Consider the following 60,948-nt stretch of genomic DNA (forward strand, 5'->3'; position numbering starts at 1 on the left):
AGTGGTGAGGAATGATGTGCCTCGTTGTGACACATTGTCAGAAGGACAGGAGGGGAACATTCATCCACCAGCCTGTCTCCCAGTGGTCAAGTGTGCTGCCCCTTGGAGCATTAACTCTCCACCCTCCCAGGTTTGCACATGTGCAAGTGCCCGGCACATTTCTGCAGACATCCCATCCCTCAATGTCAGGCAAGCCCAGAGGCAGAAAGCAAGGTAGGCAGGACAGCCAGGGAAATGCGGTCAGCTTGCACTTGCTCAAAGCTGGTGGCCCCAGCCATGACTGGAATAAAATGTGGGCAGAGAGGATGCAAGGCTAGGCACAAGAGGTGGCCGATGATGACACAGGAAACGGAGGGTAGGAGGGGCACCTGACCCAGCCCAGCCTTTGGGCAAAAGGATGGGATTTTATCAGATAAGTGTTCCTGGAACGGATGACTATGCCAGGTCCAGGAGGAGTTAGCTGAATCAAGGTGGAGAAGAGCAGAGAAAGGGCTGGGCTAGAGCAATGGAGGAAGGTGGAATGCAGAGGAAGGAGCAGGGCAGGTTCAAGGAATAATTAGGGGGTACAATTGTCAGGGCGAGGTGAGTGACAGGATAATGAGTGGGGAGTAAGAGTGGTTGTGGATAACGTGGTTTCTGACCCCCATGTCTCCACTCAAGACAGAAAGGGGAGGAGGAGAATGTGGCTCCCAGGATGGATACTGAGCTCTGATGCACCATGTTCAACTTAACTCTGTGATACCCAAATGGAGAAGGTCAAGAAGCTCCCGGTTGCTGGAGTCAGATGCTTAGGAAGGCTTTAAAGTTGGAGTATGGAGAAATGGAACAGGATCTTGAAAAGGACTTACTGTATCAGGTTTTCATTAATGCGCAAAGGCCAAGAACACAACAGGTACCAAGTCCCCACATTCCCAGGCAAAGTGTTAGGTCACTGGTGCAGGACCCATCAAGAGACTAGGAAGCCATCGTCAGATCCCACGCATACCCGCCACCAGCCTTTGATGCTGGAGAGGTGGAAGGTAGAGAGACAATGTCGCCAGAGTGCTGTTGGAATCTTGCACCATTTCTCCTCTCCCTGCCCCTCTCTGGGGAGTGAAGAAGGAGGGCAAATGCTCATGTTTTCCCAAGGCCAGAAGTGGGCCACATGGGAAGGAGCCAACCTCAAGCCATGTTGAAAGGAACACTTCCCAGGAGTTAGCCTGGAAAGACAAAGTGACCCTGCAGGGATGGGCACCATGGAAGCCTAGAGGCTGAGGAGACCTGCTGGGGGAGAAGACTGTGTGCTTCAGGGTTGCTGAGGTCAGAGGATGCAACAGGGTGCACCCAGCCAAAAAACCAACATTTAATAATCTGCCATGCCCAGACAGCACCTACGTCTGGATTTATCTGAGCCAGTCCAGCACATCCTCCCTGTCCTATACTTTTCCTGGATCCAGCTTGCCAGCACCCTCAGAAGTGGATCCCTCAGCCCCAGTTGAGCCTTCAGATGAAGGCAGCCCCAGCTGACATCTGACAGCAGCCTCATGAGATACCCTGAGCCATAACCCCAAAATAAGTCACTCCTAAATTCCTGACCTGCAGAAACTATGAAAGATAATAAGTACTATTCTTTTAAGCTTCTAAGTTTTGGGGTGATTTGTTTACACACCAATAGATAACTAACACATGGCTCCACCCCTCTACTACTAAATCAGGATTGGGAAAGATTCCAGGAATCCATTTTTAATAAGCTCCCAAAATGATTCCTTTGATAACCAACTAAATTTAGAGGAAGAAGACCAAGTGGCATCTCTGGGAATCCTGACATTCAGGGTTTCCATGAGCTTTACAGTCTTGTGAGTGAAACTGACAATAATCCCACCAATGTTATTTAGTTGTAATTTTGATCTGGGTTTGAAGGAAGTAGGAAAGGGTTTGGGCACCAATTTTAAGTCACTGAAACATCACTGGTGTAACTTGTAGCTTAGTAAGCCAATCATACTTCCAGCTAAACTGACAGCTCCACCCAGTGGACATTTTGAAAACTTTTCTCATCTGAGTTTTTTTTCCTTTTATACACTTGGAGTCACTGGCAGCTGAAAGCCCACTATCACCATCAGCTAAGATGCTGATTCACATCATATTTGCATCTTTGCTGTTTACCAGCTGTTGGCTACTTAAATTGCAAGCCCTTTCATGCACCTCCGAAGGAGTCTGGTTTAGAATATCAGAGAGTGAAAGTAGCTAAGGAACAAACACTACAAAAAAAGTCATGGTACAGGCAGGGTGCGGTGACTCACGCCTGTAATCCCAGCACTTTCGGAGGCCGAGGTGGGCGGATCACGAGGTCAGGAGATCGAGACCATCCCGGCTAACACGGTGAAACTCCGTCTCTACCAAAAATACAAAAAAATTAGCCAGGCGTGGTGGTGGGCGCCTGTAGTCTCAGCTATTCGGGAGGCTGAGGCAGGAGAATGGAGTGAACCCAGGAGGCAGAGCTTGCAGTGAGCCGAGATCTCGCCACTGCACTCCAGCCTGGGCAACAGAGTGAGACTGTGTCTCAAAAAAAAAAAAAAAAAGGCATGGTACAAATATGTTTTCAAAATGCAAAATGTTGGGTCTGCTTCTACCCACAGAAATAAATCAGATTTTTAAAAACAAAGAAAAGGGATGGGGGCAGTGACTCCTGCCTATAATCCCAGCACTTTGGGAGGCTGAGGCAAAAGGATCACTTGAGCTCAGGGGTTCAAGACCAGCCTGAGCAACATAATAACACTCTGTCTCTACAAAAAACACAAAAATAAGCCAGGTGTGGTGGCATGTACTCATAGTCCCAGCTACTTGGGAGACTGAGGTAGGAGGATCACCTGAGCCTGGAAGTCAAGGCTGCAGTGAGCTGTGATTGCACCACTGCACTCCAGCCTGGGCGACAGAACGAGGCGCTGTCTCAAAAAAAAAGAAAAGAAAAAAGACAAGACTTCTGCATGAAATTTTTATTAACCAAAAATTCATTTCTCCACAGTACGTATTTTTAATATTTATTCAAAGAATCACCAAATTATTAGCCTTGCCCAGTGGCTTGCACACCCCAGCGAGGCTTGTCAGAGCCTCTTTGTAGCACAGCAGAGCTGCCAGACCATTGCAGGGATGAGGTGACAATGTGCTGATGGGAACCTGAGTGGGAGGAGAGTCAAGGGATAAAAAGACTTCAACATCAAATTTACTGATCCTCATTTCTGTGCTGTTTCCCTGAAAGCAAACAGGCACCGGGCCCACCCGTAAGTGTTGCTTCACATGAAATGGACAAGGTCACAACAGAGAGATGAGCTGCAATTCACTCACTCAACAGCAAGGCCATCTTTGCTTGGCCTGAGTGCCTGTGTCCCTGTGCCACACCAGTTTCAGTCCCTTACATGGCTCTGGTACAACACAAAAAAAGAGAGATGGCAAGAGGAGCTGGGCGGGGGACTGAATCCCCCAGGCCATTACAATGGATTCAGTTCAAGCCAACCCCACACAGGTTCACAGCAGCCCATATTGCCCAGGGAAGACCATGACCTCCTTCCCTCCCCAGGGCTCCTTAACATTGACTGAACACTTACTATGCTGTAGGCCTTGGTTTACAAGCATTGATTCATCTACACAACTTTAACGAGGAAACTTCTATTATTATGTTCATTTCACAAGTGAGAAGAGTGATGCACAGAGAGAAGTCCTCCCATTCAGCAGTTATTCTATGGCCTTACTATGTGCCTGGCACTGAGCTACATACTGGGAGTTGCAAGGATGAGTTTAAAAAACAGACAAGTTGGTCAGGCGCCGTGGCTCACGCCTGTAATCCTAGCACTTTGGGAGGCCATGGTGGGTGAATTGCCTGAGCTCAAGAGTTTGAGACCACCCTGGGCAATACGGTGAAACCCCATCTCCACTAAAATACAAAAAATTAGCCAGGCATGGTGGCACACACCTGTAGTCCCAGCTACTCGGGAGACTGAGGCACAAGAATCGCTTGAGTCCAGGAGGCAGAGGTTGCACTGAGCTGAGATCATGCTACTGCATTCCACCCTGGGTGGACAGAGCTAGATGCTGTCTCCAAAAAATAAATAAATAACAGAAAAGTAAATGGCACTGCTCCTGTCTCATGGAATTTATTTCTCTTTCCTGTTTCATTAAGTCATACAGTAAAACTTGCTTTTTTTTTTAATTCTATTCTATTTTATTTTATTTTGAGATAGGGTCTTACTCTGGGACCCAGGCTGGAGTGCAGTGGCATAATCACGGCTCGAGGGATCCTCCCACCTCAGCCTCCCAAGTAGCTGGGACTAAAGGCACACACCACCATGCCCAGCTATTTTTTGTATTTTGGGTAGAGATGGGGTTTCGCCATGATGCCTAGACTGCTCTCGAACTCCTGGCCTCAAGCAATTCTCCCACTTTGGCCTCCCAAGGTTCTAGAATTACAGACATGAGCTGCCGCATCTGGCTCACATCTTACTATATCATAACATATATCATGCATGCTGTCTTTCGTTTGATGCTGTACCATGAGAATTTTCTCATATCACTAAAAATTATTTGAAGATCTGATTTTTAATAATTCTTAGCACAACTAGGTTGTGCTAACTAACTGTACAGCTTATTTGCAGTCTGGTATAATGTAGTAGCTAAGAGCAGTCTGAATGCCTGCTCAAATCCTGACATTTGCTGCTTCCTAACTGTGTGACGTTGGGCAAGTAACTTCTCTCTATGCCACACTCTTCTCAACTGTGAAATGGACATAATAATAGAATTGTCCTCGTTAAAGTCGTGAAGATGGGTCAATGCTTGCAAAGCAAGGCCTACAGCATAGTAAGGATTCATTCAGTCAATGTTAAGGAAGAGAGATGGCAAGAGGAGCTGGGCAGGGGACTAAAGCCCCTAGGCCATTACAACAGATGCAGTTCAATGTCAAGCAGACCCCTACTGGGTTCACAGCAGCCCATACACCCCAGAAAAGATCTGGACCTCCTTCCCTGCCCAGGGCATGCCTCCTATTCAGTAGTCATTCTATGGCACAAATCATATTCTATCATAACGTATGGTGATTATTTAACAATTCTGTGCTGCTAGTCTTTTGGATTGTTTCCAAGATTTCAGTAATGATGCAAGAATTTCATTTGTTATATTTTTTTGCCCTTGTTGCTGATTATTATATAACACTTAAGATACGGAATTACTAGATCAAATGATATAAAGTTGTAAGACCCTCAAATTATTTGCCAGAAAAGTTCTGCTACTTGGCTGGCCACCAGCAGGGTTTGAAATTACACTTTACAAATTACCACCTGCATTTTAAAAATCATTGCTAGTTTGGTAACTATTATTAATGCTATCTCACTGTTTCCATTTGCAGTTCTTAGATAACCATTGAGATGGGATATCTTAATTCTTCTCTTACTCGGATTTTCAATCCAAATTACTTTATCCAGAGCTAAAAAATAATTTGCAAAAACGCAGTAGGAAATTCCGCCAGGAAACAGAAAACTGAGGCAGAGGCCAGAAAGGGACCTGCTTAGTCCAGGAGTATCTCCAGACTATATAGAGGCTCACTCAATGCTAAGAACATTCTAGAAAAACATTAAGTTTCAGGCCTAGCATGGTGGCTCACACCTGTAATCCCAGCACTTTGGGAGGCCAAGGCAGGTGGATCACCTGAGGTCAGGAGTTCAAGACCAGCCTGGCCAACATGGAGAAACCCTGTCTCTACTAAAAATATAAAAATTAGCCGGGCATGGTGGCAGGCGCCTGTAATCCCAGCTACTTGGGAGGCTGAGGCAGGAGACTCGCTTGAACCCGGGAGGCGGAGGTTGCATTCGGCTGAGATCGCGCCACTGCACTCCAGCCTGGGCGACAGAGCAAGACTCTGTCCAAAAAAAAGAAAGAAAGAAAGAAAGAAAGAAAGAAAGAAAGAAAGAAAGAAAGAAAGAAAGAAGGAAGGAAGGAAGGAAGGAAGGAAGGAAGGAAGGAAGGAAGGAAGGAGAGAAGAGAAGAGAAGAGAAGAGAAGAGAAGAGAGAAGAGAAGAGAAGAGAAGAGAAGAGAAGAGAAGAGAAGAGAAGAGAAGAGAAGAGAAAAGAAAAACATTAAGTTTCTTCCGATAATCCCCTGCACAGAGCTCTAGGACAGCAGAAGCCCCTGGCACAGTAGGATTTTCTCTCTAATGTGCTTTCTTTATCCCCCATGGAGCTTTGCTCCCCGCCGTCTCTGTCTCTAAAATGCCCCCCAGTGGCCTTTATTTTACATCTCAGTGATGGTATTACAATAGAAATTGACCTGAAGGGGAAAAAACTTGGACTCAGCACCAGTTTCCTCCCATGGACAGAGCCTCCGAAACTGACCCTTCCCAATTCTTTTGCCGCGCCCCCAGGAGAGGCTGTCCATCGCACTGTGAAAGGCAGCATGCGGCCGCACCATTCACTTCACTTAGACGCTTTCTGTTTCCTGGGATTTTAAGCAGCTGTGACTTAAAAACACTCATAGGTGACAGCAGCATATTGCCCAAGTCCCCAGCTAAACACAATCTGCTACAGAATGTGGCCACACTTGGAGCACCTCTCCCCAGGCTATTCCAGAAGGGTGAGTGGCGATACTGCTACCACCCTATCATTGCAACAAGTAGAAACTGAAATTAAGGACTAATGGCTTTGGGGCAAATTACAAATGCAGAAGTCAGAGGCACTGTTTCCCAGAGAGGCCCACTCTTCCCTCTGAAGTACAGAAAAATACAGTAAATACTAACCAGCTGCCATCTCATTGAATACCCACAGCCACACCATAAGGGAGATGGTAACACTCCCATTTTACTGATGAGGACACTGCATCGATCAGGGACCAGCCAGAAAACACTACCACTCCAACAGAGGAAATTTAATAAAGGGGATGGGTCGGCCGGGCGCGGTGGCTCACGCTTGTAATCCCAGCACTTTGGGAGGCCGAGGCGGGCGGATCACGAGGTCAGGAGACCGAGACCATGGTGAAACCCCGTCTCTACTCAAAATACAAAAAATTAGCCGGGCGTGGTGGCGGGAAAGTCCCAGCTACTCGGAGAGGCTGAGGCAGGAGAATGGCGTGAACCCGGGAGGCGGAGCTTGCAGTGAGCCGAGATTGCGCCACTGCACTCCAGCCTGGGCGACAGAGCGAGACTCTGTCTCAAAAAAAAAAATAAAAATAAAAATAAAAAAATAAAAAATAAAAAAATAAAGGGGATGGGTCATATCAGAGATGGAAAAATCCAGAATCCAAACAGGGGACAATGAAGCGACCCAGAGATGAGAAACAGTGAGAGGCCACTGCAACTCAAGGGCTGAGAATAAAAGGAAGAGCCGTGGGCAGGCCCTGGGGAGCTGTTTCCACCAAGGAAGGAGCCAGTCAGTGGGAGCAGGGAAAACAGAGGAGATGCAGCCACAGTCGAAGACGTCACCACTGCCCCTGAGATGCCACTGAGGCAGGAGGGGTAATAGGGATACTGTGCTTCTCCCCTCTCCCCATCCTCTTTCTCTACCAGGCCCCCAACTGCCTGACCCTACAGGAAGCCAGGGGCAGGGGAGCCTGGAAAATGGGTGCCTGACATGCAGACTGGGACTGAGAAGGGCAAGGAATAAATGTGAGAAAAGAGGCCAAAGGCTGGCCCATTGCTCGTGGTCCCACAACTACGGTGTGGCAGGGCCAGGTGGTGAACAAAGTGCACCTGAGTCCACCAACCTGCTGCATGGAGGAAGCCACCAGGGAGATGAGAGGCGGACAAAGCAGCAGATGGCAGGAATAAACAGGAGGAGATGTTGCCATCATGCCTCCCTAACCAGAGAATCATACAAACCACCAAGGGTGGCACTTGGGTGTGGACTCCGGTTCCCTGACTCACTTGCATCACTTAGTAGGGATGTGCAGGATCGTAAATTTCTCCAAGGCTGTTTCCCCGTCCACTCATTCAACACTTACTCAACACTGAACAGGTGGAGAGGCAATGTGAAAAATAATTCTTCAGGGGGTAAGAGAAACTAATCTTCATCCCTTCTCTCCTCTATGTTCCTAACCCACCAGGAAAAGACAAGAAGGTAGAGGTGTGAAATCAGTTCTGCATAGGCAAGAAGAGGGCAAGAGAGTGAGCAACCCACACAGCCCAAAGTCCATGCAGCAGACCCGCCCCTGGTCTATATGTTCCAGTCAGTCTTTATTTACAGTCTCTCCAATCAGATAAATCCGTCCTTCCTCCTATGGTGAGGAGCAAGTGAGGACCTCAAGAGAGGAAAATATACATTCCTACAGAAACCTTCCCATCCTGGAGGCTGAAGAGGTGAATGCCCTAAGGATATACATGGAAGGATGTATGTAAAACCCCATGCACACAGCAGATGGCCCATGAATGCCACATATCATTAGCACATTCAGGGTCCAAATGTCAATGTGTAATCTTTTTTCTTTTTTTTTCTTTTTTTTTTTTTGAGATAGGGCCTGTATTAGTCCGTTTTCAAGCGCTGATTAAGATATACCCAAGACTGGGAAGAAAAAGAGGCTTAATTGGACTTACAGTTTCACATGGCTGGGGAGGCCTCAGAATCATGGCGGGAGGCAAAAGGCACTTCTTACATGGTGACGGCAAAAGAAAAATGAGAAAGAAACAAAAGCAGAAACCCCTGATAAATCCATCAGATCTCGTGAGACTTATTCACTATCACGAGAATAGCATGGGAAAGACCGGCCCCATGATTCAATTACCTCCCCCTCGTTCCCTTCCATTCCCACAACACATGGTAATTCTGGGAGCCACAATTCAAGTTGACATCTGGGTGGGGACACAGCCAAACCAAATCAGGGTCTCACTCCATGATGGCTGGAGTACAATGGCATGATCACAGCTCACTGCAGCCTCAACCTCCCAGGCTCAAGTGATCCTCCCACCTCGGCCTCCCGAGTAGCTGGGGCTACAGGCATGTGCCACCATGCCAGGCTAATTTTTGTATTTTTTTGTAGAGAGGGGGTGTTACTATGTTGCCCAGGCTGGTCTCTAACTCCTGGGCTCAAGTGATCCACCCACCTAGGCCTCCCATAGTGGCTGGGAGCCACCATGCCCAGCCTTCCAATGTGCAAGCTCAACTCACACTTAGTATGTCCCGCACCCTGTCCATAAGGGATCTCACAGACTTCAGTGCAAATTCTGGCTTCTTTCTACACCGCCTATGTGGTTTGGGAAAATTACTTAACCTCTGTGATCCTTAGTTCCCTCACCAGATATGGAACTAATATCTACCTCACTCAGGTACTTAGTCCAAGTTCCCTAGAAAACAGCAAGAAACGAAACAAAAGCTTATGTGCAACTGGAAATCATCAAATAATGTTCTTCAAAGGGCACCATCAATAAAGTGAAAAGACAATCCACTGAATGAAAGAAATGTGTGGCAAATCACTTATCCGATAAGGGAATTGTATCTAGAGTATACAGAGAATCTAAGAATTCAGTAATAAACGGATATTATTAAAAATTGAGCAAAGGATCTGAACAGACATTTCACCATATGCAAATGGCCAAGAAGTACACGAAAAGATGCTCGACATCATCAGCTATGAGGGAAATACAAATCAAAATCACAATGAGATGCCACTCCACACCCACTAGGATGGCCGTAATCAAAAAGAGACAACCTATAATCAAGCAACCAGTGCTGATTTTAAGAAAACCAAAATTGTAGAGTCTAAGATACCAACTGAATTAAAAATTATGTAATACTTATGGCCCTTTGACAAATGAGACGTTAAGGTCCTTACTTGCTCCTCACAATACGAGGAAGAGGATGGACTTATCTGACTGGAGAGATGTAAATCAAGACTGACTGGACTGGACATGTGGAAAAACTAAAACCATCATACACTACCAGTGGAAATGTAAAATGGTGCAGCTGCTTTGGAAAACAGTCTAGTAATTGCTAAAATGGTTGAATATAGAGTCACCATCTGATATTCAATAACTCTACTCGCAGGCACGTAGCAAAAGAAATGAAAATATATGTTCACACAAAAGGTGAGTTTTGCAAATGTTCACACATCATAATTGATTATGAGTAAAAAGCAGAAACAATTCACATGTCTAACAACTGATGAGTGGACAAATAAAATGTGGCATAACCATACAATGGAATATTATTTGGCAATAAAGACTGAAGTATTGCCACATGCTGTGTAACATGGATGAACTTTACTTTCCCGTCATACTTCCATATAAAATTAGAAACATAATAAGAATAAAAAGCAATACTTTCTGAGCACTTCTATATGCCAGTCCTTTTGCATGCATTCATTTGTTTAATCCCTGGAGATCATGATAATGTTCCCATTTCTCATATGACTGAGATATAGAGATATAAGAAATATTCTCAAGGTTCTACAGCAAGTAAGTGGAAGAACTATGTTCAAATGCATGTGACCTGACTCAGGGTCCCTCTATAACTCTATATTGCTTCTAGGTGTAGGTTATACTCACACTGAAAGTTCCAAAGAAAAAGTCACAATTGTTTAATGGAACAGACCACAGTGGGTTCCTCCCCAGTACTCTGGAGCCCCATGGCATGCTGCTCTATTCCTAGAAGCTGTGTACGCTCTTGGCTTCCAGGAACATGCAGGCCGACCTCCAAGCTGGTGACAGCCCATTTGGAAGGGGGCAGAAGCCACAATCTGGAATGTAGCAGGAAATTAGCACCTAGAGGCAAGCTGTCTTCAGGCCAGTTCGGGCTGAGGGGAGCTAAAATTCAATAAGCCAGGCTTCAAATTACATGTATCTGATCAATTCCCCAAGAAATGATTTCAGCTATAAAGCATACCTGTGAGAACAAACAGATTCAAAAACCTGGTAGAGTTTTCCAGATTCTATTCAAGGATAAATTTCGAAGATTCCAACAAAGTACCTAACCTAAGTTAAAGTTGTCTGTATACCATTTCCTCTCCTCTCATGCTTTCATAACCCCACTCAAATCTTCCCTACTTCCCATTACTCTACTGGAACTGTTTGTCAGGATCGCAAGGACCTCCCCACAGCTGAGTCCAGTGGTCAGTTTTTATAGCCCTTGTCTTGACTTCTCACAGCATTCAACACTGCCGCTCATTCCCTCCCTTCTTGATATGTTCTTCACTTTACTCCTGGGACACCACATTCTTACTTTTTCTCCTACTTTATTGGTTGTTCCCTTTCAGTGCCCTTTTGTTGATTTTTTTTCTCCCTATTATCAGAGAAATTATCTTCTTCTCTTCTCTTCTCACACATTTAGTGTATTGCCAGTTTCCAATTTATTTCCTCTCTGCTCCAAAGCCACCCTTCATTGCCTGTTCTGCAATAATAGAACTGGACTCTGTAAGCATTTCTCCTGCACAGCTGATATAATGTTCAGTTTTGCCAACAGAGTGTTGGAGGAGGGGGCTTCCCTTCCTGGTTCTGGTGTGCTTCCATATGGTTCCTGCCACATGGCTACCATGTACATGTGAGGGACATCCAGCAGCACTTCCTGCACCCTGACAGGGTGCTTCCTGCTTCCCCAGTGGCTGTAGACCAACAAAGGCCCAGGGAACCCAGCAAACTCTGCTGTCCAGTGAGCCACTGCCACACCTTCTCCAGTGAAGCTCAGGTCCCAGCCTTGGGGAGGGACTTGTCTTCCAAATTTGTTCCTCAAGTGCTGTCCCTCAGCCCAAGAATATTCTTCAGAGTTCTCATTAGCCTTTTAGAATTAATCCTTGCTACTCAATAATTCTTTATATTACACTGACCTCATTCACAATACTGCGCAGCTTCTGTCTTCTGGACCCTGGCCAACACATTCCCTTAGTGATCTCACCGAGTCTCATAGCTTTAACTGCTTAGGACCCCCAGATCTCTCAGGACCCCTAGATCTCTCTTGAACACCAGACTCAATACAACTGCCCACTTGACATCTCCACTGGGGTATTAATAGAACAAACCTCTATGTCCAAAACAACACTCCAGATACTCCCAATACTTGCTCTATCCACAGCCTTCTCTATCACACTTGCTAACTTAATCCTTCCATTTGCTCATGTCAAAAACTTTGGGAGACATCACTGACTCTTTTCTCTCTTACCCTCACCTGAAATCCACCAGGAAATCCTCTTGAATCTATCTTCAAAATATCCGCCATTTCCCAATTCTCCTCTCACGACCTCCACTGCTACCACCCTAACCACTGTCATTTTTTGCCTGGATTCTTGCAAAAGCCTCAGTACTATCCTCAACATAACAGCCAGAGCAATCTTTTAAAATATATCATGCCACTCTTTTGCTCAAAATCCTTGCAGTAGTTCCCAAAATCCAAAACCAAATCCTTAAAATGCCCAACACCCCCTTACATTTGCTATTCCCAAACTGTGCACCAAGGCACTCCAAGGCAGCATTCACAGGGACTCTGCAGGGCACTTTCTATGATCTAGGTTATATAGCAATATCAGTCATATTACTACTATAAAATTGTTAGAACCCAACCACTTGTAAATCCAAATCATTAGTTATTTTCTTTGACGTAGGGGCATCGTAAAAAATTACTAAGACACTAAGGGCACTATAGGCCTAGAAAGTTGGGGAACCCCTACCCTACACAATCATCTGTTGGATCTTATCTCCTGAAACTGCCCCTCTGTTTGCTCCACTCTCTGCCCCAGCCAACCCAGCCTCCCTGTGTTCCTCACCCCACCTGGTACACTCCTGCCTCAGGCTCTTTGCAATGACTAGTTCCTTGTCTTAAAATGTCCTTACCTCAGATGCCCTTGGCTGCCTTCTACACTTTCTTTCAGATGTGTTCAAATGTCACTTCCTCACATTAGATATTCCATCACTGCCTGTATTAGTGTGGGCTGCCATAACAAAACACCACGGAGTGGGTGGCTTAACAACACACATTTATTTTCTCTGTTCTGGAGGCTGAAAGTCCAAGATTGAGGCTCCGGCCAATTCTATCTCTGTGAGGGCTCTCTTCTCAGCTTGTGGATGGCAGCCTCCTTGCTGTGTCCTCACACAGCCTTTCCTCAGTGCATGCGTGTGGGAAGAAAGTGAGAGGGAGAACTCTGGTGTCTCTCCTTATAAGAACACTAATCCTGTTGAATCAGTGCCCATCCTTATTAACTCATTCCATCTTAGTTACTTCCTTAAAGGCCCCATCTCCAAATATAGGCACATTAGAGTGAGGGCTTGAACATATAAATTTGGGGGAGACACCCACATTCAGTTCATAACACTACCATTTTTGAAATTGCAATCTCATTCTCCCCAACACTCCTTCACCCCTTACCTTGCTCTCTTCTCCTCCACAGTTCACCTTTCTCACATACTCTACAATGAATTCGTATTATGACTCTATTGTTCATTATCTGTCACCCTCTGCCCCAACTAGAATAAAACTCAATGATTAAGGGTAGGAGCCACTGTCTCCTTAGTTCATTATGTGTCCCAGGCATCTAGGTTAGTGCCTTGTACACAGCTGGTACTCAGATTAGCTGTTGAATGAATGACGGAGAAAAAACATCTTCCTGGCCCCTTTTCCCTTTTCATTCTCTTTGCACATCACCAGGGAAGGAAAAGAAACATACCTCAATAATTGATTAGTTTCAGGAGAGCTGGTAGTCTTCATTCCATTTAGAAACCAGATCTGATATTCAATAATTAAAAATAATTAATAATAAGCAGCCCAAATTTCTACCAGTGGATCAGTAGGTAAACACCAGATTAAAAGACTTCCAAGCAGTCCATGATTCTAGCATACTCATCTATGACTGCTGGATATGAGATGTGATTTGATTAAAGAAGACAGGCCAGGAGCGGTGTCTCACGCCTGTAAATCCCAGCACTTTGGGAGGCTGAGGCAGGCAGATCACAAGGTCAAGAGACTGAGACCATCCTGGCCAAAGTGGTGAAACCCCATCTCTACTAAAAATACAAAAATTAGCTGTGTGTGGTGGTGCACGCCTGTAGTCCCAGCTACTTGGGAGGCTGAGGCAGGAGAATCACTTGAACCAGGGAGGCGGAGGTTGCAGTGAGCCAAGGTCATGCCACTGCACTCCAGCCTGAGTGGCAGAGCGAGACTCTGTCTCAAAATAAAAAGACAACACGATAAATGAAGTGCATTTATTAGGATAATCAATAATTATCAGGTCCGGTTCTAAACGGAATGAAAACTACCAGCTCTCCTGAAACTAACTGTACCCTCGGCAAGTCTCTTAGTGTGTGGAACTGTTTCTTCATCTGAAAATTGGAAACAACAAGACATGCAAGGTACAGCATGAGGTAATGTGCTCAGGGTGCTCTCAACAGCTAGACTTGTTTACTAGTTTCAGCTCCGAAGCTCTCTGGCTAGGTGACTTTGAACAACCAGTCCGACCTTCTGAGCCTCCCATTTTCTTTCCTGTAATAGTTGGATAAAATCACCTCATAATGGCAAGAATCAAGAAACTTCTCAAAAGTTAAACATAGAGGCCAGGCGCAGTGGCTCACAGCTGTAATCCTAAGCACTTTGGGAGGCCGAGGCAGGTGGATCACTTGAGGTCAGGAGTTTGAAACCAGCCTGGCCAACATGTGAAATCCCGTCTCTACTAAAAATACAAAAAAAAAAAAAAAAAAAGCCAGGCGTGGTGGTGGACACCTGTAGTCCTGGCTACTCAGGGGGCTAAGGCAGGAGAATCGCTTGAACCTGGGAGGTAGAGGTTACAGTGTGCTGAGATCGCACCACTGCACTCCAGCCTGGGCAACAGAGCAAGACTCCATCTCAAAAAAACAGAAGTTAAACACAGAAATTACCATATGGTGGAACAATCCTGCTCCTAGATATATATCCAAAATCATTGAAAACAGATACACAAACACTTATACGTGAATGTTCACAGTGGCAATGCTCACAACAGCCAAAAGGTGGAAACAGCCCAAATGTCTATCAACAGATCAGTAGATAAACAAAATTGCAGTGGATACATATAATGGAATATTATTACGCCACAAAAAGAAATAAGTACCTATACATGATGCAACGGGGAGGAACATGGGAAACATTAAGCTAAGTGGAAGGAGCCAGACACAAAAAGTCATATAGTGATTCCATTTATACAAAATACCCAGAACAGGCCAGGTGCAATGGCTCACGCCTCTAATACCAGCACTTTGGGAAGACAAGGCAGGAGGATTGCTTGATTCCAGGAGTTTCAGACCAGCCTGGGCAACAGAGCAAGACCCTGTCTCTACAAAAAACTTTAAAAAATATCTGGGTGTGGTAGCACGTGCCTGTAGTCTCAGCTACTCAAGAGGCCAAGGAGGGAGGATTGCTTGAGCCCAGAAAGTCAAGGCTGTAGTGACCCAGGTTCATGCCACTGCACTTCAGCCTGAGTAAGAAAGAGCAAGACTGTCTCAAAAAAATAATACCCAGAATTAATTCACAGAAACAAAATGCGGATTGGTAGTTGCAGGGGTTAGGGAGTGGGAATGGGGAGGAACTGCTTAAACAGCATTGGTTTTTCTTTTAGGGTGAGGAAAATGTTTGGGAACTAGACAGAGGTGGTGATTATGCACTACTGTACATGTGCTAAATGCCACTGAACTGCTCATCTACTTAACTTTTAATACTTAAAATTAGCCTTAAAATGGCTAATTTTGGCCGGGTGTGGTGGCTCATGCCTGTAATCCCAGCACTTTGGGCAGCCGAGGTGGGAAGATCACAAGGTCAGGAGATCAAGACCATCCTGGATAACACAGTGAAACCTCGTCTCTACTAAAAATACAAAAAAAATTAGCCGGGCGTGGTGGCGGGCACCTGTAGTCCCAGCTACTCGGGAGGCTGAAGCAGGAGAATGGTGTGAACCCGGGAGGCGGAGCTTGCAGTGAGCTGAGATGGCACTACTGCACTCCAGCCTAGGCAACAGAGCGAGACTCTGTCTCGAAAAAAAAAAAAATGGCTAATTTTACGTGAATTTCACCTCACTAAAAAAAAGAAAGAAAATACGTAGTAAAGGCCTTTAAAAACAGCAACTATCTGGTGACTAGAGATCTGGGCTTAGGTCTACCAGTTACTGGCAACAAGGCAATGTCTCTCTGGGCTTCAATTTCCTCACCTGTAAAATGATCAGGTTGGATTAAATCACTACCAGTTCTCAACCAGGACAGCCTATATTGGCCATATGTGGAGGGCTGCTTCTAAATGCACAGGGCCATCCCATCACCCCCAGATTTTGACATGTCCAAGGCAGAATCAGGCCTGTGTTCTTGTGTTGAAATATTTATTTCAAGATTTAAATCCACCCCCTTCTGAGAATACCTGATTAAAAGACCTCCAGCAATCCATGATTCTAGTATACTCATCTCTGCTGTATATAAGATGTGATTTGATTAAAGAAGACAGACAAGTGCATTTATTAGGAACAACATTCTGAATACTCACAAGTAGTTACCTTGCATACTTAACCCTAGGCCAGAGGACATGGGGCAACCACACAGGAAAAGGATACCAGGACAGAGTCCACGGAGTTTTGCTTATACCACAAAAGGATTTTTAAGGCAGTTTAATACAAGGCTGCGAAAACTATGTCTAAGACATAAACACGACATTCAAAAATAACTCAGCCTTTAAAATGTCCCCAATACCAACAAATCAACAAAGTAGTCAAGATGACAGCCACTGTCAAGGACAGATAAACAGTCTCAAAAGCGATCCAACATGACACCACTATAGCAGGCGCTATGCAGAGCCCTCCCTATGCAGTTAACACAGATTGACAGATGCCATTTGCAGGCCACCAGTCTCGCATGTTTTTACTTCACATAAACGTATTACACTGTCCTAGGAGAGCAAATGCATGTTACGTGAGAGAAAAATAGGACTCGTTGTCTCGTACCACAAACAGGGGTTACAGAAAACACAAGGCTGGACAAGGCCACACTGAGATAGGTTAGTGACTTTTCTGGCAGGCCCCTCACAGGCACTGAGATGAGGCCTAAAAATATGCGGGGGTGAGTTCCGTCCTTCCTTCCGTGGTTACCACCTGGATTAGGCTTCCTGAGCTCGGTCGGTTTTTCCCTGTGATCCAGTCATGGAAGGTTCTGAAACGAAAAAGAAAAGTTTTTTTTACATTCTTAAAGCAAAAATCTGGGCACATGCTGACCTTCACAGTGACGGCTTGTGGGGTGAGGGGAAGGGTGGCACAGTGACGGCTTGTGGGGTTGGGGGAAGGGTGGCACAGTGACAGCTTGTGGGGTGGGGGGAAGGGTGGCACAGTGACGGCTTGTGGGGTTAGGGGAAGGGTGGCACAGCAGCCACTAAGGGCTGGGCACCATGGCTCACACCTGTGATCCCAGCACTTTGGGAGGCCGAGGCAGGCAGATCGCTTGAGGTCAGGAGTTCGAAACCAGCCTGGCCAATATGATGAAACCCCATCTCTACTAAAAATACAAAAATTAGCCATGGTAGCGCATGCCTGTAATCCTAGCTACACAGGAGGCTGAGGAAGGAGAATCACTTGAACCTGGGAAGCAGAGGTTGCAGTGAGCTGAGGTCGCACCATTGCACTCCAGCCTGGGCATCGCAGTGAGACTCTGTCTCACAAAAAATAATAAATAAATAAATAAATAAAAGCCACTAAAGGTCAGGCATTATGGCTCACCCCTATGATCCCAGCACTTCGGGATGCCAAGGCGGGAGGATCACTTGAGCTCAGGTGTTTGAGGCCAGCCTGGACACAAGCAAGACTCCATCTCCAAAAAATAATAAAAAATAAATAAAAGGCACTAGGCATGTTGGACACATACCCAGGCCCCCAGTGAGTTCAGTGGTGTACTCATTCTAATCTCTGAGTGGCAGGATTTGGCGTGAGTTTAACTTTCATTTTGGTATTTTTCTACATTGTTGGAATTCTTTTGTGATTTTAAGAGATTTTAATCTGGCCAGGCGTGGTGGCTCATACCTGTAATCTCAGCAATTTGGGAGGCTGAGGCAGGTGGATCACTTGAGCCCAGGAGTTTGAGACCAGCCTGGGCAACCAGGTGAAACCCCACCTCTAAAAAAATAGCTGGGCATGGGGGCACATGCCTGTAGTCCCAGCTACTCGGGAGGCTGTGGTGGGACGATTGCTTGAGCCCTGGAGATCAAGGCTGGGGTGAGCCGTGATCGTGACACTGCACTCCAGCCTGGGTGACAGAGTGAGACCTTGTCTCAAAAAAAAAAAATTGTTTTTAAATATTTTAATTAGCTCATTCAAAGAGAGACATATGCACAATACTTTGCTATATTACCTTCTCAGAAATTTATGTGAGAAACACATGGAATTCATTTATTTGGCATTTTTTTAAATCAAACGTTATATAGAGTATCCACAGCTGCGCCAAACAATGGAAAAAGAGATAGAAAAAAACAGACTATTACAATAAAATGTTAAATACAGTAACAGGGTCTTTCACAGATCTGAGGAGAGGGGCAACTGACCCCACTTGTGGCAGTCAAAAAGACCCTCTAACAAGACAGGAATGAAAAAGGGCAAAAGAAATTCACAAGAAACAAGAAGTAGATGATAATTCTTTAACATAAAACATTTACATTTGAGTACATCATCCATTTTGACAATTCACCAGCTGAGACTTCGGACCTTCATTAACTGGAAAGCGCTCAGCAGTTCCTTCCTGGGAGACTCCCAGTGCCGATCTGTAACCTTCTGGGCCAGCACTGATGTGTAAAGGTCCAGTCATTCAGGCCCCCACTCTGGGGTTTGAACGAGCTCATTTGAGCACACGGGCTCAAAAAACAAAGCATTGCTAAAACTCTTTAAAGTACTGTCATGTCATGGCCTCATCTCTGCGGACAGGGCAGGGCTTGGTGAGGGAAGGCTCTGAAAGAGACCAGTGCCATTTGGATGTGTAGGGTTTTGTGTGTTAGTTACACATGTTTGTTTGTTTGTTTTTTATACTTTAAGTTCTAAGCTACATGTGCACAGCGTGCAGGTCTGCTACACAGGTATACATGTGCCATGATGGTTTGCTGCAATATGTTTTAAATGGTCTTACTTCTCCTGCACCCTCACCTGCAGCGTGGATAGGTGAGAGAGAACGCCATTCTAACCAGGGATAGTAGAGGAAGGATGTGCTCGCAGACATCTCAAAGCAAACTTTATGCCAACTTTTCTGAGAGTTTTCAAATACCACAAACGGGTGGATGTGATCTCTAGAACAAAAGGGGGCCTGTGACAGCCCGTCCTCTGTGGGTCTGTGGCTCAGCACAAGTTCAGACACAAGATCCCAGATGTTCCATCTAGAGTCTAGGTCTTAGATGAATATCTCAAGTGTGGTTGGGAGTGTCGGCCTTTAAAAAGTAATTCAAACACAAACAAAATTCAAAGCTTGATTTCCTCTACAACTTCATTTTTTTCCTGCAAATCAAGCATTAAGCATGATTCCTGGCATAGACAGAAATAACCGTCAGCCTACCAGTTAAGACCATAGGATCTGCAGCCACACCACTTGTGTCAGATCCTGGCTGTGCTGTGTGACCTTAGGCAAGTGACTTAGGCCCTGCCATCCCTCTAAGTCTCTAAGCCTTAACAAAAATGACAGCTCCTCCCTCAGAGTTTGCTATGAGCATTAAATAAGAGTTATGAAGTGCTTAGAATGGTGACTGGGATATAAAAACATTTCAAACATAAAACGCAAGTCCCAAATTTCTCCCGATTTAATTTAAATGAGATTGTGACATCAGGCCAGAAGCACACTGCTCAATTCACAAACATCTCTTACAAACAGTCATCAAAGCAGTTTACACAGAGGCACTGCTGGGTCAGGCTGTCACCTTGACCCTCTCAGCCCCCCTGCTCCATGAGGGATCCCATCTTCGTCCTCACTGTGACCCCAGAGCCGAGGGCAGCACCTGGCCCATAGTAGGCGCTTGATGAACACATGCTTACTAACTAGAGGGGTTTGGGGAACTGACACCTAAACAAACACAAAAGAGGAATTCAGCTCTGTCCCATGAGTGTTCAAATGCCACCCATATTTACAAATGGGCGAAAAGGATTTCAGAAATTAAAGGGCACTTTCTGTGGGTCTGTGGCTTGACACTGATTCAGACATGTGCCCCCAGGGCACCGACCTGGTGTCCCCCTCCCCCATGGAGGCTCCTTGTCACAGCAGTAACGACGCAAACTGCAGCTGGGGATCACTGAGCACTTGCTATGGCCAGACACTGTGCCGAGTGCTTGGCGCACACTATCACATTTAATCCTCCTAGCAAGCATGATGGACTTCATGACACAGGTGGGGAAACTGAGGCCTCGGCAGGTCAATAATGTGCTCAGCGTGGCCGGTGGTGAGGGAGGGAGCCAGGATTCATGTCGGCACTACCCATTCCGCCACTCTGCTGCCTGTCTCCAAGTCCAGCTACCCTGAGATTCCGTCTGATATGCGATGCATCCTCAGAGTCCCAGAGACCTCCCAAGACCACCCGGATTGACGATCTCAGGGAACACAGACTTGTCCTCTGGACCACAGCAGGCAGAGAATAGGGGCTGGAAGCTGCTCAGTCATGGACATGACTGTAATACTCACTCAACTAGGAATTCTAAGGGTGTCCAGGAGCTGAAGTCAGCCTCAGGCATTGATTTCCTGTTCATCGGGGTATCCAGGGTAACCCTGCAATGGACACAGATAAGCATGTCATTCATGTCGCTCCTTTATAACAACAGGTGCCCAGTCCCTCTTGGCCAGGAAAACGCAAACAGACAGCATGACAACCTAGAGCCTCTGGCACTGAGGGTGCTATTTACATGGAAAGATCAGACAAAGAGATAAGCAGAGAGACAGCAGGAAGCTGTCCCCGCTAGCAAAGGCCAGATCTGAGCATAATTCAATAAGGTGTGCTGTGGCTCACCACTTAGGCAGATAAGAACAAAACAGAAGGAGCCACATTTTGCCTTTTTTAAAAAGAGTCTTCACTGAATTAAACTGCTTTGTTGCTGTGTCTTTATTCACTCCCTAACATGCAGCACACTCATTTCTAAGGATTTAAGATAGTAATATGTCTTTAAATATGAGAATACTGAAATACTAAAATTTTAAATATGTGGCTATTTTCCACAAAACCTTAAGATTTTTGGCAGAAGAATATAGAATTCAGATATGCATGAATCTCCCAAGAACATTCAGGCCTCAGGAATCATTTGAATCATTCAAAACAGCTGTGGGAATCATGTCACAGAATCACAGAATCTCACAACTAAAAGGGAACCAGAAAGTCAATCAGTGTAGTCCCTACAGTCTCAGCATCCCTTTATAGTACCACAGGCAAAAGGCAAGCCTGCTGGTGCTGGAAGCCTTCCAGCAAGAAGGAGCAGTCTCCCTCCAAAGCAGCTGCCTCTGCCTGGGATGGCTGATGGGGGACTGTCCCCCGATGACCAACAGAAACACCTCCAACAGTTTCCCATATTCTCTCTCTCACACACACACACATACCCCATATAATAACTTGAAAGATACAACTACGTATAAAAAAAAAAAAGTGTAGTCTAATTTTAAAGGCAGAAATAATGAAGGGAGAAAAGAAAGGGAGAGGAAAAAAAGAAGCAAAAAAGACCCATCCAACCAGCCAATCAAACATTCTGGACAGCCCAGGAGAACCCAAAACTTGAAGTATTGCTATGGTCTGAAGGTATCCCCCTCAAACTCACATACAAAATGCAATCTGCACCCCTAAAAAGAGGTGGGGTCTGCAGGAGACAATTGGGGGCCTTTAGGAGGGGATTAGCACGCTTATAAAGGAAGCTGGAGGGAGGCCATTTGCCCCTTCGACCATGTGAGCACACATAGAAGGCTCCATCTATGAGGAATGAACCCTCGCCAGGCACCAAATCTGCGGTGCCTTCATCTTGGACTTCCCAGCCTCCAGAACTGTGAGCAATACATTTCTGCTGTTTATAAATCACCCAGTCTAAGGTATTTTGTTAGAGCAATTCAAACAGATTAAGATAGTAAGTATCTTAAGAGACTTTGGTGTGTTTCAGAGCCTGAGGTGAGAGCACACACAGGTCGCTTGTGGAAAGCTACAGTCAGACAAATGGTCACCCGCAGCAGTGGGGCAGAGGTGGGCAGCGGCCAGGGAACCCCAAGCACTTACGGGAGCACAGCGATGGCGGCTGCCCCGGGCGGCATGCCGCTGTTCTTCCCAGACAGGCTCTGGCAGAGCTGGTGAACAGCACCCTTGGCCATGCCATACCCGATCATACCTGGGAAATGGGGAGAAGATGGCTCAGTGACCACTGGCGGCCAGGGGGACAGCAAGGACATGCAATCTTCTCTTGAGATCTCTATTCCCTGAAAACTTTATAAATAGCTGCATCTGGCCGCCTCCTTCAGGCCGGACGCCCTCACCAAGCCCCACCAAAAAATGGCAGAGAGCCATGAAAAAGAGGGGATGGGAACAGGTGGGTCGGGAGTTATGGCCTCTGGCCAGTTTCCAAGAACACAGGCTTCACACAGGCCACCGGTGCATCCAAGGTGCAGCATTCCAGGGTCCAGAAGAGGCCAGGAAGAAAAGATAAATGAACATTTATGGAGAGAAAAGTGGAGGAGACATGACATTTCAGGTGTAGCTACTATTCATCTAATACTTAACATTTATTACAAAAGCCAGAAGGTTGATCTTATTTTTATTCTTAGGAAACCAAGACTCAAGACAGGTTGAGCACACGCCAGGCTCACACAGACTTGTGCCAAAGCTGATGGAGAGGTTAAGGCCCAGGCAAGAAATGGGTTCTGAACCTTTTGATCACTAAATGCTTGTGAGCACCTGGCACACAGAGGTACTCAATGGAACAGCAAAATCAAGCAGTCATTTGGAGTACAGGCCTTAAAGTCAAATTACACACATTGAAACCCCAGTTCCTCCACTTACCACTAAAGAAATTCTGGGAAAGTTCCCCAAACCTCTCTAATCCTCAGTTGCTGCATCTGTAAAATGGGTTTGAGGTGTTTTCTAACACAATCAATTCTCTAAGTCTCCAGACACCAACTGGGTGTCTGACAATTCAATTAGAACTCCCGGCTAGGTGCAGTGCCTCATGCCTTTAATCCCAGCAATTTGGGAGGCTGAGGCAGGAGAATCCCTTGAGCCCAAGATTTTCAAGACCAGCCTGGGCAACATAGTGGGACCTCATCTCTACAAAAATTAGCCATGCCTGGTGGTACATGCCTGTGGTCCCGGCTACTTGGGAGGCTGAGGTGGGAGGTTCACTTGAGCCTGGGGGAGGTCAAGGCTGCAATTAGCTATGATCACATCACTGTACTCCTGTCTGATTTAAGGGCTCAGTCTCACAAGACCTACCCTACTTCAGATGCCAGTCACAAGTCCTGGGCCACTTAGACTTCTGACCGACAGGCTAAATCAGGGGTTTGCACAACCCCCTCTTCAGGTGCAATAATTTGCTAGAACGGCTCGAAGAACTCAGGCAAATGCTTTTTTTATAGTTACTGCTTTATTATAAAGGATACAACGCAGGAACAGCCAGGTGGAATGACACAGAGGCAGGGTAGGAGAGGGCATGGGCATGGAACTTCCACGTCTGCTCCAGCCACGCCACCCTCCCAGTGCCTCCATGTGTTCAACCCAAATGCTTATCACATCTGGAAGTTTTTATAGAGCTTAATCTCCAGCCCCCGCTCCCTTCCAGGAGGTCGGTAGGTGGAGCTGAAAGTTCCAACCTCCTAATTGCTTGGTCATTCTAGAAAGTAGCTCCATCCTGAGGCTGTCTAGGGGCCCCAACCTACTAATCACCTTATCAGTATAAAGTCAGGTGTGATCCAGAGGGGCTCATAATGACACACAGGAATAGAGTACTTAATTGTGAGCATACCCTTAGCACAGGACAGGCACTCAATGAAGGTTTCCCATCAAATCAATAGAAGTAATGTACCCTGGAACTCAACCACCTGGCTTCGTGTCTAGGCTCTGCTGCTTGCTAGTGACTGACAGTGGGAGAGGCTAATAAACCTTGGAATCCTCGGTTTCCCATTCCGTGAAATGGGAATGACAATCCCAAATCCTAAGGATAATACAACAATCAAATAAAATACCATGTACAAGTGTAGCGGACAGGGAGGGTCTCCAGGGACTACAGGAGTTTCATCAGCTTGAACAATCGGCCTGTTTCACAGCCTCCTGCCCTTCAGCCTGGTTTTTCCCACAACTTGCGTGGAATGCAGTCACCAAGTCAGGTGAAACCAGCAACTTATAGAGATAATCCCAAGTGGACTTTCCTCATTACCATGCTACAGTCTGCACCCGGGAGGAGCTACAGCTTCATCACCAGAACATGTGACTATGTGCTGGCATGATGACTCACTGCATCTGTGCCACTGGGACCCCTCCTCCACATGCAATGACACACCCTCTCCCCTCTCCATCACCCCATGAAACCCTCCTGGGAGAGACGCTGCTTTGGAGAATACTTCCAGCGTCCTCCTTAATTATGTCAAGTAATAATACTCCATTGATTGTTTTTTTTCCAGGTTAACAAATCTCCTTTGTACAGTACTGAGCACCGAGGAACACTCAATCCTGGCCATTACTGTCATTCATGACTCTCAGCAGGTCACTGGCAACTCTTTTTCCTCGGACAGCAATAAGGAATTGCAAAAAGGGTCATCAACTTGGAATTCAAAAAGTGCAGCCCTAACTCCTGCCTTTCCAGCCACCAGAAAAAAGAATCACAGGTTCTGTGGGCCTGCTTTTCCATCTGTCAATGGGAGTGGTAACTCAGATCACAATTTATTCACAAGGCTGTGCTGAGGATGGAGGGAGACCACATCCAAGAAGGGCCTTGGAAACCATGGAGGGCACGCCCAGAACCCAAGCAGGGCGGAGGGAGCCCAGCCTGGTGTAGAAGGGGCTTTGCTCAGCACCTACCTTGCCAGGGAGATGTTCTCCCAGTGACTGCGGCAGGGAGGGGGTGAGGCTTCTCCCACTCTCCCAGCTCATCATTATTCATATTATAATACATGATTCCTCTCCAGATCAAGCAGTCATCTGTGGCCCATCAGGGGCATTTGCTTATCGGCGATGGAAGGACTGTGACATGACTGGGATGGTGACAACTCTGGCCTTAACACCATCAAACCGACCTGCCATCACTCTGCTGCCTGTAAAGCCAGAGCCTGGAAAGGGGCTGCCAGGGTCCACCTACTCCTGGGCATCAAAACCCACTTACCCCACCCCATGTCATGGAGCCTCTTCTACGTGGGAATCCCTAGTCTCAGTGTTAGAAAGACGAAGAAGCACAAGGCAGCTGCCTGGCTCCCAGGAACGGCACAGCACACCAGAAAGAACCCAGAATCTGGACTTCAAGGCCAGGGCTTGGAACCCAGGTGATTCCTCACCACTGTGACTTGGGCGAGCAGCTCTTTCAGCCTCTGGTTCTTCCCTGCTAAATGGGATCCAACGCCCAGGTCATAGGCTTTCCTGAAGACGACGTGAAATGTGACACACCTCATAAACTCAAAAGGGCTCTTTCATTCCCAGAAGAAAGTAAGTTCCACAGAGGCAGGGGTTTTTATTGTTTTGTTCAGCAATGTATCCCAAATCAAAAGGTGGCATTCAATAAATACTTTATTTGGCCAGGTGAGGTAGTTCAGGCTTGTAATCCCAGCAGTTTAGGTGGCTGAGGCAAGTGGATCTCTTGAGCCCAGGAGTTTGAGACCAGCCTGGGCAACATGGCAAAACCCTGTCTCCACAAAAAATACAAAAATTAGCCAGGTGTGATGGCACGCGCCTGTAGTCTCAGCTACCCAGAAGGATGGCTGGATCCCGGGAGGTCGAGGCTGCAGTGAGTCAAGATCACACCACTGCACTCCAGCCTGGGTGACAGAGCCAGACCATGTCTCCAAAAAAACAAGTAAAACAAACAAATAAATAAATAAATAAATATTCATTGCTTTCAGAAAAGAGCAATAGGTGGGTTTCTCAAAGGAGGATAATGGGGCTTAATCAAATGGTGGGCACTCAAAAACTGTGGCAATGAGAAAACAAACTGGGGCCAGGTGCGGTGGCTCACGCCTGTAATCCCAGCACTTTGGGAGGCCAAGGCAGGTGGATCACCTGAGGTCGGGAGTTCGAGACCAGCCTGACCAACATGGGGAAACCCCATCTCTACTAAAAATACAAAATTAGCTGGGGGCGGTGATGCATGCCTGTAATCCCAGCTGCTCCGGAGGCTGAGGCAACAGAATTGCTTGAACCCAGGAGTCAGAGGTTGCGGTGAGCCAAGATTGCGTCATTGCCAGCCTGGGGAACAAGGGCAAAACTCCGTCTCAAAAAAAAAAAAAAAAAAAAAGAACAAACTGGTAGCTCTGTTCATTAAAACTATGGTAGGTGATTCTCAGTAACTCATGAGTTCCTCAATATTCCAGACAAACTAACTTTTAAATTATTTAATCTATGATGAAGTGAAAAGAATAAAGCACAGAAAAGCCTCTATTGAGTCATCAAATTATGATGCTTTTCTTCTTTTTTTTTTTTTTTTTTGAGACAAGCTTACTCTGTTGCCCAGGCTGGAGTGCAGTGGTGCGATCTCAGCTCACTGCATCCTTGACCTCCAGGGCTCAAGTAATCCTCCCACCTCAGCCTCTTTTTTTGTTTGTTTGTTTGGAGACAGAGTCTCACTCTGTCACCCAGGCTGGAGTGCAGTGGCGCGATCTCGGCTCACTGCAACCACCGCCTCCCAGGTTCAAGCGATTCTCCTGCCTCAGCCTCCTGAGTAGCTGGGATTACAGGTGCCTGCCATGACGCCTGGTTATTTTTGTATTTTTTAGTAGAGACAGGGTTTCGCCATGTTGGCTAGGCTGGTCTTGAACTCCCGACCTCAGGTGATTCCCCCACCTTGCCCTCCCAAAGTGCTGGGATTACAGGCCCCATCAAATTCTGGTGCTTTTTAAAAAGTATGTGAGTGTGGCATGGGTGCACACTACAATGTGCACAGAATGCTTCCCGAAGGACACCTGAGAAGCCATCACTGTAGTTGGACCTGGGGAGGGAGTGCTGTAGAGATCAGGGGTGTGAGTAGGAAAGTCTTCCTATTCGTTGTGTTTCTTTTGCTGCCATGTGAATTTTTACTACATTCATTGGTTAGTTTTCCAATTTAAAAACTGGTTAATTAAATTATTTAAATAAAAACTAAGTGCCTTCTCATCTTTTCCCATAAGCTCTACTTGTCAAAGCAGGTACTTGTCCGAGGCCCTATTTGAATCAGTTCCCTCAACAAAACCTTTTCAGAGGTGGAAGTACCCCCCCAAGAGCACTATGCTTAGACCGTAATGTAGCCCGGTCTCACACTCACACCACCTGAACCCCTGCTGCCGGAGGAGGCTCTCAATATAATTATATTATCTCAATATAACTATATAATTATCTCAATATAATTATATTATCAGTAATTGCTATAATTACTGATTATAATTATATTAATTACTGATCAATTTATTACTCAGACCAATCTGCTACTAACTAGCCAGGTTGTCTTAGACAAGGCACCTAAAATCACTGAACTTTGGTTTTTTTTCTCCGTAATCAAGGGAAAATAATAGCACCTACTTTACCGATACCTCTGGTGATGAAATAAGATCAAGCTTAGCCCAACATGCCAAGCACCCAGAAGACAGATGCCTAAAAATATTTCTTTCTTTTTCACCAAGTCTATTGAGGTATAACTGAAACACAATAAACTTAAACATGTTTAGGGTGTACCATTTGAGCAGATTTTGACATTGTGTATACCTGCTACCTATTGGTCTTCCTTTCCTCCCACTATTCGATGGATATTTGCTGACAGAAGCAAGGGATGTCTTTTATTAAGGTAGGTTTTCCTCTGCCCTGCAGGCATGTAGCAGGAATGGGGTCTCTTTCCTCTTTATGTTCCCCCACTGCGCCCAACTGTAGCTGCTCACTAAATGCTGCTATCACAGCAACAAGAAGGAATGATGAGTCACTGTAAACCTCTCTACCTTCTGAAAACTACTATTTCTTCTAGAGGTCATCAGGCTCCCTAAAATCGTCAGCACACACACTGTTTAAAATGTAATCGCTGTGGAGGCATCACAAGTCCAGCGGGAGGTGGGGGGATGACAGCCCAGCCAAGGGACCAATCACAGAACTGCAACAACAACCTCAAATTGCAAAAGAGGGTCAAGGTCTCAAAGAGCTATTTGGAAGCACAAGAAGAATATTTCACCATCCTTAGCTTCTCTGTTTCATCAGGGGGCATAACAAACTCTTCAGTGATTAAAATAAACCAGAGCGTAAGTGCTCATTAACCCAGCCCTGATCCTCAAAATCCCAGAGCTCTCTCTTCACTCCATTCAAACAACACAACACAAGAGCAGGGACTCTGACGATGGAAAGAAACAAGCAAATAGCAACTGTAATGGCTTAATTCTACAGAATGACCTTTCCTTGGGCACACAAAAGGGGTTATTTGCAAGATATGAAAAAAAAGGCATTTCACTAAGAACGTCAACACTTCCAAATTATTAAATGATCAATGTTGTTCCCCAAAACTGATTTCCAATCACAGCACAGATCCTGTAATGGTAAACAAAAGTGACCACCGTTTTAATACAGTTTGTCCTACAGAAGACAGTCTAGAAATACAATCTTGGAAATAGGAGGGTGAGGTTTTCTCAGTATCCTTCCAAGTGAAAAGCTTCTCATGTGCAAACAAATCTTCTTGAGTTTGAGGGACTACTAAGCCTGATTCATCATTGACTTTCAAATTGTAGATCTATATCCCCAGATTTTTCTGAGGTCTGCGGCATACTTAAAAGATCTCATGACTCAAATTATTAATAGCTTAACAAAATCTAACTTGAGAGGTTAAAGATGAACAAATTCATTAACATCTGAGGCAGGAACAGCCGGGCAGAAATAGGCCTGGAGTAAATAATAATAATGGCTCACACTTACTCTTGACTCTGTAATACCTTTCTCATCCATTTAGATCCATTGAGACATTTACAAGGTACAACCATCATATATATAAAGGAGACACTATTTAATCTTATTTTACAGATGACAAAACGCAGACTCAGAAAGGCGAAGTAACTTGCCAAATGTGTCGCAGTAAGTGGCAGAGCCTTAACGGAAGACCAACGTGCACAGTTCCAGAGCCTGCAGTCTTAACCACTACCCGAAATGTAATCAAAGGATACTTGCGAACCAAAGGAAAGTAGGAGACTCTTCTGTCATTTAGAAAAATCAGTCTTTTGGTCCTAGGGTTTTGTGTGTTAAAATGTCAACCCATGACTCATTTCTCTGTTTACTTTCTAGTGCCTCTGTTCCATGTCATCTTAAATAAAAATCAGATCTCAACCAACCAGACAGCTAACATTTACACAGCTTTAATGATCGCTATAGCCATGGACTTGTAACATCACATGCTCTAAGAAATGGAAAAAGAAAATGAGAGGCAAGGTACTGCTAGTAGTCACGGCCTCACAGTTCAGTGAGTTACATTAAAATTGAGAAGGGGCCTGGCATAGTGGCTTGTGCCAGTAGTCTCAGTGCTCCAGGAGGCCGAGGCAGGAGCGTCACTTGAAGCCAGGAATTTGAGGCCAGCCTGGGCATCATGGCAAGACCTTGTTTCTACCAAAAATGCAAAAATCAGCCAGGCATGGCTGTGTGTGTCTGCAGTCCCAGCTACTCAGGAGGCCGAGGCAAAGGAATACTTGAGTCCAGGAGTTCCAAGCTGCAGTGAGCTAGGATCGTACCACTACATTCCAGCCTGGGTGAGAGACCCTGTCTCTAAAAAAATAGATAACTGAGAAGGGTCCCAAGGTCTCTACCACTTACTAGAGAGTCAAAAAAAGCTTTTTTTTTTTTTTTTTTTTTTTTTTTGAGACGGAGTCTTGCTCTGTTGCCTAGGCTGGAGTGCAGTGGCACCATCTCGGCTCACTGCAAGCTCCACCTCCTGGGTTCACGCCATTCTCCTGCTTCAGCCTCCCGAGTAGCTGGAACCACAGGTGCCCGCCACCACGCCTGGCTAATTTTCTGTATTTTTAGTAGAGACAGGGTTTCATCGTGTTAGCCAGGATGGTCTTGATCTCCTGACCTCATGATCCGCCCGCCTTGGCCTCCCAAAGTGCTAGGATTACAGGCGTGAGCCACCGCGCCCGGCCAAAAGCTCTCATTTTTTTAAAAGAAGAGTTCAACTTAGTTGAGGGGTTGAGGTAGACACTTCCTGCCTCCCTATGCTGCCCTTTTCTACCCCTGCTAAAATTCCTCTAGCCCTATCCCACAGGGAGTGTTATGGGCTGAAATGGATCCCCCCAACATTCATATATTAAAGTCCTAATTCCCAGTACCTCAGAATGTGACTGTATTCAAAGGTCTTTAAAGAGGCAACGAAGTTAAAATGAGCTCATTAAGGTGGGCCCTAGTCCAATATGCCTGGTGTCCTTAGAAGAGGAGGAAACGAGGACACAGACACACAGAGGGAAGACCACGTGCAGACAAAGGGAGAAGGCAGCCATCTATAAGAAAAGAGGATGCAGAAGGAGCCAGCCCTGCAGACACCTTGATCTCCAGACTTTTAGCCTCCAGAGTTATGAGAAAAGAAATCTCTGTTGTTTAAGCCACCCAGTCTGTGGCTACCCAAACAAACTAATACAGGTCATAAAAAATGCAAAAGAAATGACATAATGGAAAAAAACACACAGTTGGTAGATGATTAGGGTTTTGGTTCAAGTAAGTCTGCAACTCACTTACTGCACAAACCCAGACAAGTTACTTAAACTCTCCAAGTTTTAGTTTCCTAACCTGTAAACTGAAAAAGATAGTATTAATGAGATTAAAGTGATAATATATGTGAAATGAAGAGTGAATATAAGACCTACCATTTATTGTGAATAACAGTAAGACTTGCCATTTATGGGTGCCTACCATGTGCACTTTCTACATAGCTACACCTCTACAGTTTTATAGCACTCTTCAAGTTAGATGTCATTGTCACTATTTTACAATTAAGGAAAACTACAGTAGACATCTGGTCAGAGACCGAAGAACTGGTTCAGGGTCATGCATCTAGGGTAAAGAATCCACTCCCAACCCTCTCATTCTCTCTTTTTTTTTTCTAATGTACAGACAGGGTCTCACTATGTTGCCCAGGCTGGTCTTGAACTCCTGGGCTCAAGCAATCCTCCTGCTCTGGCCTCCCAAAAGTGCTAGGATTACAGGTGTGAGCCACTGTGCTGGCCAAATGAACCTCTCTCATTCTAAAACTTATGCTATTATCAGCTGCTAAGCTGCTTCCCTGGAACACATGGATCCAATGTGATAATAATAATCCATGTTTATTAATTAATTAATATCCACTAAACCATTCATTCCAGTGTAGATCACAGATAAATAAACTTAAATGGGGGTTGCCAGATCACAGTGTTCCTTACCACCACCATAAACATAAGGACAGGCACACAAAAGATCAGAACTCTTCTCCTTAAAATGATTCAGGCCCAAAAGAAGACAAAATCTATCCATCTGTGAAGCAGCTTAGAGGGTAAAGGCTTTAACAGTCCTCATCCCATAGAAGTGCCCGGCAGCCCCAGCAAGCAAGGTAAGCACCCCCACTTCACAGATGGGGAAATAAAGGCTTACCAGGAGTCCCATCCAGGGCAGCCTTTGCGCCAGCCAAGGTCAGGAGGCCTCCTTCCTTGAGATGCTTGGTAGCCAGATGGCTGGAGATGGTCGATGTCCATATGCTCTGCTTCCACATCAGGTCACAGTTCTTAAAGAGAGCTGAGTGAAAAAAACATGTGGGCTCAGCATTCCCAGGAAAGAAACCAAAAGGTGAGCTCAACTCACACAGCCCCACACTCAGGGAAGCCCTCCCTCCTGGTCCCCGGGTCCCTGTCTACAGCAAGGTCTAACACAAACAGCACCGGGCTCAGTGGTCAGAGACACAGGTTCAAATCCAGGATATGGGATCGCCCGAGGTTCAGCTTCCTTACCTATATGCACTGGCAAAATGTTGGCCAATAAATTTTAGCAAATAAACCTGGAGTTTACTGACTTGTTGGACTGGCTTTAATTCAAAGACTTTTATTTTATGAATGGTATCAGATTTGTAATAAGAACCTATATGTCTATGTCAGGTTTTCTCTGTGGTAAAAATCGAAGGGCCTATTACTGTACAGCTATAAAGAGGGCTTTTACTGAGCTACATATTTTACGGCTGAAAGTTTAATGTTAGCTTTAAAGACTCTTTAAAAGAAAGCTAAAATAACAACCATTTTACACTTGTTTTAACTCCCCGGCCTTGCCAGAGACATAAGGAAGAACAAATGGTAACATATGTCACACCACCGACTGGACAACTCAAAGGGCATGTGGTACCTGGTGATCAAAAAAGGATGTCCTCCTGATATAGGAGGGGTCAGTAGGTGATAAACAAGGAATTGCATTTCCCCACTAAAAAAGACTAGAAAAAAAACCTGATGGATCCACATTTATCATGTCTTGCTCCCAAAACATACAAAAAGGTTATCAAGCTGTTTTGCTAACCTGATCACCTCACAAAGCACCACTCTCACATTGACATGTGGGTCACAGAATGTCAACGCCTTTTTAAATGGCTTTGGCTAATAAATGTAGAAGGGATGAAAGAATTAGAAAACTACCATTTTCCAACCCCTGAATAAGTGCTTCAGGTAGAGATTATCAACGAATGCCTAAAACCACTGAGTGAAAAGTATAATACTTGGGAAACAGGACATTCACACACAATACCAGAGTACCACACATCCCACAGATGACTGACTTACTGCAAACAGAAAAAAAGTACCTTTATAATGGAAGTCTGGCAGTTGCCATCTCAACCAAGCATCAAATTTGGCATCCCTTAGGGCAAGCTGCCATGCTGAGCTTCCCAGGTGATGTCATATAAGGTACACACCATCACTCAGGAAGAATTCGCACCTCAAGAATGTTTATGCTAAATCTAACTGAGTCTCTAGACCCAAATTCCAATTCACAGGGAACACCAAGGATAGAGGAACAAGTCAAACAACACCTTAAAGAAAAGTTCAGACAAGTTCAGAATGTGAGACATGCTATATGAAAACTCCCAAGGACTTGACAAAAAGTCTTATCACAGGGGATTTTTTTTAAATTCTAGATTTTCTAGATTAAGAGACTAAAAACAACATAATGCAGTACACAAATCTTGAGTGGAATGTGTTTAGGGAAAAAGAACTGTAAGAGACATGGAATAAACTGGGGAAATTTGAATATGGGCTCAATATCATTAATCTTAGATAATCACTGTTAATTTTCTTCGGTACAATGGTACCATAATAATGTAGGACAGGCTTATTCTTTGGAGAAACACGCTGAAATATAGTGAGGCATAAACTTACTTTCAAACAGTTAACAAAAAAAAATGCACAAAGTACACAGGCACAAGAAAACAAGCTCAACTCAAGTACAGCAAATGTTAACAGTTACTGAATCTAGATGGAGCATATAAGGGTGTTCACTGAACTGTTCTTTCAACTTTTCTGGTATGTTTAGAAATGCTCATAATGAAAAGTTGAAAAATGCGCCAGGCGCAGTGGCTCACGCCTGTAACCCCAGCACTTTGGGAGGCTGACAGGGGTGGATCACCTGAGGTCAGGAGTTCAAGACCAGCCTGGCCAACATGGTGAAACCCCGTCTCTACTAAAAATACAAAAAATTAGCTGGGCGTGGTGGTGGGCACCTGTAATCTCAGCTACTCGGGAGGATGAGGCAGGCGAATCACTTGAACCTGGGAGGCGGAGGTTGCAGTGAGCCGAGATTGCACCATTGCACTCCAGCCTGGCGACAGAGCAAGACTCTGTCTTAAGAAAAAGGGGAGGGGAGGGGAGGGGACGGGAGGGGAGGGGAGGGGAGGGGAGGGGAGGGAAAATAAAAGATGAAAAAAGGAATCAGCTTTAGTAAAAACTCAAGTTTGACTTCTTCTGACTTTCTAAATGATCTCTGCACTTCCTACACATCCTCCAATGCCTGAATAGCACATGGCCTGGGGCACAGGCCATGCTGATTTCATTCTGCCTCTACTTTAAACTCAAACTCAATGCCCACGTCCCCTCACATCCTCCAGGGGAAGTTTCTTCTTTATCTGTAAAATGGATTAAGAGCATTAATCACTCTCTCCTCGAGCAACTGTAAAGATTCCGGGATATACACAAAAAAACAGCTGGCCTGTCACCTAGTGCAAACCCAATCCTTGTCAGCTGGACAAAGAGCAGAGCTGAACGAATGAGTGACTCAGGAAAGGACTCACACTTGGATTTGGCATTGCCCCCGGCCCATCCTCCGGCAACGCAAAGAATTGCATCCACCTTCTCTTCACCCAAGAGCTTTCCAACCTCAGCAGTCACCTTCAACACAAGAACAAAAAAATGTATAAACTGTTAGGTAAGCCAACACAGGCTAGCATCTTTACAGATACTCAGTTTCTTTTTCTCTTCTTTTTAAGCCAGTTTACAGTACCTGGCAATTAACACTTTGAGAATTAGATGGAAGACTAAGCTCTGACGAGCATTTTAGACACTGAAGCCCAAGTACACTTCAGTGTGATTTTTAAAAAACAATCTAGAGTCTCTCTGTATACATTCTGAAAGGCAGAGACATGAGCATCCCTTGAAATAAAACAATTAATAAATAAAAGTAGGGAAAGGTTAAAAAAAAAAAAAGAAAGCACCTAGCGCTTCACTGCCCATAGTTAACATCCTGGTATATTTCTTTCCAGACTTCTTCACAAATCACAGAATTACAATCCAAAAAGAAGATCAACCCTATTTTCCCCACCCGCATCCAAAAATCCCTTCAACTGCAACTCTGAAAAAAATGCCCAAAAAAATTGTAAGAAAAATCAAGAGCAACAAAAAATACAGTCAATAGCAATATGCTGGTAATATTAAGTACTTGGGGGTTCACTTTAATGATCTCTCTGCTTCTGTTTGTTTGAGATTTTAAAGCATTGAAAATATATGTATGCCCTCTTGTTATAATTTATTAAAAGAACAGTCTGTCAGGACAGGCAATTCTGGCCATCCACCATGACTCTTCCATATTTCTCTGGAATGGCTGAGATGACACATCCCAATTGCTTCATTAAGATCAATCTTCTTAAGATTTTTTTTTTTTTTTTTTTTTTTTTTTTGAGATAGAGTTTCCCTTGTCTCCCAGGCTGGAGTGTGATGGCTCAATCTCGGCCCACGGCAACCTCCACCTCCCGGGTTCAAGTGATTCTCCTGCCTCAGCTTCCTGAGTAGCCGGGATTACAGGCACCTGCCACCACGCCTAGCTAATTTTTGTATTTTTAGTAGAGATGGGGTTTCGCCATGTTGGCCAGGCTTGTCTCGAACTCCTGATCTCAGGTGATTCGCCTGCCTCGGCCTCTCAAAGTGCTGGGATGACAGGATTGAGCTACCACGGCTGGCCCAATCTTCTTAAGATTTAAATCAGGCTGGGCACAGTGGCTCATGACTGTAGTCCCAGCGATTTGGGAGGCAGAGGCAGAGGGATCACTTGAGCCCAGGAGTTCAAGACCAGCTCGGGCAACATAACAAGACCTCATCTCTACATTTAATTTCTTTTTAAAAAGACTTAAATCAACACCCTGTGTCTCTCCCAGCAGGAACATTTCAGTTGATTAACTCTTTCCCCAGTTTCATGACAAAACTGAATGTTATGCTGTTTGTTCAGAAATTCTTAAGGTTGGGGGTGTCGTGGAGAAGGTACTCCTCTTCCTTTGGTGGAGTAGTAGAAGAAGGAAGAGGTTTTCAAAGATAAGTTTATAAGCACAAATGCATCTCTCAATCTCTGTCTTAGAGATGCACTCTACTGTCAAGCCTTGGGTGGGGACAATCTCCACATTCAATCTACAGGGACATTAGAAACCTGTAATTAATCAGAGCAGAAGAGACACTGAAGAGACGCCAATTACAGAGACCCGCACCTGGCAGGGCTGCTGCTCTCCAAGCCCAGGCACCGCCCTTCCATTTAGTTTTGGCTTTTATTACTTTATTTTTTGTTTGTTTTTTAGAGAAGGCTGGGCTCCTGTCACCCAGACTGGAGTGCAGTGGCATGATCTTGGCTCACTGCAACCTCTGCCTTCCAGCCTCAAGCCACCCTCCCACCTCAGCCTCCCGAGTAGCTGGGACTACAGTTGCGTGCCACCACATTCAGCTAATTTTTGTATTTTTTTGTAGAGATGGGGTTTCGCCATGTTGCACAGGCTGGTCTCAAACTCCTGGGCTCAAGTGATCCTCCTGCCTCGGCCTCCCAAAGTGCTAGGATTACAGGTGTGAGCCACTGCACCCAGCCATTTTGGCCTTTATTACTTTATTCACATGAAACTATTTTGCTTTAAGGCAGTTTAGCATAGCAGTTAGGAGAACAGCAGTCAGACCCCCACTGCCCAAGTCCAAATACTGGCTATGCAACCTTTTATCTGTTTGACCTTGGACAAATACCAGGGCCTTTCTGTGCCTCAGTTACCCCCATTTAAAAGGAGGATAAAATTAGAAGCTTTGTTTTGGGATGTAATGAAGACTACATGTGTTAATGAAAATAAAGCACTGAGAATGGTGCCTGGCAACTAACAATGCCATGTCAACTTTCACTATTAAATTCACTAAGGCCAATCTATGTGACTTAGGTATGGGAACATTGAGACCACACTAAGAAAAATAAGAAAAGCAAAAATGAAGTGCTAAAATAAGTCATCTGGCTTTTACATTCCAATCTATGTCAAACTGACACTTTAGAAAGAGCAAATGAGTAGCAGAGTTGTGCTCACAGTTTTATGTCCAAAATCTGTAGATTTATACATGTATATTTTGGAGAGACAGACTGGAAGGAAATATAAATAAATGATTACATGTTAGAACTACAAATGATTTCTCTTTTCTTTTTGCTTATCTGTATTTTCTATATCATACATGCATCACTTCTAAAATTTTAAAAATCTGTTATAAAAAACAGATAAGGATCATAAAACGTCAGTATTGAGATTACTAGGGAGAGTGCAACTAAATGAAAAGCAGACCCACGTACAGACCAAGCGGCACCTGAACTTACTAAAGTTCGTATCTGGAGACCTATGACCCTGACTCCACCACTGAGTAGCTTGTTGGCCTTGTCACTTAGTCGCTGCAAACTTGTCTTCACAGCTGTAAAATGGCCTGCCTGCCTGCCACACTGAGTGGTTGGGAAAATATGGCGCTTCACACAGTGATGTGAAGTTATCCTTGGGAATGTGGGCTACAGCACTAAAAACCATTAAACACAGAGTCAGCTGGGCACAGTGGCTACTCGGGAGGTCCCAGCTATTCGGGAGAATGAAGCAGAAGGATCCTTTGAGCCCAGGAGTTCCAGTCTAGCCTGGGCAACACAGTGAGAACCTGACTCAAAAGTCATCCAGGCAGCTCACCAGAAGGGCTTCTCAAGAAAGTTAAGCAGGGCTTAAGAGCATCTAAGATTTTTTTTTTTTTTTTGAGACAGAGTCTCGCTCTGTCACCCAAGCTCGAGTGCAGTGGCACAATCTCGGCTCACTGCAACCTCTGCCTCCCAGGTTCAAGCGATTCTCCTGCCTCAGCCTCCCGAGTAGCTGGGACTACAGGCGCGTGCCACCACGCCCAGCTAATTTTTGTATTTTTAGTAGAGACCGGGTTTCACCATGTTGGTCAGGATGGTCTCCATCTCCTGACCTCATGATCCACCCATCTCAGCCTTCCAAAGTGCTGGAATTACAGGTGTGAGCCACTGCACCCAGCCTAGAGCCTCTAAGATATTTATACCAGGATATCCATCAAACTGTTAATAGTGCGCCCTTCTGGGAAATGATACGATGATGGGGAAAAAAGGGACAGTTTCACAGTTTATTTCTATATTTACATAGTTTTGTTGGACTTTTGTTTTATAATATGCATATCATTTTATAATTAAAAATAACCTGTTTTGTTAGTGCACCTGCTGTGAACTGCGTAACTCCACTTTTTGGAATGTATCCTAAATAATCAGACAATGTGGGCCGGGTGCAGGGGCTCACACCTATAATCCCATTACTTTGGGAGGCCGAGGTGGGTGGATAACTTGAGGTCAGAAGTTCAAGACCAGCCTGGCCAACGTGGCAAAACCCTGTCTCTACTAAAAATATAAAAAAGTTAGCCGGGCATTGGGGTTCACGCCTGTAATCCCAGCTACTCAGGAGGCTCAGGCACAAGAATTGATTGAACCCGGGAGGCAGACGGTGCGGTGAGCTGAGATTGTGCCACTGCACTCCAGTGTCAACAACAGAGCAAGACTCTCTTAAAACAAAAAACAATAATAATCAGACATGGAGACAAAGATGTTCATCACAACATTCTTGATAATAGTAAAACAAAAATCCTGCAAAAACTCAAATGTACAATAAACAGAAACTAAGTAAACTGTGGCCGTTCCATAAAATGGAATATCATACATCTACAAAGAGGTTTTTTCAGTAATCTGGAGATTTAAGTATTAAAAAAAAAAAAAACCAAAGCCTACCGTAAACTATAAAATACAAAATTACCTAAACTTCTAAAAGGAGTAATACACAATATGCATAGAAAAAGACAAGAAAATAGGCCAAAACGTTAACAGTGAACTAACTCAAAATGATTATATAATTTATCTTTATATCATTTTTCACTTTTTCCAAATTTTCCTCAATGAGCACAAATGGCTTCCCTAATTAGAGAAACAACAGCTTTAAAAAAAAAAGGAAGAATAGGCCGGGCGCAGTGGCTCATGCCCGTAATCCGAGCACTTTGGGAAACTGAGGTGGGCGGATCACAAGGTCAGGAGTTCAAGACCAGCCTGGCCAACATGGTGAAACCCCGGCTCTACTAAAAATACAAAAAATTAGCCGGGGGTGGTGGCGGGCGCCTGTAATCCCAGCTACTTGGGAGGCTGAGGGAGGAGAATTGCTTCAACCTGGGAGGCAGAGGTTGCAGTGAACGGGGATCATGCCACCGCACTCCAGCCTGGGCGACAGAGCAAGACTCTCTCAGAAAAAAAAAAGAAAAGGAAGAACATAGAGCCAGTGGTCACCTCTCCCCAGGGTTCCCCTCACAACGTTTGGGGGCCTTTTTGAAATTACCTGGTCAGCCTGCTCAGTGAACGAGTCTGTCATTTTAACAACAACACTAGCGCTGGCCTCTTCATTCTCCACCACATCAATGCTGGCAACCCACTGGAAGGAGAAAACAGCTTTGGTTAAGAGGCAGTGAGTTGTTATTCCATGAAAGAGTCACACATAGAAATGAGGGGAGTTGGCCAGGTGTAGGGGTTCACGTCTGTAACTCCAGCACTTTGGGAGCCAATGTGGGAGGATCTCTTGAGGCCAAGAGTTTGAGACCAGCCTGGACAACATAGCAAGACCCAGTCCCTACAAAAAAATTTTAGAATTAGTCAGATGTGGTGGCACATGCCTGTAGTCCCAGCTACCCGGGAGGTTGAGGCGAGAGGATCACTTGAGCCCAGGAGTTGGAGAATGCAGTGAGCTATGATCGCACCACTGTACCCCGGGCTGGGCGACAGCAGGAGGCCTTATCTCCATTTAAAAAAAAAGAGAAAGAAAAAGAAAGGAGGAGAGTGGAGACAGGTTAAGAGGCTTAAATGAAAACTCAACCTATATTGGGCTCCATCCCAGCCCCTCCTACCTCCAAACACTCTCCTCCGCCTCCACATTCACCTCTAAAACACAAACCTTGCACTTCTAGAGACATCAAGGGCCAGCAAATTTTCTGTAAGGGGCCGGATCATAATTACCTTAGGCTTTGCTGGCCATACGGTATCTGTTGTTACTCAAATCTGCAATTGTAACAGAACACAGCAATAAACAGGGGAAAAAAATAAGTGCAGCTGTGTTCCAATAAATCTTCAGAGCTGAAATGTGAATTTCATTAATTTTCACATATAACAAAATATCTTTCTTCATTTGATTTTATTTTCAACCTCCTGAAAATGTAAAACCTTATTCTTAACTCTTGGGCTGTACAAAAACAGGTGGCAGACCAGATTCAGCCCAAAGAGGATCCCTGCCCTACAGCAGAGAGGGATGGGTTTTAGGATTGGAAATCAGACAGATCAGGTTTGAATCCCAGCTCTGCCAGAGTGGCTTTCTCACTCCAACGCTGGGCAGAGGTTCCCAACAAAAAAGGTTGTTTGTTGATGATTAACAGGGTCAGTGTTAAGAATTAAATGAAATAGAAGATGCTAAAGCTCCTGGCACAGGTGATGCTCAGTCCTTACTCAGGGTCTCTTGGTCTGAAGTCCCCAGAGACAATTATCTCTACCTGAAGCGGTAAACACAGCATCTATTCATCAACATTTGTTATATTATTAATTAACTTGTTATCCCATGAGGGATACTGAAACAACGAAAAGTCTCCATCATCCTAGCCCTCCCTAAGATGGCACGAAGAAATTCGGAGGGGAAAGACCAAGCGCCAGAGATAAATCAGCTCTCCAGATTCTGCCAAGACCAAGGTAAACCAAAGTGCCACCACCAGGAGAAAACACAGCCTTCACCCTCTAACACATGACACTAACAGGATCTACTGCCTTAAAGATATTGGGAGCATTAAGACTCTATGGGAACTCTGGTACTGGGAACACAGTGCCTGGCCCTTGGCAGAAGTGCTGCCTCTGTCACCACCATGCATCTCTGAAGACCTGGGAAAGCGCCCTCATCAGTGTCCCCAGGCACTGAGCAGATGGGTGGCAGGAAGGGAGTGGTGTGATTGAATTCTTCAGAAGCATATTCCTGTACCAGATTCTGAGCAAGAAGAAAACCTTGGTAAATGTACACTATTTGGGTGATGGTTACACTAAAAGCCCAGACTTCACCACTACACAACATATCCATGTAACTAAACTGTAGTTGTGCCCCCTTCATCTATAAAAATTAGATAGTTGTTTTTGTTTTTTTGTTGTTTTTAAGAAAATCCTGAGATCCTTTTTTCTGGTCCCAGGGGAACTCTTGCCCCGGCTGCTGCTGCTGCGAACTAAGCTCCCAGAACGCTGCCCCTGGCAGGGTCTCCACCGGGAAAAGTGCTGAGGCCTGCTGAGCGGCTGAGGTCAAGGGTCTTTGGCCATGGATCAGCTCTGCTCCGACTTGCCGCCTCCTGGAAATTGACACCTGGCTATGCAAAGTAGTTGAAATAGTCTTTACAAAGCAAAGAAGCCGTCAGCATTTTTCCGTGCTGAGCCTTCAAACTGCCAGATCCAATGGGGCTAAAAGAACAGGGGTGGGTAGTAATAGTAACATTAATAGCCAGCATTTAAACAGTTTTTACCAGGCGTCAGGTAATTTATGTGCAATCGACACCAATTATCTCATCTAATCCTCACAACTCTATCAGAATCTCCACTGTACAAATGGGGAAACTGAGGTTCTACGGCGTTAAGTAATCAATACGCGGTCTCACTAGTAACCGGAACTGGGCTGTCTCATTCCACAGCCTTCCTTCTACACTCTCTCTCCGTCCTCTCACCCCCGCTCCCGTTCTTCCCCTTTGGAATTCTCTCCCGAGTCACGCCGGAGTTTTTGGGTCTGGCGGAGGCCCACGGAGCACCTCCTTGCAGAGCAAAGGCCCAGCGCTCTGGGACTGGCGTGCGCACGCACTCCGCAACAGGAATAGACGCGTAGACCTGTGCGCGCACGTGCGAGCAACACGGGTCAGGGGGTGCACAGGGGCCCCCAAAATTCCTCTAGACTGCCCCGCGCCAGGCTCCACACGAAAGCCCCCGGCCACCCCCGCGGAGACCCAGCAGCCCCCAGCCCGCAGCATTACCCAGTTGCGGGCCCGAAAAGCCTGCACGCATCGAGAACCCAGCGCGCCCCTGCCGCCGTACACCAGCACCCGGCGCGCCTCGCCTGCGGCCGCCGCCGCCGCCGCCATCCTGCTCCTGCCGGCCTGGCTCCCGCAGCTCCGAATGCCTCGAGCCCGAGCGCCGCGCCGCGCCCCGCCCCGGCCGGCCGACTCGGCCAAGAGGGAACGCGCGGCGGCCGCGCCCCGCTCCGCGCCCGCTGCTGCCGCCTAGCGCGCTGCCACGCTCGGGGCGCCCCGCCACCCGGAGTGACTGTAACCTCGGCCAGGCCCTGCCCCGGGGACGGGGACATCAGCGAAGCCCCGTCTCCCAGCCGCGGGCAAGTGCTGGGCCCGGGGGCGTGCAGCGAGCGGGGCTAAGGGCGAGGAGGGTGGAGAGCGGGTGTTTTACGAGCATTAATTTGTGAAGTGTAAGCATGTAAAATATAGTATAGTACAATTTTCGACCACTGTTTTGGCAATTTTTTATTTTTAATTGTGCATCAAAATAGAGATTTAAATATCCCCACCTGCCAAAAAAACGGAAGAGGTCGCTACGCTCAAGGAGCTGAAAGCCCACTGCGGAGACGAGACAAACCACACTAGGTCTTATTTCTTCTCCCTAACCGTAAATGTATACCCATTAATCCAAATGGCCCTTTTACCACATGCCACCCATCGCCAGACACAGATCCTGGCATTTTCTCCCTTGTATATTAGTTATTTCTGCCCATGGCCTGTATCTTTAACACAGAGCCTCTCAACTACAGCACTACTGACATTTTGGGCCAGATAATTATTTGTGACATGTGCTGCCCTGGACATTGTAGGATATTTACAGCATCCCTGGCCTGCATACACTAGAAGTCAATAGCAAACCCGTACCCCTCACTTACGACAATCAAAAATATCTCCAGATTTTACCAATTGTCTCCTAGGGGCAAATTCATCCGTGATAGAGAACCAGAGCTCTAACGCTCTCATAACCTTCTTGATAGCAGAACCCTGTATTATATACATCTTTGTGCCACTTCCCACCCACAGGCAGAGCCTTGTACACAGCAGACACAGATGTTTGTTCAGTAAACTTGTGCCAGGTAAAGCACACAAAAATATGTTACTAGAGAAGAGGATGCAGCCAGCAGCACATTTTGTTGTCAGAAGCTTCATTATCAGAAATAGAACTGCTAGGAGGCTGGATGGAGAGGAGAGCACCATCTATTTAGTGGCCGTTATATCCAAGGCACTGTGCTAAGTGATCTGCCTGAGCTATTTCACTTTACTCCACACAATAATCCTATGCAGATTAGAAAGCTGAGGCATGAGAGTCTCAGACACTTGTCCAGGAGAGTGGGAATTTGAACACAGGTCTTCAATGGCTAGAGTTCCACTTAACCACACCTTTGTTCAGCAAGACAAAGGCTTGATGGGAATCAAGTGTTTCCCTTAGAGTTTTTCTGGAAACAATTGCTTAACCCTCAAAACACCAAAAGTTGACACAGGTCCATCACTGACGGCAGAAATATGACTCTGATATTTACACAAGTCCTGAGTTGTCAAAGCATGCTTAATGTTAAAATAAGAACGTGAACTAACATTATTGATCACTTAATATGCCAAGCAGTCTTCTGAGCCTTTTATATGTGTTCTGTTATGTTTTACCAGAAAAACATTTGCTGTTTCAAAGTCACTGGGATGAAGATGAGCTGTTGTAATTCAAAGACCTGAATTTCAGCCCCAGCACCGACATCCAGTTTTCCATGAAAGAAATGGCTGAAATAGTACATTGCCTGTTTACCATAAAGGGTTGCTGGAGCATCAGAGGTGAGCAAGCATATGGTCAAAGCATTTTGTACATGGTAAAGTGCCACTCATTTTATATATAGAAAGAGACAGGATCTCACTCTGTCACTCAGAGTGGCATGATCATAGCTCACTACAACCTTGAGCTCCTGGGCTCAAGCAATCTTCCAGCCTCAGCCTCCTATAGCTGGGACTACAAATACACACCATCAGGCCCAACTAGTTTTTTATTTTTTATTTTTTGTAGAGATGAGGCCTCACTACATTGCCCAGGCTCAGAAATTCTCATCTTTATTTTCATTGTGGAGTGGCCACTGAAGTGAGCCCCAGTTACAAGGAAGGAAACTGACATTTCCATTAATATGTCCCTCTGCTTCCTTGACACTCTCCAGGTGAGATTCCTGGGACCCCTATTGGTTAACAGTGCAACTTCCTGAACCCCCCTTCAGGCTTCTGTGACCAACTAAGAAATTTTACTGCTCCACTTCTGCCCAACTTTGCTCCCCAGAGATATGGATAGAGTGGCTGTTGCCAGTCTCACGTGATGTTAAGTTGATATTCAGGAATAAGGTAAAAGTCAAAATGTCAAAGTCCACAGTATAAGATAGAAAGGAAAGAATATTTCATTCCTAGTATCTACAGATTAAAAGGAAAACCTAGATCTTCCACTGTTAGAAGAGATGAATACCCCAGCAGTGTGGCTACTATTTGCTAATACACTAGAAAAACACTTTTCTCTCCCATTTCAGATAATGCAGAAGGAGGGACGGGTGAGAGCAATGTTAAGTGTTGAATTCCAGGCTGCCCCAACAGCCACAAAGTAATTCTAGTCACAGTTTACCCCCAGCAGATTCACACAGTGAGAAATTCATAAGGCCCTGTTTACACATTTCAGTATTAAAGCCCCAAGAACCGGGGTCATTTGATGATATTAATAACAGTCCTAAAGATTCTGACAGCAGTGACATTTCAGAGAAAGAAATGCCAGGGCACCCACGCATCAGAGAGATCGACATTTGATACCGCGCATTGTTGGCAATATTCAAGTGCTAATCATTCCGTTTTTGTTTTCCTTCTACCATATGCATTTTTTGAGATTGGTTTGCGTCTCTTTATCGTCAGAGCTACCTGGTTTTGCTTATTACTAACTCCTTTATCATGAGGTCCACACCAGGGCTATTTAAATACTTGAAACAAGGAACAATTAAACAGTCTGCTGAAACATTAGTCTAGGAGGAGATATAAAGTTACTTCCTTCAGTAACACACTCCGCTATATAGTCAGGTGAAGATTGTCTCTGTAGAGGCTTCTGGATGTGGTTGTAGGAAGCATGGACTGTGCAAGCTCGCACTGAAGGAGGACAATAGGATGGACTTACAGTCTTGAAATAGAGTGTTTGGAAGAGCTGACCTTGGAGCAGAGCATTGCCGAGTATCTGAAAGATGTCAACGACCCTCGCTGCTGCTCGGAGACCTTGGGGATGACCTGCACCCACTAGCATGCCTGGATGGTTCAAAAAGGCGTGGTATGGGCTGGCGTCTTTACTCAGCTTCTCCTCCTTCATCCTGATCATCGTTGCCCTGGTAGTGCCCCACTGGGTGAGTGGGAAAATCCTTTGTCAGACTGGAGTGGATCTGGTCAATGCCACAGACAGAGAGCTGGTCAAGTTCATTGGGGACATTTACTACGGGCTCTTCCGAGGGTGTAAGGTGCGGCAGTGTGGGCTCGGGGGCCGCCAGTCCCAATTCACAAGTGAGTATATTGGGGGCATGAAAGCTGATTCTAGGCACTCATTTTTGTTAATGTGTAAGAATGCTTATGTCTCATTGTGGAATTTGGCTGCTGCCTCAATGTCAGGCGTAATGTCAAAGTCCACAGTGAAACAAGGGTTCTGGATCTACATCAAAAAGATCTTTCCTTCCTTCCTTGCTTCCTTCTTTTCTTTTTCTGTAGAGGTGTATAGAAACATTAGAAATAAGGATTTGTGCATTTTTGCAGTTTACCTCTATTAATAATAACTATTAAAATATTGAGGGTTTACATGTGTCAGACATTTTAAGCACCTCACACCACTTGTCTCCTTAAAGCCTTACAACAAAGTTATACAGAAGGAATTGTTAATGTTCCCATTTTCCAGAGGAGTACACTAAGGCTTGGAGAGGTTACATAACTTACCTGAGGTCACCCAGCCAGGAAACAGTAGAGCCGGACTCCAGACCCATGCCACATGACCACAACAAGTGGGTGGAGGCTGCCTGCAGAACTGAACCTTTGGGAAGCATGATGACCACTTCCACATCTACTTTTGTAAAAGCTTCACAGTCTGAGAAAATGCAAAGGGGCACTGTGCTTGGGTTCTGGAATCAGACTACGCCGGCTGGAACCCCTACTGGAAAGTTTACTGGTGGGGAGACCTCAAGCAAGGCACTTGCCTGCTCTCTGTGAACGTGAGCTGGCACAGACTTTGGCTGGCATTCCGTGTGGCATCAGAGCTGCCCAGGATGTAAGCAGAGCAGTCTGCGCAAACAAGAATCCAAGCTGGACTTAGGAACGGGCTTCTGGAAAGGAAAAAAGAAAACAGGCAATATTCTGCAAGTCTTTTGAATCGATGAGATCGCTGGTGAAAAGTGTCCACACAAAACCATAATTAATACCATGCCGATGCAAGGTGATACAGAATGGTATTCGTTCCTTGATTTCTATATTTCAGAATTGTAGTAGTTTATAGAAATCTGGCCAAGGTAAATGTATTAAATTTATAAGGACAAAAAGCTGGAACCGTTGACAAATATAATACAAATTGTCATCATTTAAATACACAAAAATTTACATTTGTTATGTATATTCAAGATCAATATGTCTGGGCATATTTATATTTACCTAGCAATTAGATTAGACCCTGGATATTGAAAAAATAGCTCCATCAAAATTATAACATAAAACTTGAAAATTACGTAAAGAAATAAAAATAAAAGAAATGCTAAGAGCTAACCATGACAACTACATGGACTACTTGATTCTGAACTAGATGCTGTTGCTATAAAGGATGTCATCGGGACTGTAAAACTTCCCCTTTGCACTCTCAAGGTTCTCTAAACAATCTACTGACAAAAGGCAGATTAATAGGGAAAATGGCACACACATTTATTAGCATGCATGGGGAAAATCACGGAGTGATTGTCTGCTGTCTCACTGGGGTACAGATGGTTATATCCTCATCATCTTAGGGGAAAGGGAGATGGGGAAGTGTGGATGATTTTAGGGGACTAGTAAATTATTTTTAGGGAAATTCAATGGGCTTAAAGAACATACAGTGAGCTGGGACAAAGTCTGTTGGGCCCACAGAGCAGACATTGGTTTGTGACAAAAGTCTGTCCAGCTGTGTTAACAGACTTTAGTCTTTCTTCCTGTGATATGGGTACAATTAATGAACACTCAGGGAATGGACCAGAGGTCTTTTTCTTTGGTAGGTCTGGATGTAGGCAGGTGAGGGAATGTCAGAGAACAACCTCATCCTGTGCTTATGAGACAGACAAATAATGGAGAGACACGAGGGAGAGGGGAAGCCAGAGAGACCTTGCGGCTTCTTCACAAAGCTTCATATTTTAGGGGTGTTGGTTTCTGAACCCCAACAGGACAATTGTTGAAACTTGAATGGGGTGAGAAGATTAAACCGCAGTCACGTACCAGCATTAACCTAATGACCAGACCCCTGCCATTCCCAGCTCACAGAAATGTAAACTGCTTCGAGTGGGAAGCTGCAAACAAATGCATATTTTGTTTGAGCCTTGGAGGAACTCAGTAAATACTTCTTGCCTTCCTCCTTCTTCCTTCTTAGAAGGACACCCATGGGAAACATTCCCCTGGGTTCAACTAACATGGTCTGGTGTGGAAAGCATCAGAACCCTGTGAAAAGCATAAAGGACATTTTATTCTTGTCCCTGAGTAGGAGCGTATTTGAGAAGGTTTTGTTTGAGAAGGTTTTGTTTCCTGCTGCCCTGGGGTTGTCTCAGAGGAGGGTCTATAAACATCCATTCACAGTACCTTGGATGTGATTCTCTTTCAAAGCATTCACGAGGAGCCTGGGGCCAGGTTCCTCCTGTGCTTGGCTGGCTTTACCCAGATACAGCTCGGGGACACTGATATTACAAGGTTCTCTAGTGCCAGTCTAGTCTCCTTTAGATTTACAGCTTTTAATTCTAGCACAGTATAACCTCGAGGCAGCTACGGGGTATATCAGAGCCTCCCACAACCAGCAGTCTGTTTCTCCTGGAGTCTCTTTCTGTCATTCACTATCCATCTGTAGAAAGAAAAAAAAAATCCCCGCAGTTGCAGATCAGTGTAGATGGGGACATAAGTGAAAGTGCTTTGTAAACGGTGGGATGGGGAGGTTTTATTGGGTCTCGTTCACAAACAGCCACTTTTCTCATCACAGAGGTCTCCCCAAAAAATCACCCAGGGGAATAAATTCCCACACCAATCATGGAGAAAACCAAAGAACTATTCATCACAAAGATTAAGGCCCTTTTTTTATACCCAGGCCCTATGAAATAAAAACAAGTCAACATGGCTGTTTGGGTGGCTAGAGAAAGAAAGAGACAGACATTACTTTAGCATTGTCCACACATTCAATTGCACTATGGAGTATTTACAGACCAGGCTCTTAGGAAAACAGGGATGAACAAAACAGACAAGTACCTGCCCTAGAAAAGCTTACCATCTGGCCGGGTACAGTGGCTCATGCCTGTAATTCTAGCACTTTGGGAGGCCAAGGCGGGTGGATCACCTGAGGTCAGGAGTTTGAGACCAGCCTGGCCAACATGGTGAAACCACATCTCTACTAAAAATACAAAAATTAGCCGGGCGTGGTGGCAGGTGCCTGTAATCCCAGCTACTCAGGAGCCTGAGGCAGGAGAATCACTTGAACTTGGGAGGTGGAGGTTGCAGTGAGCCAAGATTGTGCCATTGCACTCCAGCCTGGGTGAAAAGAATGAAAATCCGTCTCAAAAAAAAAAAAGAGAAAGAAAACAGAAAGGTTTACCATGTGATAAAGGAGAGGCAGGTAAATATGTACTAGGCACAGAACACAGTATCTGAAGCCACTGCCTTGTAGTTCATTTCCTTCCATTTTTACTATGCTAGAGAAGAGATTTTATTATGCCCATTTTATTGATGAGGAAATTAGAGATCAGAGAAATCAATACATAAAATAATTTCTTTAAAAGCACCTAATATAATCGATTGCTTTGCAGCTTTTAGTTCTCTGGTTCCTGTCTACTTCCTGCCTCACAGGTATTCCACTAGTGGCCAGGACCTGGGTTTGACTTCAGATGTCCTGCTTTTCTTATTTGCCCTGCGGGGGCAAAAAGGACTGCCAGACCTCTCTGGCATTCGGAGCAAACAAATTATCTAATAGTCGTAGATGCTGATAGAATGATTAATCAATTCTGGTATTCAAGTGAGTTGCCTCTAATATGTAGGAAACAACTATATCTATTCAAATTCAAAATGAGACCTTCAGAATTCAAAAGACTCTATGTTTAGAATTTTAAATCTCTACTTATCTATGCTTTCTGATTTTTCTGCTCTAGCCCTGTAATAGAGTAGTTAAGCTGACACTTTCTTGCTGTGGGAGCGTGGCTAAGCTATTTCACTTCTCCGAGCCTCAGTTTCCTCATTTGTAAGCGTGAGAGAGGGTGTCCAAGAGCAACAAAACAAAGAATATATATAAAGCCACCGGCACATAGTCTGCACCCCATATAGATGGCTGTTGTCATTTATCACCATGAATCATGTGTTGTCATTGATCACCATGAATCGTGTGTAGGGTCATGGATTTCAAGCTGGAAACTTAAATTCAATTCCTCTTGGGAGACATCTAAAACTCTTGGAACCTGGGTTTCAAATATGAAAGGCAAGTGAGCAACAGCTTTCCTAGGGCAGCACTGGGTATCAGGCTAAGGCAGAGTCACCCCTCAGAAAGAAAGTAGAAAGAACTGGTGCATTAACACTCCTGAGAAATGATTTGAATTTCTACTTTTTTCTTCTTTTTTAAAAATAATTTAATTTAGAGACAGAGCCTTGCTATGTTGCCCAGACTTATCTCAACTCCTAGCCCCAAGCAATCCCCCCATCTCGGCCCCCAGAAGTGCTGGGATTACAGGCACGAGCCACTGCCCCAGCCTCGAATTTCTAAATAATGACATATATTAAAAAATAATAAAATCTCAATTAACCATGAGGTCCTGAGCCCTGAGTTATGGCACAAGAATGTGGGGGTTGAGTGAGATTTGCCCTTTGCCAATAAGTATTTTTTAATTATAGTTAATGCACTTCCTACTATGAAGGCTGAGGACTGGGCACTCTTTACCACCCTCTCCACATCACTCCATATGCCCCAAATTCCCTCTCCCCCATCATCCTAATATGATTATTTCTCAATTTTAAAAAATCAAATCTGGATATGGGTTCAATCATTATGTGGATATAATTCTTTCTTTTTAAAAGATGAATTATATACATTATGGACACCTTAATTTATTAAATCAGTCTATTCACATATTGCTTTTTCTCCAATCTTTTGCTATTGTAATGAATATCCAATATTTGATCTCCGCTTTGAGCACATGTGGGAGTGCTTCTGGAAAATAAATTCCTAGGTGTGAATTTGCTTTAGTAGATGTTGCCAAATTGCCCTCTAACAAGGTTACACGAATTAATATTTCTACGAGACTTGAGAGTGCCTCTTCCTTACACCATCGTCAGCACGGTGTGTTAGCAAACATTTTGATCTTTGCCATTTACATATGTGACTGTTTTCTATTGTAAGAGTTTTGGTGAGCATTACTATGTTAGTCATGTGTCCTAAGGATTGCCTGGTCAAGAAAGGGGATAATGAAACAATTTAAAAATCAGGCACAAGCGGCAGGGTCTGGTGGCTCACACCTGTAATCCCAGCACTTTGGGAGGCTGAGGCGGGCAGATCACTTGAGGCCAGGAGTTTGAGACCAGCCTGGTCAACATGGTGACACCCCCGTCCCTACTAAAAATGCAAAGATTAGCCAGGCATGGTGGCGGGTGCCTGTAATCCCAGCTATTGGAAAGGCTGAGGCATGAGAATTGCTTGAATCGGAGAGGAGGAGGTTGCGCCAAGCCGAGATGGTGCCACTGCACTCCAGCCTGGGTGACAGAACAAGATTCTGTCTCAAAAAATAAAAATAAATAAAAATCAGGCACAAGCTACTGTGTCTGAAACAAAAAGGGGCTGAGGGTTTGAAAAGAGAAAAAACAATCTAAGGGACATTAAGATGGGATAGAAGCACAGGGAAGAAAGACGCTTTACAAAGACAAACTCACTGGAAAGGAGCTCGTCTTCCAGGGTAAAGTTTCCAATGCTGATTAGATAACCATAGGGAGATAAAAATAAATGGAAATTCAGAACTGGAAAGAAACATCAGAACTCACGATGTAAACGTGGAGTGCCTGAAAACGTGTGAGTGGAAAGGACACCTAACAGGAAAAACAAAAACTCTAGTTCTCAGGATTGGGAGACGCCAACCTTCAGTGACTAAGAGAGGCAGGTGAACCAGCAAAGGCGCTAGTTCCATCAGGGCGGGTATTCAGCAGGAACCTTGGGGCAATTGCAGAGGAATGAGTATGCTCAGAAGTTCTGTAGCTTTCATAATGTTCAATTCTTCATTTAAAACTACTAAAGATCATGACTTGACACTGTTGATACCATACAGTTGTGAACAACAGTTCTCAGAAAAGAAATTTGGAGGAAAGAATGTATTCCAGTTAACGGTTTACAGACCAGGGAAGCACAGCCTCTGGTGTAAAAGGAAGGTGTATTCCAGGGAAGAAAGGGAAGGCTCAGATTTTATAGCAAAAGTTCCCACCCAGGTTTCCAATCAGGTCTGTTTAGGTAAATAAAGGATTCAAATTCACTTAGTTCTGATTGGTTGATACAGCTGAACCCTGATTAGCTGATACAGCTGAGCCCTGATTGCTCATTACAGCTGAGCCCTGATTGGCTGAAGCAGATCTCAAAGATAAAAAGGTGTGAGTTTTCAAGGAACTCAGAAGATGCATGTGACCCCCTAGTCAGTAAATGGCCACTTGGCCTATTTTAAATTTAGACCCAGTAAACCACTCAGGACCCATCTTGAAGGACTGGCTCTTTCAGGGTCACATTTGTTCTCATAGTATATTGAACTATAATCTTATATAGAATTAAGAGTTCCCTTCCCCAAATGCAAGCAATTTAATGTCTCCAAGCCTGTGGGTAAAGGGAGTTTATAAAATCTACCTCATGTCTTTGTCATGCACATTGAACAAGACGATGTAAAATGTTTGGTCCATGACTGCACTTAGTAAATGTTGATTATCCTCAATTCATATGCAGGGATTACTATCCCCATTGTACTGATGAAGAAACTGAGGCTTGAGAAGTCACATGACTTTCCCAAGACCATCAAAATGTAACAGCAATAACCACAGCTGCCATTTTTGAGAACTGACTTTCCCAGGCACTATTTGAGCTACTCTATTATGTTATTTCATCTTCACAGCTGGTACTGCTGGCAAACATAGAGAAAACAAATATAAATTAAGATTTCACTAACTTATTTGCCATATTCGTAAGGCAAATTAATATTTTAATAAAACATTGTGCAACGTAAGAATTATGTGTCCTTCATACATGGGGGTAAGCCAGGGTCTACCTTGCTGAGTCACTGGGGCCTGTGTGCATCAGTTCACATCAGATCCCAGAGCTTCAAGCTCAGTGCAACTTAAATTGACAGCCAGGGCACATTTTGATTTTATGTCCACTCTAAGGAAGAGAGGCTTGTTGGTCAACTGACAAGTATGAATCTGGGGGCCATAAGTTCATCTCAGAAAGTCTCCCACTGTTTGAAAACCCCATGCTTGCTGTCTTGCCCTCACCCGTGTCTATTGAACCCTTCGTGGTATGCAAGCTTGGGCTTTATGAAAGCGAGTCTAACTCTGACATTGAAATAGTGCTGTGTCTTGTCTCCCCAGTCTTCCCACACCTGGTGAAGGAGCTCAACGCAGGCCTTCATGTGATGATTCTGCTGCTCCTCTTCCTGGCCTTGGCCCTGGCTCTGGTCAGCATGGGCTTTGCCATTCTCAACATGATCCAGGTCCCATACCGGGCAGTCAATGGTCCTGGGGGCATCTGCCTATGGAATGTCCTGGCAGGTAAGAAGTCCCTTAGGGAGAGAAAATTACGTCCATACCATCGCAGGGCTGGGCTCCAAGTAGTTGGGCAGAAGGTGTGAAGGAACTAAAATGCCCCATTGGAGCTTTGACTTTCCTGGGTCTAAGACCTTCTTGGTGGGCATGGAATAAATGTCCTCTTTTTCCTTTTTTTTTTTTTTTTTTGAGACAGGGTCTCACTTTGTCACCCAGACTGGAGTGCAGTGGTGCAATCTTAGTTCACTGCAGCCTTGACCTCCTGGGCTCAAGTGATCTTCCCACCTCAGGCCCCCAAGTAGCTGGCAGTACAGGCAGGCACCACCATGCCCAGCTAATTTTTTGTATTTTTTGTACAGACAGGGTTTCACCATGTTGCCCAGGCTAGTCTCAAACTCCTGAGCTCAAGGGATTCGTCTGCCTTAGCCTCCCAAAGTGCTCATGAATTTCCTCTTTAAGTTGCAGAGTCTGTCACAACAAAGAACCATCTTATTAGAGTATGTGAATGGCTGAGGGCTTAGGGCAGTGAAGCGAGATCGAGGTGAAAGGAGAAGCCAGAAGACAGAGAGCTGGAAGTAGGGAGAGGTGGGGGCCCTGAGACAGGAAGGAGATTCAGCTGGTGCTGCAGCTAAGGCTAGGAGGAACTCCACAAATGACAGAAGAGAATGGTAGTGTGAACAAGAGGCCATTCGTGAAAGGCTCCTCCATTCAGGCTCTGGGTTGAGAAGGGGAAGTGAGTCCCATCTAGCTGCCAAGGTCTTTGGTGTTCCCCCCACACACACTTGGGCATATTAATGCAGACATGGCTCACTGGCTGTCTCAGTTCTCCCTCCTCTCACCTCCCCAACACCTTCACTGCACCATGCCCTTAAACTAGATGCAACTTACTGAGCAACCAGTAAGGGCTGGGCAGGAACCTGGAGATTTTGCATGTATTACTTCATTTAAATCTCACCACATCCCTCTATGAGGTATTATTAGACCCACATTTACAGATGAAGAGCCTGAGGCTCAGAGAAGTAAAACAGTCGCCCCACAATGAGTGGCAGAGGTGGTATTCCAACCTAAGCATAACTGATTCTAAGCTCTTTATTTTTCCACAGATCCATGCTCTCATTTATGACCATCATGACCTATTTTCCAAGGCAAAACTACAAGATTGTGTGTGTGTGTGTGTGTGTGTGTGCGCATGCATGTTGATTTGGGAGTATATTGATGCACAGAAATTAATTCACATTTAATTATGCACTTAACATATCATCTGTAATGAAAATAACAGAATCCTGTGAAATGAGGGCTGTCACAGAAAACTCAGGTCAAATATTCAAGGTACCATTAGGACAATAATCCCTCACTATGATTACCTTATACAAGAATAATATAAAAACAGGTAATGTTATTTTATTATGTATTATAATATATATCAATCAATCATTATGTATTTGCCTTTGTTTGCAGATGGTAGCCACCCTGTAGAATTGTTTATATACATGGCTCACCCTTATCAAGACTACAGATGTCTTCCTCATCTGCATGAATCCTCACAGAGGATGTCATGTAAAAAGTGCTCAACTCTGCTTATTAAATAAATCCTTATCTCTGTCCATTTCTTTCCTCAGAGAGATAGCACTCAGGCTCTACTGATGAAAGTATTGGCAACAGGCAAAAAAGCCTGGGCAACATAGCAAAATCCCATTTCTACAAAAATAAAAAATAAAAAAAAATTAGCTGTCCGTGGTGTCAGGTGCCTGTAGTCTCAGCTGCTTGGGAACTATAATCCCAACACTTAGGGAGGCTGAGGTGGGAGGATTGCTTGAGCCTGGGAGGTCCAGGCTGCAGTGAACCGTGATCATGCCACTGCACTCCAGCCTCAGCCAACAGAGCGAAAGCTTGTCTCAAGAAATAAAAACAGGCAAAGCTTTATGTCTTTTGACAAAACTTTATTTCTTGCCACTGAGCTTAAAAAAACAACAACACCGTAGTGTCAAAAGGCAGAAAAAGGTGAATAGCCTTTGAATATCTTTTGACTAAACAATTCCATGTTTGGATTTATGCTGAGGAAATACTGGAAAAGAGAACAAGGATGTACATAAAATGGTATTTGCTGTAGCACTTTATAATATCAAAAAATTAGAAGTAATCTAGACATCCAGAAATAAGGTCACACTTATTTAAATTATAGTATGTGACCTTATTTCTATAATTTAGTAGAGACTGCTTAGTCTCCACTAAAAATACTTACATAAATTATAGTGTGTAGTGCATAAAATATTATGCACTCATTTATAGTCATGCTGTAAGCCTGGCACGGTGGCTCACACCTGTAATCTCTGCACTTGGGGATGCTGAGGCAGGAGGATTGCTTGAGCTCAGGAGTTCAAGACCAGCCTGGGCAACATAGTGAGACCTCATCTCCACAAACAAACAAACCAACAAAAATCAAAAATCAGCCAAGCATGGTGGCATGCACCCATGATCCCAGCTATTCAGGAGGCTGAGGCAAGAGGATCGCTTGAACCCAGGAAGTCGAGGCTGCAATGAGCCATGATCACGCCACTGCACTCCAGCCTGGGTGACAGAGCAAGACCCTGTCTCAAAAACAAAAATAAAAACAGACAATAAAGTCATTCTGTAACAGAATATGTAACAACACGTAAAAATGTCCCAGTGAGGGGAAAAAAATCAAATTTAAAATCAAAGTAAGAACACCATAACACTAATTTTGTTAAAGAGAAAGAAACGTAAAGAAAAACACTAAAATGTTCAAAGTGTTCATGCTGGCTTTTAGGATAAAAGTAAATTTGTTTATGATTTTCTCTGGTGTCCAAATTTTTCTTTGATGAAGATATACTAATCTTTTAAGAAGCATCATAAATGTGTTATTAAAAATATTAATTAAAATTGAAACCAGAGGAAGAGGGGGAGAGAGAGAGAAAGAGAGAGAGAGAGAGATTCCTCCCGGAAGGTCAAAGTTTCAAGCAAAACATAGGGAAGTAGTTTGGAATTCTTCCAGTTTTCCCCTCCCTCCTTTCCTTTTTCTATGAATGGTCATCCTTATCCTTAAGCATGGAAGGAGGATAATTAAACAGGAGAGCAACAGTTTTTCTTACATCTTGCCACATAGCCTTCACGGTCTTCATAGAAATGCTAGGATATTTTAGACAATGAACTTCTCCAAATGTGGATCCCTAGGAAGCATGGTACTGGGTAAGGGGAAAAATTGGAAGAGTGGGCTGGGCACGGTGGCTCACACCTGTAATTCTAGCACTTTGGGAGGCCAAGGCGAATGGATCACTTGAGGTCAGGAGTTTGAGACCAGCCTGGGCAACATGATGAAACCCCGTCTCTACTAAAACTACAACAATTAGCCGGGTGTGGTGACAGGCACCTGTAGTCCCAGCTACTCAGGAGGCTGAGGCAGGAGAATGGCTTGAACCCGGGAGGCAGAGGTTGCAGTGAGCTGACATGGCACCACTGCACTCCAGCCTGGGCAATAGAGCAAGACTCCATCTCAAAACAAACAAACAAAAAAAATTGGAGGGGTGGAAATTCAAAGCTGATAAAGCAGATTCTCTCTTTCCCTGCACAATCCTGCCTCTCTCCTTCATACTGTGTAGGTTGTCTCCTACTTTTAAAAGCAAATTAAAATTTACGTCTTCCTCATAATTTTTTTAACCCAAAGCAAGTTTGTCACACATGGCACAGAAATGCCACCTCTCATAGAGTTGCAAAAAGGAGCCATGAATGAGGGTGACCTTTTTGGATTTCAGGCGGCGTCGTGGCATTAGCCATCGCCAGCTTCCTGGCTGCAGTGAAATTTCACGACCTGACGGAACGAATCGCCAACTTTCAGGAGAAGCTCTTCCAGTTTGTGGTGGTGGAAGAACAGTATGAAGAGTCGTTTTGGATCTGCGTGGCCAGCGCTTCGGCCCACGCCGCAAACTTGGTCGTGGTGGCGATCAGTCAAATTCCCCTCCCTGAGATTAAGACCAAAATCGAAGAGGCCACAGTCACGGCTGAGGATATCTTGTATTAATAGCCTTCCCCTGTTCACACCCTGTCCTAAGTCAGTTCTGTGTGTGAATGGAGTCCTCATGTTTTTGCAGCCTTCCCACTCCATCATGGCTATGTTCTCAGCAGTAAGAAGAAGGATGTGAAGGACCAAGGCTGTTACCTGGGCCAGAAAAGAAAAACTTGCCTGGAATCCCCAGCGTCCTTGCATTCCTCTCTCATGACCTTGGAGTTCAAGTTGCAGCTGGAGACTGCCACTTGCCAGCTGTGTGTGACATTAGACAATTCACTTAATGTCTACGTCTCTGTTTCTTCATCTGTAAACTAACAGATGTTCACAGTAACAACTTCGCAGGGCTGTTGTGAAGTTTAAATGGGTGATGATATTGCCAGATTCTGCATTCTGTAGAGCACTTGACAAATACAAGATACTACATACTCCAATAAGTGTCTGTAGATCCCTGGTCAGTTCCATACAATATTGGGCTGGTGAATGGGGAAGAATTCTAAGAAGAATATGATACTGTTCCTGTTCCTGCCCTCCAGAAACACCTAGTCTTTCCACGTGACACAGGACTTAGCAACGGTAACACTAAGAATGCAAATAACTGCCATTTTTTGAGTGGTTACTATGTGCTAGACACTGTTCTAACTCATTTATTAACTCATTAGGTCCTAATGGCAAAAACAGCAATTACTTTTGCACCAACCTAATAATAGAACAGCCAGAAGGGACCGAGGAGGGAATTAAATCTCGGGGATGGGGTGTGGTATTAAAGAAAGTATCACAGCGTGAACATGTGATCTGAGCTTTGAAAGATGAGTAGACTTTTTCCAGTGGTGAAGGAAGCAAAGTTAGAGAAGGGCATTCCAGGATGCGTCAGTAAAAAGGCTGGGCAGAGGGTGTGAAATTACAAGGAGGGACTGGGCACAGTGGCTCACACCTGTAATCGCAGCACTTTGGGAGGCTGAGGTGGGCAGATCATGGGGTCAGGAGTTCGAGACCAGCCTGACCAATATGGTGAAACCCTGTCTCTACTAAAAATACAAAAATTAGCCCGCCGTGGTGGTGTGCACCTGTAGTCCCAGCTACTCGGGAGGCTGAGGCAGAAGAATCACTTGAACCCGGGAGGCGGAGGTTGCAGTGAGCCGATATCACACCACTGCACTCCAGCCTGGGTGACAGAGTGAGACTCCGTCTCAAAAAAAAAAAAAAATAGGAAGAAATTTCAAAGAGGGCTTAGAAGCGTGTGAGTACTCAATGGGATTAGAATGTCGCTTTAATCACCTGTTGGAGAAATTCAGCTGTTTTGTGTTGGGTTTTCCTAAGTGCCACTGGAATGATTAATTTTATGTGTCACCTTGGCTGGACCACAGTACCCAGATATTTGGTCAAACACTTCTAGATGTTTTTTCAAAGGTATTTTTTGATGAGATTAACACTTAAATTTGTGTATTTTGAGTAAAACAGATTACCATCTATAATTGGATGGTAATTCCCTCATCTAATCAGTTGAAGAGCCTAATGGAAAAAAGGCCTAGCTCCCCTGAGGGAGAGAGAATTCTGCCAGTAGACTTTTTGGACTCAAACTGCAACTGTCACTGGATCTCCAGCGTGCGCATCTAGCCTCAAGATTCTGGAATTGCTGGCCTCCTGAGTCATGCGAGACAATTCCTTAAAATACCCCCCTCTTTCTCTCTGTTACTCTACACACACACACCCACACACAGCCTGTTGGCTCTGTTCCTCTGGAGAACCCTGACTAACAGAGGTACACAACTCTATGAACTCATTTTCCCTTGGTGCTAGCTTGGATGAATCTTTTCCCAGGTCTCCTATCTTCATGTCATGCAAAAGTTATCTAATGTGATCGTTTTGTAGTTCATGAGGATGATGATTGGGTTTTCATGCACGTGTGTAAGATGTGCCATCCTGGAACCTTGTTATGACATCCGCACATTACCCATCTGACCTGAAGAAAAAAAAAGGAAAAGGATTTTTTTTTTTTTTTTTTTTTTTTTTTTAACAGAGCTTCGCTCTTGTTGTCCAGGCTGGAGTGCAATGGCATGATCTCAGCTCACTGCAACCTCTGCCTCTCGGCTTCAAGCAATTCTCCTGCCTCCGCCTCCCAAGTAGCTGGAATTACAGGTGTGCGCCACCACGCCCAGCTAATTTTGTATTTTTAGTAGAGATAGGTTTTCACCATGTTGGTCAGGCTGGTCCCAAACTCCTGACTTCAAGTGATCCACCTGCCTCGGCCTCCCAAAGGGCCGGGATTACAGGCATGAGCCACCACGCCCAACCTGGGAATTTTTTTTTTTTTTAAGTGATCTAATTCCCTAGATTAGCTCCATCTAAAATGACACCTGATTTGGTGACTTCAAGAAGTGCTCATGTCATCTCTCTCTTCTTTATAATTCCTTGCTGGGCTCACCTGCCCCTTTCAGCCCTCTTTCCATATCCCAGGCATAGCTTCAGCACTATTTAGTGGACTGATGGAACTCACCAACGATGCAGATGGCACATGGCTAGAAGAGACAGTTATGTGATAGGAGACGGATCCAAAAGATAGTGACAGACTGCCAAGCTGTCTTGAAAACAAGAGGAAATGTCAATATCATATCAAGTTTGAACACAAAGTTCTGCTGAAGGATTTTTTAAAAATCAACATAAATACAGAAAATCTGACAACAGTTTATATGACAAGTGTCTGAGGATCTTGGTACATTTATTCATTCAACAGTATTGATACTGATCTAGGTGCTGGGACTAAAGCAGTGAACTGACAAAAATCTCTGTCCTCCAGACATTTCATTCTCCCAGCAGCTGGGGATGATTCATACTGAGAAGGCTTGTGATGGAGCTATGCAAAAAGTTAGCACAGCGGCCCGGTGTGGTGGCTCATGCCTGTAATCCCAGCACTTTGGGAGGCCAAGGAGGGAGGACTGCTTGAGTCCAGGAGTTCAAGACCAGCATGGACAACATAGCAAGACCCTCTCTCTCTATTTCCAAAAATAAAAATAAAGTCATCAGGGCCGTAGTCTTTGAACTGATCACTGCCTTCAGTCATATGCAGACCATCATGCCAAGAAGGGGGCAGAGTGGACCGGGCACAGTGGCTCACGCCTGTAATCCCAGCACTTTGGGAGGCTGAGGTGGGCAGATCACCTGAGGTCAGAAGTTCAAGACCAGCCTAGCCAACGTGGTGAAACCCCATCTCTACGAAAAATACAAAAATTAACTGGGAGTGGTGGTGGGTGCCTGTAATCCCAGCTACTTGGGAGGCTGAGGCAGGAGAATCGCTTGAACCCCAGAGGCAGAGGTTGCAGTGAGCCGAGATAGCGCCATTGAACTCCAGCCTGGACGCCAAGAGTGAAACTTTGTCTCAAAAAAAAAAAAAAAAGGTACAGAGTGAATTCAGTTTTTCTTCTAAGTGTAAATTAGTATTGACTTTAATCAAGATGGATGTGTTTCTTTTTTTTTTTTTTTTTTTTGAGACAGAGTCTTGCTCTGTTGCCCAGGCTGGAGAGCAATGGCAGGATCTCAGTTTACTGCAAGCTCCGCCTCCCGGGTTCAAGCAATTCTCCTGCCTCAGCCTCCTGAGTAGCTGGGATTACAGGTGCCCACCACCAAGCCCAGCTAATTTTTTGTATTTTTAGTAGAGATGGGGTTTCACTGTGTTGGCCAGGCTGGTCTCAAACTCTTGACCTCAGGCAATCCACCCGTCTCAGCCTCCCAAAGTGCTGGGATTACAGGCATGAGCCACCACGCCAGGCCGGATGTGTTTCAAGAAGTCAAAGTGCAGGCTTTTGTACGCATATGCACTTTTTCTGTGACAGAGTCCATAGTTTTTGAAAGTGTTTTTAGAAGTATCTATAATGTCTTTAAACCATAATCCATCAGGTGGCAACCACGTTACTGGCAATAATCAGGCCTAGTCTGAAAGACCGTCTTTCAGGAATAGGGTAAATGAGATTCCAATATGGAATTTAGCAGGTTGAGAGTGGGCATGGGAAGAAGAGAGATTAA

General features: G+C 44.9%; 2 protein-coding genes and 1 non-coding gene across 4 annotated transcripts; 2 read left to right on the forward strand and 1 right to left on the reverse strand.

Annotated features, from left to right (window-relative positions):
- Positions 1–16,247: 16,247 nt before the first annotated feature.
- Positions 16,248–42,143, reverse strand: QDPR (quinoid dihydropteridine reductase). Of its 2 annotated transcripts, XM_055246371.2 has the most exons (7): positions 41,874–42,137; positions 39,176–39,268; positions 34,325–34,421; positions 31,657–31,797; positions 22,135–22,243; positions 20,571–20,654; positions 16,248–17,084 (listed from the first exon to the last, which is right to left on the reverse strand). In XM_055246371.2, exons 1-7 carry the CDS (start codon positions 41,979–41,981, stop codon positions 16,979–16,981), a joined length of 738 nt encoding a protein of 245 aa, XP_055102346.1. In that variant the 5' UTR covers positions 41,982–42,137; the 3' UTR covers positions 16,248–16,978. The 2 variants fall into 2 exon arrangements, with proteins under 2 accessions (XP_055102346.1, XP_055102347.1); XM_055246372.2 differs by lacking the exon at positions 39,176–39,268 and having other exon boundaries at positions 41,874–42,143.
- A 2,821-nt stretch (positions 42,144–44,964) lies between these two features.
- CLRN2 (clarin 2) lies at positions 44,965–57,312 on the forward strand. The gene is made up of 3 exons (XM_055246373.2): positions 44,965–45,443; positions 52,734–52,913; positions 56,678–57,312. Exons 1-3 carry the CDS (start codon positions 45,191–45,193, stop codon positions 56,941–56,943), a joined length of 699 nt encoding a protein of 232 aa, XP_055102348.1. The 5' UTR covers positions 44,965–45,190; the 3' UTR covers positions 56,944–57,312.
- A 1,476-nt stretch (positions 57,313–58,788) lies between these two features.
- On the forward strand, positions 58,789–58,892 carry LOC129465093 (small nucleolar RNA U13). Its single transcript, XR_008651871.1, has one exon. It is a non-coding gene; the product is annotated as a small nucleolar RNA U13 (small nucleolar RNA).
- The last annotated feature ends 2,056 nt before the right edge of the window (positions 58,893–60,948 follow it).

The sequence above is a fragment of the Symphalangus syndactylus genome, chromosome 16 (genome assembly GCF_028878055.3).
Source record: "Symphalangus syndactylus isolate Jambi chromosome 16, NHGRI_mSymSyn1-v2.1_pri, whole genome shotgun sequence".
NCBI lineage: Eukaryota > Metazoa > Chordata > Mammalia > Primates > Hylobatidae > Symphalangus > Symphalangus syndactylus.

Bases quoted from the DNA above. Each gene is read 5' to 3' on its own strand.
- QDPR (XM_055246371.2), bottom strand. From the start codon at position 41,981: ATGGCGGCGGCGGCGGCGGCCGCAGGCGAGGCGCGCCGGGTGCTGGTG. The intron at 39,269-41,873 runs GTAATGCTGCGG...TTCTCCTTCCAG, and splicing joins CTTTTCGGGCCCGCAACTGG to TGGGTTGCCAGCATTGATGT. The intron at 22,244-31,656 runs GTAAGCCTTTAT...CCCATTTCCCAG, and splicing joins TGCCCTGGATGGGACTCCTG to GTATGATCGGGTATGGCATG.
- CLRN2 (XM_055246373.2), top strand. From the start codon at position 45,191: ATGCCTGGATGGTTCAAAAAGGCGTGGTATGGGCTGGCGTCTTTACTC. The intron at 45,444-52,733 runs GTGAGTATATTG...TTGTCTCCCCAG, and splicing joins CCGCCAGTCCCAATTCACAA to TCTTCCCACACCTGGTGAAG. The intron at 52,914-56,677 runs GTAAGAAGTCCC...TTTGGATTTCAG, and splicing joins CCTATGGAATGTCCTGGCAG to GCGGCGTCGTGGCATTAGCC.